Source organism: Pinus tabuliformis, chromosome 5_1 (genome assembly GCF_031772625.1).
Source record: "Pinus tabuliformis cultivar Carrire ecotype Pingquan chromosome 5_1, CPIR1, whole genome shotgun sequence".
NCBI lineage: Eukaryota > Viridiplantae > Streptophyta > Pinopsida > Pinales > Pinaceae > Pinus > Pinus tabuliformis.
In genome coordinates this window covers 167,888,362-167,960,450 of record NC_142305.1, presented here as the reverse complement: position 1 = coordinate 167,960,450, position 72,089 = coordinate 167,888,362, and the positions used below count along the sequence as shown (strand labels likewise).

At 38.4% G+C, this 72,089-nt stretch overlaps 1 protein-coding gene across 1 annotated transcript; it reads left to right on the top strand.

Moving 5' to 3' along the window:
* The first annotated feature begins 30,804 nt into the window (after positions 1-30,804).
* Positions 30,805-34,039, top strand: LOC149163961 (uncharacterized). Its single transcript, XM_089429321.1, has 7 exons — positions 30,805-30,904; positions 31,060-31,313; positions 31,406-31,531; positions 31,626-31,794; positions 33,412-33,560; positions 33,682-33,717; positions 33,821-34,039. Exons 1-7 carry the CDS (start codon positions 30,805-30,807, stop codon positions 34,037-34,039), a joined length of 1,053 nt encoding a protein of 350 aa, XP_089285447.1.
* The last annotated feature ends 38,050 nt before the right edge of the window (positions 34,040-72,089 follow it).

The window sequence follows — 72,089 nt, the reverse complement described above, 5'->3', positions numbered from 1 at the left end:
AAGTGTTCTGGGCACGCGATCTCCGTCGTCGATCTCCGGAAGGTGCACAGGCTCACGTCAAATGAGATTTTGCGTGGAGTGATTTTTTTTTGTTGTTGACCATCGAGAAGGGAATTCAATGTCTTTAATGTTTTTCGTAGTTTTTTGGTGGAGGGCTTTAATTTTGGTTATGGGCATATGTCCCATATGATATACGTTATATGTTTTTATATGTTTTATATATATTTTATATGTACGTTGTCATGAAAAGCCTACGTGAGGGAGTTTTTAGTTAGTGTGTTTTTTTTGGTGTGGGTTGCGCCTGCGGGTGGCATATCTTTTGTGAAATGAATAGAACGCACAGCAGTGTGAATAGAGTTTGAAAACTGTGATGTAATGTTTTATTCTCGCCATTGTAAAACAGAGGAACACTATGAAATTGGTTTTGTAATATCCATAGCAGTGGAAAATCTGTGACTGCAACAGAGTTTGTTTTGTAAATTCCTCTCTGCACAGAGGATGAAATATGTATCAGTTTCTTTTTGTTTTAAATCAATAGAAATGTGTTGTGACTGTGTAATGCACTGTGTTCTGAGTTAATTTATTTTTTTTAAAAGAGGTTCTCTGCAAAAAATCCTGGACAGAAGAAACAGAGCATTGTCTCTGTGGTGAATATTTTGTTTTTGGTATTTTCCCCATAAAAAATTCCCAACAGTGGTATCAGAGCAGGATCAGGCTCTTTAAAGAAGTTAAAGAAGCTGAAGGGAGAAGGTTGTTGCTGCAGCAAAACTTCTCAGGCAGACAGAAGACTCTGACAGCGAAGGATTCAGGTATTCCCCAAAAGCATTTCTCTTGTTATTGCTGAAGACAGTCAGTTTTTTTTTTAAAAATCACAGTCAAGGATTTAAAACAATAGTTCAAGGTGCAAGGAATGGCAAACACAAGCATGGGTATGTTCAACACCCAGCGCCCACACTTTAATGGGAAGAACTATGACTACTGGTCTATGACCATGAGAGCTTTGTTCATCTCTCAAGATTTATGGGAACTAGTAGAATATGGGTTTGAGGAACCAGCAGATGAAACAACATTTAATAACCTAACTCAGGGAGAGAAGGACCTATTGAAGCTCAATAGGAAGAAGGATGCAAAGGCCATTGTCTTGGTGTATCAAGCAGTGGACCAGAGTATATTCCCAAGGATAGCAGCAGCTACAACGTCACACGATGCATGGCAAACCCTAAAAACTGCCTATCAAGGCATGGAGAGAGTGAAGACAGCAAAATTGCAAATGCTGAGAAAGGATTTTGAGAACTTGAACATGAAGGAGTGAGATAACATTGACTCATTCTTCACTCATGTGATTGGTGTAGTCACACAAATGAGAACTCATGGAGAAACCATTGAAGATAGAAGGATTGTGGAGAAAATATTGAGGGTCTTACCCTCAAGGTTCGATGCCATAGTCACCACCATTGAAGAGACAAAGGATCTCTCAAACTATTCAATTGATGAGCTACATGCATCACTGATAACTCATGAGCAGAGGTTGAGTAGGAATGAAAACTCATCCCTTGAGCAAGCCTTCAAGACCCAGATGTCCTTTGGAAGAGGAAGGGGTCAAGGAAGAGGAAACCGAAGAGGAAGAGGCAGAAGCCAGAACAGAGGTGGAAGGAACAACCCATCAAATGCACAAGGAAGAGGCAACAATCCAAATCAGAACCAAGGTCAAGGCAGCAGCCAACAAAGAGATCAGTATCAGGCTCAAGGACAAAGGTATGATAAATCTAATGTTCAATGCTATTATTGCAAAAAGTATGGACATTATGCAAGTGATTGTAGAAAGAAACAGCATGATATGAACAGCAGACAAAATGCAAATGTTACAAGAGAAAACAGCAGTCAAGAAAATGTCCTGTTAGCTTGTAACATGGCTGAAACACATAGTGAGAACATATGGTTTTTAGACTCAGGTTGCAGCAACCATATGACAGGGAATATAGCCCTCTTTTCAGCCTTAAATCAGAATTTGAAATCAGAGGTCACACTAGGAACTGATAGTAAAGTGTTTGTTATGGGAAAAGGGGAGGTAAAAATATTTACAAAATAAGGAGAAAGGAAAACCATAGCAGATGTCTACTATGTCCCCGGAATGAGATGTAACCTATTGAGTGTTGGACAACTTATCCAAAAGGGTTACAATGTTTACTTTGTAAATGATGTGTGCACCATCATGGACATACCACCCAGCAAAAGATGCATTGCTGAAGTGAAGATGACAAGGAACAGGATGTTCCCTCTCCGGATCAGGGCAGACATGAAGAACAAAAGGGAAATGGCAGCAGTCACCCAAGAGGCCTTCCGAAGCGTGCCAAAGGATGAGAACTAGTTATGGCACTTGAGATTCGGGCATCTAAATTTTGGAGGTCTAAACTTATTAAGCAGAAAAGGAATGGTAAAGGGATTACCATTGATAGAGAAGCTGGACAACCTTTGTGAAGGTTGTATATTGGGCAAACAACATAGAGAGAGTTTTCCATCAGGGAAAAGTATAAGGGCAAAGGCACCCTTAGAGATTATCCACTCAGATTTGTGTGGACCAATGCAAGCTCCATCATTAGCTGGTAGCTTATATTTCTTGACATTAATTGATGATTTTACAAGAAAGACTTGGATATATTTCCTCAAGAACAAAAGTGAAGTCTTTGAGAAATTCCAAAACTTCAAAGCACTTATGGAGAGCCAAAGCGGGCTGCACATAAAAGTATTGAGAACTGATAGAGGAGGTGAGTATATCTCAAATGAATTCCTAAAGTTTTGTAGAGAAAATGGAATACATAAACAGTTTACAACTCGGTACACCCCACAGCAAAATGGAGTTGCTGAAAGGAAGAACAGAACCATCATGGAGATGGCAAGGAGCATGTTGAAGGAAAAGCATTTGCCAAATGAGTATTGGGCTGAAGCTCTACATTGTGAAGTTTATATTTTGAACAGGTGTCCTACAAAAGCAGTCATGAACAAAGTGCCAGAAGAGGCATGGAGTGGAAGAAAGCAAGTAGTCACCCACATGAGAGTTTTTGGGTGTGTGGCCTATGCACACATTCCAGATAAACTAAGGAAGAAGTTGGACAACAAAGGGGAGAAGCGTATCCTTGTTGGATATAGTGATGAATCCAAAGCCTACAGGTTGTACATCCCATTTACCAAGAAATCTTTTGTAAGCAGGGATGTTCAATTCATTGAGGAAGAAGCTTGGGATGGAAGCATAGAGAAAACAGTGAACATTAAAAACTGTTTGTCTCATGATGAGGATGAAGAGGAGGTGGCTGAAATGAATCCCCAAACAGCAGCATCAACACAAGAACACCAAGGTACACCATTGAGGATCAATGAGAGTGCTTCTCCAAGCACACCACAAGGAGGAAATTCAAGTGCATCTTCAAGCACTTGCAGACCAAGTGAAAGAGGTAAGAAATTTAGAAATCTAAGTGACATTTATGAAGAAGGAATGAATTCCTTATTTGCCTTGTTTTGTCATGTTGATGATCCTATTCATTTCGAAGAAGCAATTAAAGATAGGAAATGGATAGAAGCTATGGATGAGGAGATGAATGCCATAGAGAGAAACAAAACATGGGATTTGGTTGAGCTACCAAAAGGCAAAGAAGTTATTGGAGTGAAATGGGTTTACAAGACCAAGAGTAATGTTGAAGGCAAGATTGAAAGACATAAAGCAAGGCTGGTTATCAAAGGCTACAAGCAGCAGTATGGGAGAGATTATGAGGAGACTTATGCCCCGGTTTCAAGGATGGAAACCGTGAGAGCAGTGTTGTCCATAGCAGCACAAAACAAATGGAAAGTCTACCAAATGGATGTGAAATCAGCATTCCTAAATGGAGTGTTAATGGAAGAGGTCTATGTGGAACAGCCTCTCGGATATGAGAAGAAAGGAGAAGAGCACAAAGTGTGCAAATTGAAGAAAACTCTTTATGGGCTGAAGCAAGCGCCAAGAGCATGGTACAGTAGGATAGATTCATATCTATTGGATAATGAATTTGACAAATGTGAAGGAGAACCCACAGTCTACATCAAGGAAAAGGATGGTAAAATTTTAATTGTTGTTTTGTATGTAGATGATGTTATTTTCACTAGAAATGATATTTATCTTATTGAGAATTTTAAATCAGTCATGAAGGATGAATTTGAAATGACTGACATGGGTTTGTTGAGATACTTCTTAGGCATAAAAGTAGATCAAAATGAAAAAGGAATTTTTATATCTGAAGAAAGATATGTAAATCAAGTTTTGGGCAGATTTAAGATGGAAGAATGCAAGGCAGCAATCACTCCCACAGTGATGGGATTAAAACTCAGCAGAGAGGACAGCAGCAAGGATTTTGATCCTAGCCTGTACAAAAGCATTGTGGGCAACCTTATGTATTTAACAGCGACTAGGCCTCATTTAATGTATGCTGTTAGTTTAATTTCCAGGTTCATGGAGAGGCCGAAGGAGGCACATTGGCAGGGAGCAAAGAGAATTTTGAGGTATGTCAAAGGTACCAAAATGTTTGGAATTCTATATCATGCCTCAGAACATTCAGATTTGGTTGGGTACACAGATAGCGATTGGGCTGGAAGTGTAGATGATCGGAAGAGCACTTCCGGTTATGTTTTTAACATGGGTTCAGGAGCCATTTCATGGGCTTCTAAGAAGCAGTCCATAGTAGCATTGTCTACAGCAGAGGCAGAATATGTCGCAGCGACAGCAGCAGCATGTCAGGCAGCTTGGATGAGAAGGATGTTGAGAAGCTTAGGCCAAGAGCAGGCAAAAGCGACAGTGGTCTTTTGTGACAATAGCTTAGCTATTGCTTTGTCAAAGAATTCAGTGTTTCATAAGAGAACGAAACACATTGATACAAGGTTTCACTACATCAGAGAATTAGTGAACAATGGAGAAATTGTCTTCGAACATTGCAGGACCCAGGAACAGGTTGCAGACATCTTGACAAAGCCACTGGTTCAGAACAGTTTCGAATTTTTGAGAAAATGCTTGGGAATGACCGAACGCGCGGCTGTTAAAATTAAAGGGGAGCGTTAACTTTGTAATTTCAACAGCGCGGTGGTTTTTTGGAAAACCGCCCGGTCTCCCCGCACCGCCATTCTCCAAAGACTGTACGAGCAGGAGGGGCTCCGACACAATGAAACTCCGCCACGCGTCCCCTGTACAACACCAAATCCGCCTGCTCCCCGGACGTTAAAGTCCGTTTGGTTTGCCCGAGGTTGGCTCCCGAACCTCGTTGGATCAGCCAAGTGTTCTGGGCACGCGATCTCCGCCGTCGATCTCCGGAAGGTGCACGGGCCCACGTCAAATCAGATTTTGCGTGGAGTGATTTTTTTTGTTGTTGACCGCCGAGAAGGGAATTCAATGTCTTTAATGTTTTTCGTAGTTTTTTGGTGGAGGGCTTTAATTTTGGTTATGGGCATATGTCCCATATGATATACGTTATATGTTTTTATATGTTTTATATATATTTTATATATACGTTGTCATAAAAAGCCTACGTGAGGGAGTTTTTAGTTAGCGTGTTTTTTTTTGGTGTGGGTTGTGCGTGCGGGTGGCATATATTTTGTGAAATGAATAGAACGCACAGCAGTGCGAATAGAGTTTGAAAACTGTGATGTAATGTTTTATGCTCGCCATTGTAAAACAGAGGAACACTATGAAATTGGTTTTGTAATATCCACAGCAGTGGAAAATCTGTGACTGCAACAGAGTTTGTTTTGTAAATTCTTCTCTACAGAGAGGATGAAATATGTATCAGTTTCTTTTTGTTTTAAATCAATAGAAATGTGTTGTGACTGTGTAATGGACTGTGTTCTGAGTTAATTTATTTTTTTTTAAAAGAGGTTCTCTGCAAAAGATCCTGGACAGAAGAAACAGAGCATTGTCTCTGTGGTGAATATTTTGTTTTTGGTATTTTCCCCATAAAAAATTCCCAACAATGGTGTAGAGATTTTGAGAAAGCAAGCGAAGACAAGAAAATCTCATTGCTTTATCTTGCGAATGACATCTTAGTGAATAACGTGGAGAGGAATGGCTGTGTGTTATTTGTGAATGAATTTTGGCGGGTTCTACCAATATATCTTGTAGATATATATCAAAATGGATGACAAGTTATAATCGAAGCTGTCTCGAAGCTGTTGAAATATTATTTTCAACTGCAGGGCTTGTCCTTTGCCATACCCTTGTACTGATGAATCAACAACCATACCTCTACATTGATGAAACCGCCACTAAACAACCGCAGCTCTAGTCTTTTTCTGAATCAACCATTACACAACAATTTATTACGGAATGGTGGTCACTCACGGAATGATGGTAATTTATTGTTGTAGTCAATAAATGTAGGTAGGATTTTTAATTTAATTTTATTTTAATTCACAGGTACAGTTTTGTTTTTACGGCAAAAGGAAAAGCGTGAAGTGTTAGTTTTTTGTTGAATCTGAAAAATGTATGTAGACACAACAATGTGTTAGTTTTTTTGGAATAGAGACAAAGCTCTCTTTGTAAATGCACAGCAGTGCAGAAGTTTTTTTATGTATGCATTAGCGTGAATGTATGAATGTAATTTACACACAGCAGTGTAAAATGTTTCAAGGAAGAAACAGCGTGTTACAACAGCGTTCTGACCTGAAATAGAGTGTTACACCAACATTAGTTCTAACCAGAAACAGAGGGTTTTGTAAATGCACAGGAGTGTAGTCACAACAATGCAGAGTGCAAACACATCAGTGAAAAACAACCTGTTGATTTTTGAGAGGAGACAGAGTATTTTGTTTTATGTAATGTACAGCAGTGCATACACATTAATGTATTTTCTGTTTACATCATGAAGTTTTTTTTTAAGTTTTGAACTATCTTTAAAGTAGCCTTGTAGAAATCCCTCTGTTAGAGGAAGTATTATACATGAATACAACTACCGTTTTGCTGTGCACGGTTGAAATTCAGTTTTCAGAAAATATTTTTTTGGTGTTGTTGCAGAGAACGAATTTTTTTTCTGTTTTTCTGAGTTTTTTGTGTTAAAACAGAGAGCATTTTTGTTGTGTGTCTGTTATGAATAAATGATATTTGAATGTTTGTATTTTATGTATTCTGATCATTTTTTAGTTTTTAAATAAAAATGTAGGTTGGCATATGGGAAGATCGCAATGTTTTTAAATTAGGTCATCACAATCTGAATGTTTTTAAATTAGGTCATCACAATCTGAGAACACATTTTCTTGGAGAAAACCCCCCATCAAGTTCGGATGAAGGATTTGACCCAATGCCCACCAGAAAAAGAGTGAGACAATTTACGATACATTTGAACCCCCCATCAAGTTCGGATGAAGGATTTGACCCAATGTGCACCAGAAAAAGAGTGAGACAATTTACTATACATTTGTTCATTACTTTCAGTAATATTGTACTAGGGTTTCCCTTTTGATGTTTTCTGTTAATTGGTATCATTTTAGAAACTGGAAGTTAGATTCGAAGGTGGAGGTACTGTGGAGAGAATATTAACAGCATACCAGGCAGCCGTAGAGGAGCATATAGAGGAAGATATGATATTGAAAACATGCGAGTCTTCGATGAAACGGTTGAAAGAGATAGAGAACGATGTACACAACACCTGCCAAACTGGTATGTAGACAAACAACAAAAGTAGTTAATAAATTGTTGTGTTTCTTTATTGCCGAAGCGAAGTAAGTTTGCTGGAGAGACGAACATGGTTAAAGCGAGCATAATTTCCATAGATTTTGCCAATTCTATATCAAATAAATAATAACTCTGATTCCGTAGTGTATCAACACATTCTGACAACCATAACAAAATTTGCTCATTAAATATCTCGCCTCACACCAATTTACTAATGTCTCTTCACGCTCAGTCTTCTCACAGATTTCTGATTTCGTCGCTTCTCTGATGTCCTGCCTCAATGATAATAATGCTACACTTGGCTTTCAAAACTCATCCATTTTAGCACTTTCCAGTTGGTTTTTCGTTTTGTGGAAAAGTTGGTTTTTGGTTCTCATTTCCACAGGTAGAATTCCTGATTCGATACATTTCTTTATATGTTGGCTTTAGAGTTCACTAGAGCAAGATCTGGAGCATGAACTTAAGAGTTATTGTTATTTTTTTACATAATAAGAATTTTTTTCAAAATTCAGTTATTTTTTCAAAGTTCAGTTTGCTCAAACCAGTAGAAGAACAGCTGTAATGGTTTGTTATTTCAGAATGTAGGTTTACTCATCACTTCAGTTTGCTCAAACCAGTAGAAGAACAACTGTAATTGTTTGTTATTTCAGAATGTAAGTTTACTCTGTTATTTCAGAATGTAGGTTTAGTCATCACTGGTTGATTTATTATTAATAGTTAATGAAAATTAAGCCACCTGAAATTATTTTTCTGATAGTCTGTGAAGGGCATGCTTTCACTCATACTAGATACTTCTGCTTTCACTCACACCAAATACTTCTATACTTAAAGTGTTCACAAATACTTCTATACTTAAAGTGTTCACCTATTTTACTAGTTCTTATTCAAAGAAAAACAGTTTTAGAATTAAAAGAAAACATGCTTTTGCTTGAGGTTAACCTGACAAACAAATTTGGGGTACTAATAAAACTCATTCAATCTGACAAACCAATTTGGGGGACTAGTGAAACTCATTCAATATGATACTAATAGAAAGGTGTTATCCGTGTTATCCATTCCTTGTGGTTTTTTAGAAATTTGATACTAATAAAAACGTATTATCCATTCGCTATGCTTTTAAAGAAAAGCTCATGATTTGGTTTGGGGCTTAGAAGGAAACTGGGAATTCTTCGGAAGTAGCTAGGTGTAACAAATGCTTTTAAGTGGGTGTTATTTTGTTTTCTAACCCATAGTTATTTTTTTATTATTAAAGAATAGAAAATAAAAAAAAAATCAACTTGTGTACGATTATAGGATTTCACCATGTAATTTTTTATTCATATTTATTTTACATTATATTCCTGTTTAATTTACACAGATTTAAATATAATCACCAAAACAAAATAATATCTCAGAAAAATAATCATGCAACATGAAAAAACAGTCATCAGAGAAGTCTATCTAGCAGAGCCAATTTATTTATTTTAATCTTTAACTTGTTTTAAAACCCACATTGGTAAATAAGGTGACACCATAATCTAAACATGAATGCAATTTTTTCACAATTTAAAAAGAGAAACACTCTCCCTTTGCCTACCTGTCTGTGAAGTACCTGGCTTTCCTGTGGGTTTTAGCACCTTCGGGTTGGTCTTCTCTCATTTCCACACGCCAAATTCCTGACTTACACATTTCTCAATCCGTTAGCTTTTCGGTTCATGAGAGCCAGAATAACACTCTTCCTTTACCTACCGGTCTGTGAAGTACCTGGCTTTCTCGGTTGTGGCTTTCCGGCGGGTTTTACCACCTTCCTGTTGGTCTTCTCTCATTTCCACAGGCCAAATTCCTGACTTACACATTTCCCAATCCGTTAGCTTTTCAGTTTATGAGAGCTATGAAGTAGAGAAAGATCTGAACCATGAAATAAAAGCATAGTTTTGATTTTTTTTACATGGTAAGAAAATTTAATAGAACTTGGTTGGTAAATTAGCAATGGGATAGTTAAGGTTAGCTGCTATTTTAGAATGCTATTTTAGAATGCAGGTTGAGGTATGATAGTATTCAAAGAAAACCACTTCATCTAAAATTATCTTGCTTTCACTGAGGCTAGATACCTATGTGTCTCAGGCTAGTAGCATGAGCCCTACGGTATCTTGAAGTTTCCAGTTTCTCCCATTGATAAGGGCTAATACATCTCTTGAAGTTTCCAGTTTCTCGCACTTCTTTGTATGCACATCATGTTTGTATTCAGAGGCTTTTAAACGGGAAAGGGCTTTTTTTACTATAAATTTTAATATCTATGTCTATATGTTATCAGCATTTTGCCAACTGTTTCACAGTTTTGTAACCCAAAGAAAATATTTTTAATTAAATTGAATGTAAGGGGAGTAATTTGATCTGATTAGTAAACATATTACATACGTGAAAATATATTGCACTTTATGCAATATATTTGCTTTGATTTTTAACCTATTTTAAAACTGTTATAAGATACTGGTAAATAAAGTAACCACACAATCTAAATATAAATATAGTTTTTTCACATTTTAAAAAGAAAAACACTCTGCCTCTACCTCACAGTCTGTGGAGTACCTGGCATTAGCTTCTTGTGACCTCTGTTGCAATTTGTTGTAAAGTTAGTATTTCATTTATTGATCTATTATCGTATTTCATATCATATCAGCAGGGTGCCTGGACATTACGCGGTCCATTCAATTATCTGATGAACTCATTCAAGAAGAGACAGTTCTGTGGGAATGCACCAAGCAGCTGAGATCTAATGAATCGACAACTGCTGCTATTATTTCTAAGTATTAACCTGCAACAACTCATGATTTCATGAAGCATGTTAGTCATGGTATCTCCGAAAGTGAATAGTAGCCCCTTTATTAGCCTTGGCTCGAAATAATTTATTTCAACCTTAGTTTACTCCATAGGCTATAAATGTCAGAATCAACCTTCGTTAGACGAATGTAATTGCATCTGAAAACCTCTTAAATTACTATCAACGAACATGAAATTAAACTTAAAAGAGCCACAAATAATTTGACCTTCTCTCACATGTGTGATTTGATTTCTGGGGTGATGGGATTCTTGGAAAATTCATGGAAATAAACTTTTGAATCCCCAATCCACTAGGAGGAGGATAATAATCCAAATATGAATCACTGATCTCTGTAATAAGATATTCAATATGTCCTAAATTAAGGAAGAGAGTAGTTCTTGGCCCTTCTAAATCTATTTGCCCCAAACAATTTCTACTTGGGAACAAGTATTTGGCCTGTCTCAATTCTAAACTCACAAAGAAGTTAGCTTTTGTAAATATATCTCTGTGTGGCCAAATGAAATTTTAACAAAAAATTTGTGCTCTTAATTTATAAATTTGTTCATTGTAATAAAATTTATTTAATGGCATTCAAAAAAATAGAATTCCCCACCTTAAATTAATCAAAATGCATCCTTAATACTTGTGTTTCTAATTCCTTTACCAAATTGTCAAATTGTGAGATAGTTATTGAGTGAAGGACAATTTGGTAGAAATGTTGTTGGATGCTTAATAAGGAAAATTCGTCACGTGAAGGGATTGGGTCCTTTTCTTCTCATGAGTCCTATCAATAGGTATATCTTGAAGTTCATTATGCTATTAAAACTACCCCTTTCTCACATTAATTCACATTTTTTGTTATAATATGCTTAGTAAGAAGAGTAAAAGGTGTTTGTCATAGTATGTGACATAATGTGATTAAATTGTAGGAAAAATAGGCATTTTTGAGGCATTTACTATGCAAGGGTTGGATGAAGACAACGACGAGGGAATTTAGGGAGCCTTGTCCACCTCCCTAACTCTCTAACTCACCTTGATATCAAGGGAGATGCAATGAGATACCCTTTTGTATAAATAAATGAGGTGAAAGGCTCATTATGATTTGAATTTTTTATTTAGCTAGGAGTAGCTATTGAGCTCAGGGCTTGACATTGTCATTGTTAAATTTCATGTGATCTATGAGACTACTATTTTCCAATAATGATAAGTTAGTTATTAAGTTGCACCTGAGCTAGTTTTAGAGGGATGAAATCCTTAGGTTTGGACCCAACCTATAGGCTTTGGTACCTCTTTGTATTTACGTATTGTTCTTATTTTAAATCATTTAATGTCTTTATTTTATTGCAGTAGATGTTAAACTATAAAAACGTGTTATTAAAGGAATCCTTACCACCTCTTTTGTGGGAGAATGCTTGGAAATATTTACAATCTCACTCTAAAAACATTTTGTTTATAATTTTTTGGAAACAAATAGATGTTATTTGTCCTTCTTCGTATTTACTTTTTTCAACTTAAGAGTTAGTTCAATGATTAGAATAGTGTTGTTGCATAGAATAGATCTTTTTCATCATAGTTTATATCATTGTGTTAATGATCAACTGATGCATGCATGTTGTGAGTTGTAGGGTTGTGTTGATCTACAGGGGATGGTACATCTTTCATCTCCACTTGGACTTGTCCATCTTCTCCTTACACCCTTCAATTCTGCTCCCAAAACTCAATTTCCACAATCACTCTGTTTAGACAATTAAGGACACCGTGGGAAATCATATTGGTGCAAGAAAGACCCCCGAGGTGTGGTAGGCTTGAGCAGGAGGCTTCCCCAACCTTACTTCACTCCCTCCTACCTTTGTCCACATCTTCATGCCCTCAAGATACCATTTCCACCCTAAGAAGGCTCTTGGAACCCCTCATGTAGTAATACAGGTCATCATGTAGAAATAGAAGACCTCATGTACCAATACATTTAGCCGGCGTGTAGCACCATGTTCCTCGACCTGTTTTTCTCCCCACAAGAGCCTTAGCTAAATCAAGATGAATATTGGCCCCAAGTTGCTATTTGATGATCAAGAGAAGCTCCTAGACCACTTCAACCACTTATTTTCCTCACTCCAAAACACAGTAGAATTAGTATTTTTCATTCACAAGCATGATACAAGTTAGATTTCCGATTTTCAGGAAAATGTGAATTAGATCAATGATATATCCAAATAGGTTACCAAGTCGATGAATTATGCAATATAGCGTAGCTTTAATTTTTCATGTAGATTAGCCCTTTCTCTTTCATGTAATGCTAATTAGCATCTTCAAGTTGAACACATGACATTTTCATTTTCATAGTTAAGAATCAATTTTCAATTGTGCTTTCATCAACAAGCATTCACTATAGTTAAGTTGGAGGAATGGTCTCTGAACACCTTAATCTGATGTCATGATTGAGGGTGGCATGAGTAGAACATAACTTACTATTCGTATAGCATTGTCACCTCTAAGTTTCTACGAACCTCAGGTTGATCATTTAAGTTGAGGAACCCTTGGGAGTTATAACACTCTTGGTGCAATACTAGCGCTAGACACTTTTTGGTGTCAATTTCGAGGACATGTCTAAGTAGGTGTTGTTTTTTATTGATCATATTTTTCTACTTTGCATCAGTTTTATTACTTTGAAAAAAGCGAAAAGTTCAAAAAAAATAATCTTTCATGCCTCGTAGGAGTAGGGATAACCAAGAAAAATTCTTACCAAAAACCTCCACACCCTCAAGTAGTCAACCTTCATTCTTCTTTGGTGACTATGAACTTCCCTCTCTAACTATAGGGGAGTTAGAAGACCCTCTAGGTGAGCAACTTGAAATTTTGGAAGAACCTATTAGGGAAGAAGAAGAACCCATCTCACCTACCCAAACCATGGTTGAAAACAAGAGCAATGAGCTCTTCCCTCTCCGATAAACCAATGGAGAAGCTAGTATGAAACATATAAGGCCTGCTGCCCTTCCAAATTTCCATGGCCTAACCTCTGAAGATCCTAACAACTTCATGTTGGAGTTAGTTGTTATGAAACCAGCTCAAGAAAAGATAGAAAAGATAGATCAACGCCTTAGAATTCAACCTCTTCAAGGGGCCAACCTCCTTTACATTACATAAATGAACAATTCTTGGATGATACAAATGGCAAAACCTCCTTTCTATATATAGGAGTCTAAGGAGTCACAATATAATCCAGCCGACCTAACAATAATAATATAAAGCCACAAAAATAACAATAGAGGGATTCTATGGGGTACATAAATAAAAATATGGGGGTAATAGGGGCACAACAATATAAATAAGGGGTATAGCTACAATAGTAATGGGGTAATCACTAGTATTATAGGGACCCAACATGCCCCTCTCCTTCAAAAAAGTGTTGTCCTCAACGCTTGATTAGTTTTGGATACTTCTGCATAAAATTCTCATCCTCCCATGTGGAATCTTCAGCGGATAAGTTCTTCCACTTTATAAGATACTCTGAAATTGATCGATTTCGTAGTTGTCGAGTTCTTGTTTCTGTGACTGCTCCAGTTCCCATATAATTTTTCCTTCCTCGTCAAGTTCTGGCAATATTGTTTGAATTGGGAGCTTGTCACCAATAACCTTTTTTAAACACGAAACATGGAAAACTAGGTGCAATCGAGAAGCTACAGCAAGCTCCAATTTGTATGCCATAGTGCCAATCTTTTGCAACACCTTGTACGGACCATAATACTTTGGTGATAATTTATTATCCTTCTTAGCTTGCTTTAGGGACATTTGCTTATATGGTTGTAGCCGTAGGAATACCCAATCACCTACATCAAAACTTCTTTCACTGCGATGTTGATCTGCCTGTTGTTTCATTCTATTTTGTGCCAAAACGAGGTTATCCTTTAAGAGTTGGAGGACTTGTTGTTGATGTTCGATGTGATGTTCCACTCACTGAACCTTAGAATTTTCTCTTAAATATCATGTGATGGATGGTGGTTGATAGCCATAAAGTGCCATAAATGGGGTCATTTTTGTTGCTGTATGGAATGAAGTGTTATACCACCATTCAGCCAAAGGCAACCATTTGACCCATTGTGTCTGTTTATCAGATACAAGGCAATGAAGATATCCTTCCAAACATTTGTTTACTATCTCAGTTTTCCCATCAGATTGAGGATGATAAGATGAGCTATGACCTAACTGAGTACCAAGACAAGAAAATAATTCTGTCCAAAAATTTCCAGTGAAAATGGGATCTCTGTCACTTACAATAATCTTTGGGTTTCCATGTAGCTTTTGAACTGTTTCCATAAATGCAGTAGAAACTGTACAGGCTTTCAATGGATGTGATAATGCACAAAAGTGTGCATACTTGGTAAGTCTGTCAACTACCACCATGATGACACTCTTTCCCTCAAACTTGGGTAAACCTATGATAAAATCCATTGAAACGTCCTCCCAACGTTGGCTTGGAATGGATAAAGGTTGTAATAGACCCGGTGTCTTAATTGTTTCAAATTTATTTTGTTGGCAAACCAAACATTTCGTCGCAAACTTTTGAATATCTGATTTAAGGCCATCCGAAAAAAAATCCTTCTTAACCCTGTGGTAAGTTTTTAAAAATCTTGAGTGCCCTCCTAAGGGAGAAGTGTGCAATTCCATAAGAATCTTTTGTTTTAGCTGGGAATTCTTACAGAGGTATAAGCGATCTTTGTACCATAACGAATCATTTTGCCAGCTAAATGTATCAGAAGTACTGGAATCTTGTTGTAGTTTTCGAATAAGTGCCCACACTTCTTCGTCATTCTTCCATTCCTCCCTTGCTTCGTTTATCCAATCTGGTTGGATAATAGAAATGGCACACAACAATGCTTCCACATCCTCATCCTTCCTTGAGAGTGCATCTGCCACCACATTTTGCTTCCCTTTTTTGTAGATGATTTCAAAGTCATAACCCAACATCTTTGTGACCCACTTTTGTTGCTCTTCAGAAGATAATCTATGTTCTAAAAAGTATTTAAGGCTATCATGATCCGTTTTTACCTTGAAGTGTCTTCCCATTAGGTAGGGTCGCCATTTCTTAAGTGCATGGAGTATTGCCAACATTTCCTTCTCATAAATAGCTTTGCTTAAAAACTTTCCCTTGATTGGACAACTTTCAAAAGCAATGGGTCTTTCATCTTGCATGAGAATAGCACCAATTCCATTTCCTGAAGCATCACATTCCACAATAAAGGTTTTTGTGAAGTCTGGTGTAGCTAAGACCGGTGCTTGGCACATTGCCTCTTTAAGATGTTCAAAGGCCTTTGTTGCTTCCGGAGTCCATGAAAATGAATCTTTCTTCAATAATGTTGTTAGAGGTGCTGCTATTCTCCCATAATTCTTAACAAACTTGCGATAATACCCTGTCAACCCAAGAAATCCTTGCAGATGCTTTATGAATGTGGGGATTTTCCATTCCTTAATGGCTTTAATTTTTCTAGGGTCTACCTTAACTCCTTCATGAGATACAATATGACCCAAATATTCCACCTCCTGGACTCCAAAGAAACATTTGGATCTTTTTGCATATAATTGTTTCTCCTCCAATAGTTGTAGCACCCTGTCAACATGTTCAACATGATCCTTCCAAGACTTGTTGTAGATTAGTATATCATCAAAAAATACTAACACAAATTTTCTAAGGAATGGTTTGAAAATTGAATTCATCAAACCTTGAAATGTTGAAGGTGCATTGGTAAGGCCAAAAGGCATGACCAAAAATTCATAATGACCCTCATGAGTTCTAAATGCCGTTTTCAGAATTTCTTCAGTCTTCATTCTGATTTGATGATATCCCGAACGAAGATCCAACTTGGTGAAGTAAATTGATCCATGCAATTCATCTAGTAATTCATCAATAAAAGGAATGAGGAACTTATCTTTAATAGTGAGCTTGTTGAGCTCCTTATAATCCGGACACATGCACCATGATCCATCATTCTTGTGCACCAATACTATTGGAGCTGAGAAAGAACTTTGACTTGGTTGAATTATACCAGCCTCTAGCATTTCTGCAACCATACGCTCAATTTCACTTTTTTGGACATAGGGATATCTGTACGGCCTGATGTTTGGAGGAACACTTCCTGGAATCAGATGAATAGCATGATCATGACTACGCATAGGTGGGAGACCTTTTGGAGTCTCAAATACCTTGGAATGATTGTCCAGGACTTTTTGGAGATCTGGAGAAATAGAAGATTCCAATGTGGAAACATCTAGCGATCATAATTGTGCAATTACACCTCTTTGCTCCTTTTTTAGAAGCTTTGTCATACCATTAGAGCTGATTATCTTTCCTGGTTTCCCTGCAATACCCCTTAATTCAACTTCCTTTCCTTCCATAGAAAATTTGATGAAAAGTTCTTGAAAATTAAAAGCTATTGTACCCAAGGATTGTAGCCATTGGACTCCTAGTACAACATCAGCACCTCCCATTGGAATGGAAAGCATATTGCCAGAACTTGACGAGGAAGGAAAAATTATATTGGAACCTAAAGCAGTTATAGAAACAAGAACTCGACAACTACGAAATCGATCAATTTCAGAGTACCTTATCAAGTGGAAGAACTTATCCGCTGAAGATTCCACATGGGAGGATGAGAATTTTATGCAGAAGTATCCTGAACTACTCAAGCGTTGAGGACAACACTTTTTTGAAGGATAGGGGCATGTTGGGTCCCTATAATACTAGTGATTACCCCATTACTATTGTAGTTATACCCCTTATTTATATTGTTGTGCCCGCATTACCCCCATATTGTTATTAATGTGCCCATAGAATCCATCTATTGTTATTTTTGTGGCTTTATATTATTATTGTTACGTCGGCTAGATTATATTGTGACTCCATAGACTCCTATATATAGAAAGGAGGTTTTGTCATTTGAATCATCCAAGAACTATTCATTTATGTAATGTAAAGGAGGTTGCCCCCTCGAAGAGGCCGAATTCTAAGGTGTTGATCTATCTTTTCTATCTTTTCTTGAGCTGGTTTCATAACATTAAACGAAGTAGGTGACATGGATTTTGTAGGACCTATGACTATGCCTCTAATCAGCAGAAGTTGAAGTTGTTTTCTTCTAACCTCAAAGATGCAGCCTTGAGCTGGTTTATGAGTCTACATAGATGCATCATCACTACTTGGGCCCAAATGCAACAAACATTCAATGGTATATACTGGGATTAGTGTAGTTTCAAAGAAACAAAGGAGAAAATATTTAGGATGACCCTTGGACCTGATGAATCTTTGGAAGGCTATGAGGAAATGTTTCAACTGAATTATAGGAGGGCCAACTATACCCTTGATGTTGAGTCACTCAAGCTAGTTCTTCTCTGAGGGATCAAGGAATATGTAATGGAAACCCTCAACATGCTATTTGGACGAGATATCTACTAATTACCTTATCATGAGATCAAAACTATATTCAAGAATTATTCTAGGGTTGTTAATAAGAAGGGTAGGTCTACCCAAAACTTGTTCATTTCCTCTCCCTCCACAACATCCATCAAGCGTGAAATAGGAAATATGTTGGATAATTTCCAGAGTCAAATGTTGCACACATTTTCTTTGCAAATGGATACTATGAAAATCAAAAGGAAACAAGAGGAAGCAGGAAGGGCACTATCTATTTTATGCCCTAGATGTACTAAAAAACATCGTGGGAATGTATTCCCACTGAATGTTATAGAAGTCTTCCTAGTATGTGAATAGAATCATGCAACATAAAAATTTCCCTCTCTACCATGCCTAAAAGATGTATACCAGGGATGAGTAGATAATGGGTCAGAACAGTTGTGTTTCATTAACCAAAGGAGGCCACCAGTACCTCGTCCATATTAAAAAGGCATGCAAGGCACACATTATCCTCACTAAAATTCAAATCAAAATGTACCTTTTAAGCCTTGGTACCCTTCCACCCATTCATCATGGTCCACACCTCCTCCTTGGCCTTATCATCTTCCATACCCTCCTCAACCTGTCAACAATCCTTTTCAGCCATATCCACCCCAATATTCCTAATGGGGAAACCCCTCAAAAGGGTCGAGGCCTCAAACAAACCAACCACCTTCTTTACTTCCTCCACCCTAACCTCAAACAAGGCTAACTCATCCTACTCCACCTAAGCAACCTTAAATTCCTTCTCAACCTAATCGGATCCCGAATAATAAGTAGGCACAATAGGTCTACAGTGGGGAGACATTATCTCTCTTATGTTGTGGAAATCCAAGAGATCAATCTTTGGTCTAGGAAGGTGCTCCCAGAAAATCACCCACCTTCTCCATATGAAAATATTGAATAAGAGAAGGGAGAGAGTGCCCCTCAATTCAATGCACTTCCCTACATATAGATATGGAAACTATATTGATATTCCATATAAATCAGTGATACAAATGCAAAATTATACCTATTGTTGTTGAGTGTTCCTTAATATCTTAACATTTATCCGCACTTCTTTTACTCACAAAATAGGCTCATTCATGAAGCATGAGAATAATTTTAGGTGGTAATCCTCCAAAATAATAGGGTATTCTAATTACTTTCTCTTCCTTCCTCCATCAATGTGTCTAGTTACATTTCCCTTTCGTAGATACAGGAGGATGTATCTAAACACTTAGGTCCAAGAGAAGTTAGGATTGATGGCATGTGAATTGAGTGGATACAAGTCATGGATATAGTTTGCGACATGTGAACCAAACATTTACAATTTGTGCACAAGTATCATGCTCAATTATGAGTTTTTCCTTACTCATTATGAACCTTATGAACCTTTCTCTCAATCATGAAATGAATATTATTTCATAATTATCAAATTATGAAAAAATAATTATGAGAAATTTCTCAATTATGTAATTTCATCCCCATAATATCTAATAACTTACTTGTAAGGCCTATCATGGTAAACAAAAGTATAACAAATGCCCCTTAATGCATAAGATCAATATAAAAACTAATGGAAAAATTGCATTATAGCTAGGTATCAAAATGGAAGGAAAGAGTCATGAAAAGGAACCATATTGTAGCAACCCTAAAACCAAATCTCAATCATAAATAAATCATCCCCAAGGTGGGAATACCCATGCTTAGCATAAATAATAACTAAACATGGTTTCCAAAACTATACAAAATAGATCCATGACGTGAAACTCTAGCACATGGCCAAGAAGAAATACACATTGGATCCATGTAACAAATAGAGAGATATCCACAAACAAATAAATTGTGAATCTATATCATAGTATATATATCAATATTATTATGGACACAAACAAGAGAGGTGTCCTAGAGTAATCCTCATAAAAGTATAGGAAATGGTAAAAAATCCAACACAATTTGGGAGGGGTGTCATATAAGACTAATATGTCCCAAAAACCAAAAGTATTCTACTCAAACTTGATGTTATGAATCTACATCACGCAAATAAATAAGCATATGTCAAGCATGCTTGAAATCATCTAATTCCTAGTCATTGAGGTATATTGTTAATGGGTGCAAGGGGACTCACTAATGATGAAAATGGACCCAAAGGAAGCTAGCACAATCCATTGGGTGTGAATAAATGAGTTGATGTGGAATAGTCATGGATTCAATGAATCAAGAGTCAATGAGGTAAACCTGTTATTGATTGTAAGGAAGCTTGCCAGTGAGGACTATGAGCTTCAAGGTATTATTTATTCCTAGATCCATCTCTTGTATAGTGAGCTAAGGTCGACTAGATAATATATGTTGAAGGCGGGCCTTAATGTATTCCATGTCAATTGACATCGAACATGCCAAGAGATGAAGTGAATAGATGAATTCACAAAGTAAAACTAACATAAGGATGGTTGATACAAAAGATCAATGACCATTGTGAATGGCCAACTAAGTCTTAGAAATCCCTACAACATATAGTGATGTGATAGAAATGTTATTAGGTAGCATTTACTAATGTGCACCATGTGATATCATGTAACAACAAAATAGGCATTGAAGAACACTCCATAATTACTAAAAGTGTAACTAGCATAAGGAGTAAAAGGACTCATACACACGGTACATATCATAGGGAATATTAAACCCATCTATAAGGTTTGAACTCAAACAAGTGCCATATTTAAGTGAAACACAATTTCAATTTTCAATGACCATTGTGAATGGCCAACTAAGATTTAGAAATCCCTACAACATATAGCGATGTGATAAAAAAATTATTTGGTAGCATTCACTAATGTGCACCATGTGATATCATGTAACAACAGAAGAGGCATTGAAGAGCACTCCATAATTACTAAAAGTGTAACTAGAAGAAGGAGTAAAAGGACTCATACACATGGTACATATCATAGGGAATCTTAAGCCCATCTATATGGCATGAACTCAAACAAGTGTCATGTTTAAGTGAAACACAATTTCAATTTTCACTATTATTTTGAATGATAGACTATGAAAAAAAAGTTCCCTCCCTCTCTTTTTTATGTTTTGACATCCCTTTCATAATCTAATGAGCATGCAAGAGAAGAAAACTAAGCTCCATGATGTTTTTCTTTTTAGCCTTGATGAGACCAAGAAAGAGGTAAAAGGATGCTTGATAGGGTATCTTATTCATGCTTTAACAAGTTCGAAGTAGAGGTAGTAGTATTCCTTGAGATTACCTAACCTTCCACCCCTAATAGAAGAACTTGAGATAAGAATACGAACATAAGAGCTTTAGGCACAACTTGATCCGATGTTGAATATTGTACCATAATTATACAATGTAACACATTTTCATATTATGAGTGTGTGTGTGTGTGTGTGTGTGTATTTTGTGATGAAATTAGCTTATGAAGTATACAAGATCTATTTCCTTTATGTTCATGGTTTGTATGTGTTATGACTATGATTAATATTATTTAAATAAATTGGTTGTGTCCTAGACATATTGTATTGAGGATGTTCTAGAAAATTGTCATATTTTATCCAAGTTCTTCTAGAAAATTGTCATATTGTATCCAAGTTCTTATAGAAAATTGTCATATTGTATCCAGGTTGTTCTAGAAATTGTCATATTCTATCCTAGGAAATCTTCGTATTGCATCTAGGTCATTCTATAAAATTCCTTATTTGTACCGGATATCACATGTCTCCATGCAATGCAAGTAATATTTCACTGTAACATGGTCCTTGTCTTTTGTTGATATTTTTTTGTCTTTCCTTGTCAAAGAAGTATTAATTATTTATATATGTTATCGCCTTACGTTGTTTCCTTTGCAACATCTGGTGCAATTGCTAGTAATATTTAAAACTAGTATAGATACATCCTAACTAAGGATCTAAGCGATGAGAGAAAGCAAAGTGATTAACGATAATAGAGGAAAGAGGGTGCGTTTTTTTAAAAGTATTTCATTATTGCTTTTTAGTTGACGTGGTTGATCCAAAATATAGGTTCAATATTTTACAACCAATTAAGTTTTTTTTAATTTATATATTTTCCTAAACAAAATACAGTGGGATCAAATTTAAGAGAGAGGGGGAGAGGGGGCGATGAGAGAGAGAGAGGGAGGAGAGAAAAAATAAATAGAGAGACAAAGGTGGAGAGAACGAGGGAGAGAGGAGGGGGGGAAGAAAAAGAAAAGGAGAGAAGAGAGATAGGAAAGAGAGAGAGGAAGGCACAAAGATGGAGGGGAGAGAGAGATGGGGAGGTGGAGGGAGATAGTGATAAATTTAAAGAGAGAGAGAGAGAGAGAGGGAGAGACAGAGACACAAAGATTAAGGGGAGAGAGAAGAGAGAGAGAGAGATAGTGATAGAGTTGAAAGTAAGAGAGAGAGATAGGTGGGGGGATAGACAGAGGGATGTGGGAGAGAAATTGAAAGAGAGGAAGGAAGAGAAGAGGACATGTTCATGGTGTTGGACCCACCAACATGTTAGGGGATCTCCATGGTAAGAAGTCCCAACTAGACCTCAGACTGTTTGGTGTAGGAGTCCCAACAGTGGGTCATATGGTATCGCCTTGACCACGGTTGTGTGCAGAGGCAAGTAAGATGTCCTTGTTGGTAGCAAGGGTGTGACATGTGCAGCAAGCCAAGGAAGGTGCATGAACGGTTCTAAAACATGTAGAGTGGGGTGAGTGCCCCCCTTGGAAACCTATGAAAGCATGTGGCTAAGAAGGGAACAAATGAGAAAATATGCATCATAAACTAGAAAGAAAGTAAGCTAACAATCCAAATTGATGGTTAAACCAATAGCACATTTCAATAATATTCATACATACTTATATACAATACATATATCATTAGAGTAACCAAGATAGCTGAAATACAATAACAACATATGCATGAAATGTGTTGGCTCTATTATATTAACAAGTGAATGTTCCAATCATACAATACAACCATGACCGACCACTAGTCTCGATAGTAGAACGTTACAGTCACTTCCGCCTGCTCCTCCAAAGAGATGTACTAGCTTTGCACTGTAGAGAAGCCAAGGCTCGCTACAATACTCTCCAAAATTTCTCTAAGATACTCCTATCAGAAACTTGGTTGACCAAAATCCCTTACAATGAGTTATGAGGTACTATAAATAGCAAAGGGTGGGGTGACCCTTGACACTCCCCTTTATGACTATTCACCTACCCTCATGACTCTTCAACTACTCTATGACTGTTACATTCAACTATCGACACTTGGACTTCCACTTTACAAGATGTTACATACAATCTGCACATGTACCAATGTGAGACAAAATGGCTTGAGAAAGCCATGCAAGACATCATTGAGACTTGGACAACTATGGGAAGACTAGCTCTTCGACATCCTCATGATGGCCGATGATGGCCAACTGATGCCATGTTGAAAATACTGAGAGGGGGAGTGAATCATTATTTCTTTTCAATTGCTACTTTTACCAGTTAGATCACTTATATTTAGAACACAAAATGAAAAATAAGAATAAATTCTTTTATTAATTTCTTCTTTACAATAAATCAAGTACAATATATGTAGGGCTCCAACCCTAGATGAAGACACCGATCTTCAATTCCCTAGGTTGCAACTTGTAATGTGCCAAGCATCGACTTGGACTTTCCAAGGCACCAACCTTGTTTTTGAGGCACCAACCTCAAGGGTTCCAACCCTATATATGGTTCAAGACCTAACCTAGGTTGTTGAGGATTCTGATCCTCTAGAGCTCCAACACTATGCTCCAAGGCACCAGCCTTGTATTTTTGAGGCTCCAACCTCTTGGGCTCCAACCCTTGCTTTACTTCATCACGATGTGTTTATTTGTACTTCACGGCACCCAATGTCTTCTTCATTGAGCGCTATCAATATTCAACAATGCATTCACTTAATCTCCACGTCATGTCATCAATGACAACCTTGTTATTCACATGAAGGTGTCACCATTGCTCTTCATGTTACCCAAACAAAACTTCTTCAAGGTCACCTCATGACGGCTTCATTGTATCATCATCTCCAAGGGTGCCTACAAGAACAACTTCTAGAAGTCTTCCAAATGTTTTCAAGAATCCCACAAGGTGTCTTCAATGGGCTTCTAGATGACTCTCCAAGGTATTCTCAAGAATATCCCCAACGAAGCTACAAATCCACTTCAAGATATGCTACTTCAAAATATATTCAAAACAATGTGTAATGGATTGCTTTCAAACAATATTCAAATCAGTTATAGCAAGATTAGTCTTCAAAACAAAGCTTCACAAGTTCCAAAGATAATCCTTCAATTTTTCATCATGACAATGTTCCAAAGTAACTACCAACCCAAGTCTGCTTCTAGCTGCTTCTAGGACTATTTCAAGATGTCTACACAATTCTTCTCTAAGGTTCTATCCAAACAATGCCTTCAAGAATGCTTTATCAACCTGCTACAATAAGCCTTCAAACTATGCTTCAATTTGCTCAAAACAACTAGTGTTTACTATTCACAATACTTTTACTATAATCATAATCTCAAATGATCATACTGCTACAATCATGATCGTACTTCAGAAACTGTTGTTGCTTACTGAGGTGGAGGAATACTACTGCTTGGTTCACACAGGATATATGAGTTGTTGTTTAAGAGGAGATTCCACCATAAAAAATGTACACTGTTCAAGATCCAAATAATCACAACAAAAATTTGTAACTATAGTCAAGTATCCAAGTAATTGGTGCACCACAAAGTTGTATTCAAAGGATCCGTTGTTCAATAAATTCAAGCCCAAAAACAATTCCTTCAAGCTCCTTCTTCAAAGTTCACGAGTTGTGAACAGTGGTTGTAATTCTGTGTTCCTTCACCACAGATCTTATATAAAATGGAGTCCAAAATTCTCTAATAATAGCAATTTTTTAAATTTCAAATGAAGAAGTACGTCACTATTTGGAGGCCAACTTGTGCAGGCTTGCTCAGGTCGGCTCCATGTCCAGAATTAATAGCTTAACTTCAAAAACTAATGTCAAAAACTGGAAAGGAAAAATTAAGCTCTTCAAGATGGTGAAGGTCTCATGGTGAGATTCTACATCTAATGTAGTAAAAAATAATTTTCTTTGTGACTATCCTTAAATTTCCATGCATAAAATTTTTGGAACAGTATGAGGAATGTTTTCGGACATCATGGCTTCTCCATATTTTTGCACCAATAATTTCATCATGATAGTATCCAACATCATAATGAAGGTATTTCATTATGTATTCAATGATAGTGCAGTAATATGTCATAGTGCAACCTTCATTTATTTGTGAAACACACCAAAGTAGTCTTCCAATTATGTCAAAGTGTGGTTATTCTTTAAAGAGTATGACATTATCACGTGTATGATTTCATCAATTATAGTACTCCACTTGAAAGGCTGGTATATTGGAACCTAAGGTCTAGATCACCAATCAAGGCACATGATTGGCACTTAGCAACATTATAGTTAATTCAAGGACTTGTTCGAGCAAGAGTTCTTCATTAGTTTCTTGACATCTTCAAACAAGAGTTATGACATCATCATTTGGAACGAGACATATTAATATTATTTTCCATCTCATCTAGTGTCGTATTGACATCAATGACAACCTAGATTAATAATCCCCCCCTTTTTCATTGATGGCAATATTCTTGCCCTTTCAACATTCTCTCCCCCTTTGACATTAATGGAAAATGGGGTGCCCAAATACTCCCCTTGTCAAGTTTATTCTTTTCTTCACAAATAGTAGTTCTTCATAGGTATGTTACTCCCCCTGTCATGGTGATCTTCTTTCTGGCAATGTGGTACATGATAGATGTGCTTAAATCCCTCCATACGATGAACCAAATCCCCCTGTCTGAATGACCTCCTCTAGCTTATGAAAAATTACCTGCTTAGTGATCAAGTGGAAGAGATCTTCATTATTAGTTCATGGATGAATAAAGGATCATGCTCTTCAATGGAAATTCTCCCGAGAGACGATCTATCAAAGAATTATTGTCCATGTGGCTCATCAAGGATTTCATAGGGCTCATTCATGGATAACTTATGAAAGAATGCTTAATCATCATATGATCCCCCTAATTGTATGCATGGTCTTCCTTTTGGTAGAGTCTCCTCATAAAATAATTGAAATGTCAAGGATGACTTCATGAAGTCATCATGTGTTGTTGGCTAGAGTGTTCAAGGGACTTCCAAATTCAATTTTCTTCCTTCTCCATACTTTTGTAACTTTCTTCTCTCACATGGTTCTAGCTCGTGTAGGTGTCCAAGTCAAGCTACAATTACGTGCCATATTTCCAATGTTATGACACTTGAAGCACTTTATGTTGTTCAGGAATAAGAATTCACAACTTCTTGCAAAATTTCTCCTCAGAGATTAATGAGGACCATTGTATTTATCTTTGTGATATGCCCTACAATATTTTGACATGTGTGCAAAGTTTATACAAGAATAACAATAACAAAGAAATATACTTTGGTACCTCAAATATGGAGATTTTCTTGGTATATTTCTTAAGCTTTTCTGCCTTGGGATTCCTTGATAATATTTATTGCTTTGTGCATCCTTGACACCATCTGCATTTCTTCTTGGAGGAGGGTTTCTTCTATACTTGTATTGACTCTTCTCCCTGCCTTTGCTGGAATTGGGAGCATCAAAATTTCTTCTATGCTTCCTCACATCCTTGTTGTTCGAAGAATTAGGGTTTGTATCATTCTTGCTTGAGGATTCACCTACATAGCCATGATCCAGGTCCGGGTGTGACAAAGGACCCTTCCAATACCTTTTACTTTTGTGATTTGTTAAATTTCATTTTTAAAAGAACATGAATGAATACATCTGCATGTTGTAAAGAAGAGGAACATGACAGTCGTCAGAATATGAAAACATAAGACATTGATAACAGAGTTCGACCAGGAGGGACTACATCTACGGGCTCTGGTGTCAAGATGGTGTAGGCCATTGCATTAAGTGCTGCCAATAGTGATGATGTACATAAGAGGTAATTTCGTTATCATACAAGAAAAATGCCATCACGCAGGAGTGGCTCCAAGAGATATTCCCTTACAGGAACTCTTAGCCAATAAGGACTCCGATCAGTATGACATAAACTCATGCATGATGAGTATCCCATCAACATACAACAAAGGGATCTCAAAACACAACATGATGAATCATGACATCAAGTACATCACATAGATGATTCTGCATCACATCAAGCAGGAATCATGAAAGCTAGTAATCAACAAGAACCCTCATCAACATCAAACAAAGATTTGTGCAGCAAAATGCATAGCAAACGAAGTACATGAACACATTTCATATAACTCACAACCAATGCCATCTAAAGAAGAGGATGTAAACCTACTAAAGTTGTTCAGACCATCGATCTCACAGCATCAATCGCATGGAAATGGTTGCTCGCACACGAATGTTGACACCTACATTCCACTTAGAAAAGTAGTTGAACAATAGAATGAGAAAATGAGAAATCTAAAGGCACCATCAGATTTGTGGCGTAAAATAGTGCAAAATCAACTGTCCAATTTTTGAACTCTGAGAAGTTGAGAATCTGGAGCTCAAGGAATCTTTTACATTCCCCCTAGATTCCTCAAGATTCTTCTCCATGGGTGGACTGGAAATATGCAACTCCAAAGGTGAATTTGACCTCACCATTGCGATCCCTGTAGAAAACCAAGAAAAACGACTGTAAACTTGACTATATTCCGACATGGAGAAAAATTACCTCCTCCGACAATTGCAAGGATCATGGTTCCACTCCCCGTTTTGCGGCAATCATGGTTCTATCCTCATATTGAAAATGACTGAAAAAAGTAGAACTCTGATGGGGAAACGGATAGTGCCATTGTGTTCGTGGCATTGGGAAGTGCTGAAACCATACAAACTTTGTCAAAATATGACAAAGTGAAATTTCGCCCCTCCTGCAAAATTCTGCCTTGAACTACATCCACTGCCTTCCTCCGCCTCAAAATTTGTGCCCACTCCTAGTTACTCCATCTGCCCTCACACTGATGAAATGAGAATTTTATATAAACTAGTGGGTGGAATAAACAATAAAATGGTTGTAGGTTGATTGGTTATGGATCTGTTTAACAGGGAGGAGGTTGGGCAGTCAAACCCCACCTCCTCCTTATTTAATACATAAATTCCTTCTCCTTTTCTAATTAAATGGGTTGGTTTTGGTTGAAGCGGGTGGGTCGGTGGGGTTATTTCCCCGACCCTTCTATTAATAACATATTATGTGGTTGGGGAGGGCGGAGTTCATGGCCCGCCCTCCAACAATATGTATGTATGTATGTATGTATATATATATATATATATATATATATATATATATATATATACATACATACATACATACATACATACATACATACATACATATAGATATATATCTTAAATATCTGAAAATAAGCTGAAGGAGTGCTTTTAAGGAGGTGACAAATTCATCCGGAATATGGCTGGTGTTAAAGAGAGATTCCATACAGGCTTCACCCTCGAAACTAAAGAAAGTAGAGGTGAGACAAATCTTAACTAAAAAGGCAGTGTCGAGATTAGTGATGCCTTAGATCACATCAATGGCCTCATTAATGGGAATATTAGTGAATAAGGAGACCACATCGAAACTCACTAACTCATCCTCAGGGTCAAATCTAAAATCCTTTAACTCGTTAACGAAGGAAGCTAAATCTTTAACAAAAGATTATGTCTGTCCAATGGGGGGTTTGAGCTTATTAAAAAGACATTTCGCTAAAAGATAGGTGGGCCCACCAATAGTATTGACAATGGGGCGAAGAGGGACCCCTTCTTTATGGATCTTGGGGAGACCATAGATCCTGGGGGTAAGAGGGTTGCCTTCAATAAGCTTCTTGCTAAGGGAGCTAACAGAACTACTCGATTTTATGGCTAGAGCAAGAGCCTTAGAAATCTTTTTTAAGGGGTTCTTCGCAAGCTTTCTATAGCATCCACTATTACAAAGGTGATCTAACATCTTCTTCTGGTAATGCTTCTTGTTAAGAATGACAACTGCAACCCCTTTGTGAGCTTTTAGAACAACGATGTCCCTGTTATTGTTCAAAGATTTGAGAGCTTCGAACTCTGGCTTGCTCAAGTTGCTCCTAGGGGGATTAGCATTTTTAAGGATTACTGAGCAACCCTGCCTAATAATATCTTTAGTGGAATTGGGTAAATCTCGAATCTGGAATTCAACGTCACGAATAATATCATTCATAATTTGAGAGCTTCAAACTCTGGCTTGCTCAAGTTTCTCCTAGGGGACTTAGCCTTTCTAAGGATTATCGCGCAAACGTGCCTAATAATATCTTTAGTGGAATTGGATAAATCTCGAATCCCGAATTCAATGTCACCATTAATATCATTCACACGATTTTTTCTAGAGCCAAAGCAAAATTAAGACCTTTTTCTAAAAGATTAAAAACATGGGAATCAAAAGAGAAACTCCGAAAATTAACAACCTTATTGCCACAATGAGAAGTCTTTTTAATGCAAATACTATTATCTAAAGAAGAAAGATAAATATTATTAGGTTCCAAGTTAATATAACGGTGTTTATTATGGTTATTAATAAGTTCAAATTCATTATTATTATCATTATCACGTTTTATTATTATTATTATTATTATTATTAAATACATTGTTATTATTATTACTATAGTTATTACTATTATTAATTACATTGTTATTATTAATATTTCTATAACTATTATTATTATTAGATTTATTATTAAGGCATAAGTTAAAAGAGTTAATCAACAATGAAGGTTGGAGCGGCGTTGAACCATTCAAAACCCAATTATCTCGGATCTCCAAGCCATTCAACAACTCATCACTGCATAATAAAATTCAATTTTTTTATATTTTGATATTTTTTTATTAAATTTTGAACAGATTTTGTTACAATACAATGGCTTATCAATACCACATGCCCAAAAACCATAACCTATTTCACAACCAAAATATCTGATAACAATACCATATTCCTAACCATGGATATTCATCCCCACTTTACAATACCATGGGTCAATACCATGGTTTATCAATACCGCATGCCCAAAAACCATAACCTATTTCACAACCAAAATATTTTATAACAATACCATATTCTTAACTGTGGATATTCATCCCCACTTTACAATACCATGGTTTATCAATACCACATGGCCAAAAACCATAACCTATTTCACAACCAAAATATTTTATAACAATACCATATTCTTAACTATGGACTAAAAAAATTACACTAAAAAACATTCCATCCATTAATTAAACTAAATATTTTTTTTACCCTTTTACTTATTAAAAAATAAATTTAAAATCTTTTAACCCAAATTAACATTCATAGACGGCTGGAGCTAACCAGCTATATATTGGGTATTTAATGCCTTCAGAGCAGCACGCCACTTAGCCCGATAACACAGGAGGGGGCAAATATTATTTAATGCCAAATTTGCCCACTCCAGTATTATCGCGTTAAGTGGAGTGCTGCTCTGAGAGCATTAAATACCCAATATATGGCTGGTTAGCTCTTTCCTTCATAGACATCATTTATCGAAGAAATATGCCGCTTAGGACTAACAATAAACACCCCAATGCAAAGTATATTAAATACTCCATATATTGAAATGTGGACTCTCGAATCTAAAATAGCAACATTTTTCCCCGTATATCATGGTCGGCATCTATTTATAATAATGACCCCTTTGTAAATACTCATCTTATATATCTATAAATATATCGTCCTGGACGAAACCTTCCCCCCAGAGTCCGCAAAGTAAGTTTTCCCGCTCAGCAATATAATTAGATCGTTATTTTAGTTCACAGGTATGCCACATCGTGAGCAGCCAAATACCATGGGTGGCGTTTGGAAGGAACGTCTGATTGAAAAGCTTGAGAAATTGGAGAGCACACGAGAGAGTGTGGAAGGTAATTGTTTTTCTGAGATTTACTCTGCTTATTTTTTGGAGTTTATGAAAGACCTGCTAGAATCTATGGCGTTAGGGAAGGAATTACAGAAATTTACAGTTGCTTTAACGTTATTATGGAATCGAACATTGATATAATAAGTTGGCCTTTATCAGTCACTTCCCAATGGTGCATCTTCTACCGAAATGAGGCACAGGCGATAGTGGAGACATGGTGTAGAGATTTTGAGAAAGCAAGCGAAGACAAGAAAATCTCATTGCTTTATCTTGCGAATGACATCTTACTGAATAGCGTGGAGAGGAATGGCTGTGAGTTATTTGTGAATGAATTTTGGCGGGCTCTACCAATATATCTTGTAGATATATATCAAAACGGAGGACAAGTTATAATCGAAGCTGTCTCGAAGCTGGTATATGCTGTATTCTCTGATGAATAAATGATATTTGAATGTTTGTATTTTATGTATTCTGATCATTTTTTAGTTTTTAAATAAAAATGTAGGTTGGCATATGGGAAGATCGCAATGTTTTTAAATTAGGTCATCACAATCTGAGAACACATTTTCTTCGAGAAAAGCCCCCATCAAGTTCGGATGAAGGATTTGACCCAATGCGCCCCAGAAAAAGAGTGAGACAATTTACCATACATTTGTTCATTACTTTCAGTAATATTGTACTAGGGTTTCCCTTTTGATGTTTTCTGTTAATTGGTATCATTTTAGAAACTGGAAGTTAGATTCGAAGGTGGAGGTACTGCGGAGAGAATATTAACAGCATACCAGGCAGCCGGAGAGGAGCATATAGAGGAAGATATGATATTGAAAACATGCGAGTCTTCGATGAAACGGTTGAAAGAGATAGAGAACGATGTACACAACACCTGCCAAACTGGTAAGTAGTTAATAAATTGTTGTGTTTCTTTATTGCCGAAGCGAAGTAAGTTTGCTGGAGAGACGAACATAATTTCCATAGATTTTGCCAATTCTATATCAAATAAATAATAACTCTGATTCCGTAGTGTATCAACACATTCTGACAACCATAACAAAATTTGCTCATTAAATATCTCGCCTCACACCAATTTACTAATGTCTCTTCACGCTCAGTCTTCTCACAGATTTCTGATTTCGTCGCTTCTCTGATGTCCTGCCTCAATCATAATAATGTTAATCTTGGCTTTCGAAACTCATCCATTTTAGCACTTTCCAGTTGGTTTTTCGTTTTGTGGAAAAGTTGGTTTTTGGTTCTCTCATTTCCACAGGTAGAATTCCTGATTCGATACATTTCTTTATATGTTGGCTTTAGAGTTCACTAGAGCAAGATCTGGAGCATGAACTTAAGAGTTATTGTTATTTTTTCACATAATAAGAATTTTTTTCAAAATTCAGTTATTTTTTTAAAACTTCAGTTTGCTCAAACCAGTAGAAGAATTCGGAATATAGGTTTATTCATCACTGGTTGATTTATTATTAATAGTTAATGAAAATTAAGCCACTTGAAAATTATTTTTCTGATAGTATGTAAAGAGCATAGTTTTGATTTTTTTTACATGGTAAGAAAATTTAATAGAACTTGGTTGCTAAATTAGCAATGGGATAGTTAAGGGTAGCTGCTATTTTAGAATGCAGGTTGAGGCATGATAGTATTCAAAGAAAACTACTTCATCTAGAATTATCTTGTCTTTGTTTTCACTCAGGCTAGATGCTTATCTGTCTCCTTATCTGTCTCAGGCTTTAACTTGTTTCTTTACATGAAAACAAACTTTTATCCAAACAAAAACAGATTTAGAATTGAAAAAAAATATAATTTATCTTAAAACTGACCTAACATCGGCAATTAAAAAACTGAAAAAACTCTTATACTAATTAAAAAAGGAGCTATCATTCACCATGATTTTTTTAAAACTCATGGTTTGGTTTGGGTTTAAGCATAGAAGGAAACTGGAAAGGATAAAACTGCTCCACAAGTAGTTCAGTCAAGTAGTAGTTGTTGTGAAACATAGGCTTTCAAGTAAGTGTTATTTTGTTGTTTTAAATAATTATTTTGTTTTTTATAATAAAATCTGAACTTCTTAAACTTGATACATAATTATTAAATTTAAACCTATAATTTTTTATTAACATTTATTTTTGTCACTAGAAACAAAATAAATATATCTGACTATAGTAATCACTCATTAAAAAAGTATATGAGAAAAATCAGAGTCATATTGGAGAAGACTGCCTAGTAGCATGAGCCCTATGGTATCTTGAAGTTTCAAGTTTCACCCATTGATAAGGGCTAATACATCTCGCACTCTGTTATAAGATACTGGTAAATAAAGTAACCACATAATCTAAATATAAATATAGTTTTTTCACATTTTAAAAAGAAAAACACTCTGCCTCTACCTCACAGTCTGTGGAGTACCTGGCATTAGCTTCTTGTGACCTCTGTTGCAATTTGTTGTAAAGTTAGTATTTCATTTATTGATCTATTATCTTATTTCATATCATATCATATCAGCAGGGTGCCTGGACATTACGCGGTCGATTCAATTATCTGATGAACTCATTCAAGAAGAGACAGTTCTGTGGGAATGCACCAAGCAGCTGAGATCTAATGAATCGACAACTGCTGCTGTTATTTCTAAGCTGAGAGAGGCGATCCAACAAGAGGTAATAATTACAGCCCACAGTGATCGTAATGCTCTGGTACTATAATTTAATTGAAATTTCAACACATAGGTCCATTTCAGTTGTCTAAGTATTATCAAGCTGAAAAGTAAGTATTTTACAGGAATATAAGCTGGAGACTCTTCGGGGTCAACTCAAGGTGAGGTTGCCCAGCTATTCATTTCACATAAATTCTCATGGTGTTTTCTTGCTATAAAATGGTAGATTTCATATTTGAAATTCATCGTATTTCATATAATCAGGAAGCCACGGATTCGGCTGAGAGTGCACGGAGGATTCGGATGAGACTAAAAAACATAAGTGATGGCTCGCATGGAACTTACACTCAAACACAGATAGAACCCAGATACCAGCCAAAGGCAGCTTCGAACACAGTAGCGAACACAGAGAGAAACCAGATACCAGCCAAAGGCAGCTTCAACCACGTCTACGGGCCACAAAATTGTGGCAGGGGAGGTTAATATTGGAGCAGAATAGTTTAATATTGAAAGTGACAACTCAGCTTCATAAACTAAATTCATGTTCATGGTTGTCAAAAGGTTTGAAGATAGTGGTGGTTGTTTTTTATAAAATAAATAGTATTGGAGTGGTGTCAACAAATTTCATAGCGAGCATTCGCAGTGAAAAATTTATTCCATTCTTTTATTTGATATTATTATGTTTTACAACATTGTGAATATGAGAATTGCGAAAAGCGGTTTCCGATTTGAGTGTGCTATTATTGACAGCGGTTTACGGTTTGATATCAATTATCGATATTGTCATTTGAAGATACAGTGTCTTAGCTTCGCTATCTGATTGTCATTGTTACCACATGTGATTGTTAAATTTCATGTGATCTATGAGACTACTATTTTCCAATAATGATAAGTTGGTTATTAAGTTGCATCTGAGCTAGTTTTAGAGGGATGAAATCCTTAGGTTTGGACCCAACCTATAGGCTTTGGTACCTCTTTGTATTTAGGTATTGTTCTTATTTTAAATCATTTAATGTCTTTATTTTATTGCAGTAGATGTTAAACTATAAAAACTTGTTATTAAAGGCATCCTTACCACCTCTTTTGTGGGAGAATGCTTGGAAATATTTACAATCTCAGTCTAAAAACATTTTGTTTATAATTTTTTGGAAACAAATAGATGTTATTTGTCCTTCTTCATATTTATTTTTTTCAACTTAAGAGTTAGTTCAATGATTAGAATAGTGTTGTTGCATAGAATAGATCTTTTTCATCATAGTTTATATCATTGTGTTAATGATCAACTAATGCATGCATGTTGTGAGTTGTAGGGTTGTGTTGATCTACGGGGGATGGTACATCTTTCATCTCCACTTGGACTTCTCCATCTTCTCCTTACACCCTTCAATTCTGCTCCCAAAACTCAATTTCCACAATCACTCAGTTTAGACAATTAAGGACACCGTGGGCAATCATATTGGTGCAAGAAAGACCCTCGAGGCGTGGTAGGCTTTGGTAGGAGGCTTCCCCAACCTTACTTCACTCCCTCCTACCTTTGTCCACATCTTCATGCCCTCAAGATACCATTTCCACCCTAAGAAGGCTCTTGGAACCCCTCATGTAGTAATACAAGTCATCCTGTAGAAATACAAGACCTCATGTACCAATACATTTAGCCGGCGTGTAGCACCATGTTCCTCGACTTGTTTTTCTCCCCACTAGAGCCTTAGCTAAATCAAGATGCATATTGGCCCCAAGTTGCTATTTGATGATCAAGAGAAGCTCCTAGACCACTTCAACCACTTATTTTCCTCACTCCAAAACACATTAGAATTAGTATTTTTCATTCACAAGCATGATACAAGTTAGATTTCCGATTTTTAGGAAAATGTGAATTAGATCAATGATATATCCAAATAGGTTACCAAGTCTATGAATTATGAAATGTAGGGTAGCTTTAATTTTTCATGTAGATTAGCCCTTTCTCTTTCATGTAATGTTAATTAGCATCTACAAGTTGAACACATGACATTTTCATTTTCATAGTTAAGAATCAATTTTCAATTGTGCTTTCATCAACAAGCATTCACTATAGTTAAGTTGGAGGAATGGTCTTTGAACACCTTAATCTGATGTCATGATTGAGGGTGGCATGAGTAGAACATAACTTACTATTTGTATAACATTGTCACCTCTAAGTTTCTACGAACCTCAGGTTGATCATTTAAGTTGAGGAACCCTTGGGAGTTATAACACTCTTGGTGCAATACTAGTGCTCGACACTTTTTGGTGTCATTTCCAAGGACATGTCTAAGTAGATGTTTTTTTTCTTGATCATATTTTTCTATTTTGCATCAATTTTATTACTTTGAGAAAAGTGAAAAGTTCAAAAAAAAAATCTTTCATGCCTCATAGGAGTAGGGATAACCAAGAAAAATTCTTACCAAAAACCTCCACACCCTCAAGTAGTCAACCTTCATTCTTCTTTGGTGACTATGAACTTCCCTCTCTAACTATAGGGGAGTTAGAAGACCCTCTAGGCGAGCAACTTGAAATTTTGGAAGAACCTATTGGGGAAGAAGAAGAACCCATCTCACCTACCCAAACCATGGTTGAAAACAAGAGCAATGAGCTCTTCCCTCTCTCATAAACCAATGGAGAAGCTAGTATGAAAAATATAACACCTACTGCCCTTCCAAATTTCCATGGCCTAACCTCTAAAGATCCTAACACCTTCATGTTGGAGTTAGTTGTTGTCTGTAGGACCTATGACTATGCCTCTGATGAGCAGAAGTTGAAGTTGTTTTCTTCTAACCTCAAAGATGCAGCCTTGAGCTGGTTTATGAGTCTACATAGATGCATCATCACTACCTCGGCCCAAATGCAACAAACATTCAATGATATATACTGGGATTAGTGTAGTTTCAAAGAAACAAAGGAGAAAATATTTAGGATGACCATTGGACCTGATGAATCTTTGGAAGACTATGAGGAAATGTTTCAACTGAATTATAGGAGGGGCAACTATACCCTTGATGCTGAGTCACTCAAGCTAGTTCTTCTTTGAGGGATCAAGGAATATGTAATGGAAACCCTCAACATGATATTTGGAGGAGATATCTACTAATTACCTTATCATGACATAAAAACTATATTCAAGAATTATTCTAGGGTTGTTAAGAAGAAGGGTAGGTCTAGCCAAAACTTGTTCATTTCCTCTCCCTCCACAACATCCATCAAGCGTGAAATAGGAAATATGTTGGATAATTTCCAGAGTCAAATGTTGCACACATTTTCTTTGCAAATGGATAATGGGTGAGAACAGTTGTGTTTCATTAACCAAAGGAGGCCACCAGTACCTCGTCCATATTAAGAAGGCATGCAAGGCACTCCCTGTTGTATGCCAACCTCACGTTTCTCAGGTTGTAATGCAACAACCTCTTGACCTTGCAACTCAGCCACAATCGCCGACTGGTGGAATGACACAGGCCCAAACGGGTACAATTACTCCTCATCTTGGTCAAACAGTTAGTATCGGGCAACAACACATGGCTTCACAACCCTAGCTGGTGCAATACCAACAAACGCAATTCCAACAAATATACCAAGGATCTGAGCAACAAATCTTTGCAAATAGTCGGCATCTGTATATTCAAAATGGTCAAAATCAATCATTCTACAATGGTTATGCCCACCAACCTTGCCAAAGTTACCAACATCAAATGCATTATGCTGGTATGCAAATACCAACTGCTCAGGCGATTCCATCCTATCCTGGGTATGCTTCGCCTAACCTGAATCAACAGTTACCCTTCGTGGTGACTTTAGAGTTACCAGATCTAAATCGGTTAACAAATGATCCAATCGCTTACGCCCCTTGGTGTCTAGCGATTTCGCATAAACTTCCGTCAGATATTCCTAAATTTAATGGAAATCCGGGTGAAGATCCGTCAAATCATGTGATGACCTTTCATCTGTGGTGTTCATCAAACACCCTAAATGATGATTCGATTAGGCTTCGCCTTTTTTAGAGGACGTTAACTGGTCCGGCAACAAAATGGTATATCGAATTGCCTAGAGCTTTGTTTGACAACTTCGGTACCCTAGCCACAATGTTGGGTCCCTATAATACTAGTGATTACCCCATTACTATTGTAGTTATACCCCTTATTTATATTGATGTACCCATGTAGTGCCCATATTGTTACTATTGTGCCACATAGAAGCCCACTATTGTTATTGTTGTGCCCTACAATATTATTGTTATGTAGGCTTTGATTGTATTGGGACCACTTAGACTCCTATATATAGAAAGGAGGTATTTTCATTTGTAGCATCCAAGAATTGTTCATTTATGTAATGTAAAGGAGGTTGCCCCCTCGAAGAGGCTGAATTCTAAGGCGTGGATCTCTCTTTTCTATCTTTTTTTGAGCTGGTTTCATAACATTTGGTATCAGAGCTTTGGATTCTAGGGTTTCGCTGCTCCAAACAGGTCATCGTGGCATTTTCGCTATAACTTTTTTTCTGTGACGTTTCAGAAGTCGCAAAAAAAAACCCATTTGAGAAGACATCGAGCTGAACCTTGGGTCCGAATTTCAGAGTTTTTCGCGCGATATTTGCGGAGATATGATCTGAGGAAGTTGGTCTTTTTGCAGACTCTTGAATTACACTCAAAACAGGTGACCTAGGGAAAATCGTCATAACTTTCTTTCTGAGCATCGGATTGAAATTTTGTAAGAAGGCACAGAAAGAGGACGGACTGTAGTTTTCTTTTATATATTTTTCAGAGTCAAAGGTTTAAACAGTGACACGTGGCACGTCTTCCAAGTTCGCTCTACTGAACTAGTCTATAATCAAGTCACTGTGGGAGATTTCGCATAACTCTTCCTTGGAGAATCCAATTTGGGTCAGACTTGTGGCATTGGAAAGAGGACACAGAGGGCTACTACAGGTCACAAATTCAGAACTAGATAATCAGAAAGTACAGAGATACATCGGAGGCAATATCGAGCTCCTACAAAGTGAAAAATGGTGTGTAGATTTTCTTTAATTTTTGCTTAAGCTTGGTTTGAAAAATTATTTTGAAGGTATTCAAAGGGAATATTAGAGAATTATTATCGGTAACTGATGCCACGAGGAAAGAAAATGAAAACACCTAGTAAGGAGCCTGAAAGCTCTAGCATGACTCATGAAGAAGAAGAAGAAATGCTATATGATATATCAAAATTACAAGAACAAGTGCAACGAGTGTCACTTGCACAAAAAGCAACAGAATCTAAAATGGATGGTTTAAGGAAAGATGTAGAAGCTAAGATGGATGGCATGGAAGCTAAAATTGATGGCATGGATGATAAGATGGATAAGTTGCTACAAGAAATAGTCACTAAGGGTGAAAGAGTACCAAAGGAAACTCATGATGAGAACAAAAGAAATGTTAATCATGATTCCATAGAATCTAATGTTGGATCGAAGACTCACCATGTTCCAAAAATCGATATGAGGAAGTTTGATGGCAAGGATCCCACCACATGGATATTACAGATGGAGCAATTCTTCGATCTCAATAATGTGCAAAACACACAAAAGGTACGTATGGCAACTTTATATTTGGAACCAAATCAGTTTGTATGGTATCAATGGCTTTGTTCTCGTAAACAATTTATCACTTGGGCAATTTTTACGGAAGAATTGATAGCACATTATGAGGATACAAAAAGCAACACTTTTTTTAGCCAATTGATAATCTCAAACAAAAGGGTTCAATAATGGAGCACATTGAGGAGTTCCAAAAATTGAACATAAGGGTAAAAGATATTCCAGAGGAGCATAGGATTGATGTGTTCATAGGGTCTTTAAAGGATAATATCCAACATGATGTGCGCCTTTGGGAACCTGATTCATTAGAGAAGGCATTCAGGTTAGCAAGAAAAATGGAAAGCAAAATTATGGCAACTAGGAAGCATACCATTCACAACTATAAAGATGGAAGTGTTGTTGCCCATAGTCTTCCACAACCTACAAGGTTGACACCACAACAATTGGAAGAAAAAAGAGCAAAAGGGCTTTGTTACAATTGTGATAGCAAATACACAAAAGGTCATAAGTGTGCTGAGAAGAAATTATTCTACATAGATTGTGAAGAGGAAGAAGAAAAGGAGCAAGAAAGGTCAAAAGAAGAGGATATATTCCAGGAACAAAGCCTAGATGAAGAACAAATAAATCCGACCATATCTTGTAATGCATTGGCGGGAATTACCACTCCTCAAACCATCAAGATAGAAGGACAAATCAAGAAGAAAAAGGTAATAGTGTTGATTGATTCAGGAAGCACCCACAATTTTATTCATTGTAGGGTAGCAAAAGAATTGAATTGCTTCCTATATCCAGCACCAGAGTGTCAAGTGATGATTGCAAATGGAGGAACAATAAATTGCTCTGGAAAGTGCCATAATATCAAGCTATCCATGGGAGAATATGTATTGACTAGCCCAATGCTTTCCATTCCAATGGGAGGTGTTGATGTTGTACTAGGAGTCCAATGGCTACAATCCTTGGGTACAATAGCTTTTAATTTTCAAGAACTTTTCATGAAATTTTCTGTGGAAGGAAAGGAAGTTGAATTAAGGGGTATTGCAGGGAAACCAGGAAAGATAATCAGCTCTAATGGTATGACAAAGCTTCTAAAAAAGGAGCAAAGGGGTGTAATTGCACAATTATGTTCGCTAGATGTTTCCACATTGGAATCATCTATTTCTCCAGATCTCCAAAAAGTCCTGGACAATCATTCCAAGGTATTTGAGACTCCCAAAGGTCTCCCACCTATGCGTGATCATGATCATGCTATTCATCTGATTCCAGGAAGTGTTCCTCCAAACATCAGGCCGTACAGATATCCCTATGTCCAAAAAAGTGAAATTGAACGTATGGTTGCAGAAATGCTAGAGGCTGGTATAATTCAACCGAGTCAAAGTTCTTTCTCTGCTCCAGTAGTATTGGTGCACAAGAAGGATGGATCATGGCGCATGTGTCCGGATTATAGGGAGCTCAACAAGCTCACTATTAAAGATAAGTTCCCCATTCCTGTCATTGATGAATTACTGGATGAATTGCATGGATCAATTTACTTCACCAAGTTGGATCTTCGTTCAGGATATCATCAAATCAGAATGAAGATTGAAGACATTCCGAAAACGGCATTTAGAACTCATGAGGGTCATTATGAATTTTTGGTCATGCCTTTTGGCCTTACCAATGCACCTTCAACATTTCAAGGTTTGATGAATTCAATTTTCAAACCATTCCTTAGAAAATTTGTGTTAGTATTTTTTGATGATATACTAATCTACAGCAAGTCTTGGAAGGATCATGTTGAACATGTTGACAGGGTGCTACAACTATTGGAGGAGAAACAATTATATGCCAAAAGATCCAAATGTTTCTTTGGAGTCCAGGAGGTGGAATATTTGGGTCATATTGTATCTCATGAAGGAGTTAAGGTAGACCCTAGCAAAATTAAAGCCATTAAGGAATGGAAAATCCCCACATCCATAAAGCATTTGCGAGGATTTCTTGGGTTGACAGGGTATTATCGCAAGTTTGTTAAGAATTATGGGAGAATAGCAGCACCTCTAACAACATTATTGAAGAAAGATGCATTTTCATGGACTCCAGAAGCAACAAAGGCCTTTGAACATCTTAAAGAGGCAATGTGCCAAGCACCGGTCTTAGCTACACCGGACTTCACAAAAACCTTTATTGTGGAATGTGATGCTTCAGGAAATGGAATTGGTGTTGTTCTAATGCAAGATGAAAGACCCATTGCTTTTGAAAGTCGTCCAATCAAGGGAAAGTTTTTAAGAAAAGCTATTTATGAGAAGGAAATGTTGGCAATACTCCATGCACTTAAGAAATGGCGACCCTACCTAATGGGAAGACACTTCAAGGTAAAAACGGATCATGATAGCCTTAAATACTTTTTAGAACAAAGATTATCCTCTGAAGAGCAACAAAAGTGGGTCACAAAGATGTTGGGTTATGACTTTGAAATCATCTACAAAAAGGGGAAGCAAAATGTGGTGGCAGATGCACTCTCAAGAAAGGATGAGGATGTGGAAGCATTGTTGTGCGCCATTTCTATTATCCAACCAGATTGGATAAATGAAGCAAGGGAGGAATGGAAGAATGACGAAGAAGTGTGGGCACTTATTCGAAAGCTACAACAAGATTCCAGTACGTCTGATACATTTAGCTGGAAAAATGATTCGTTATGGTACAAAGATCGCTTATACCTCTGTAAGAATTCCCAGCTAAAACAAAAGATTCTTATGGAATTGCACACTTCTCCCTTAGGAGGGCACTCAGGATTTTTAAAAACTTACCACAGGGTTAAGAAGGAATTTTTTTGGGATGGCCTTAAATCAGATATTCAAAAGTTTGTGGCAGAATGTTTGGTTTGCCAGCAAAATAAAGTTGAAACAATTAAGACACCGGGTCTATTACAACCTTTATCCATTCCAAGCCAACGTTGGGAGGAGGTTTCAATGGATTTTATCACAGGTTTACCCAAGTCTGAGGGAAAGAGTGTCATCATGGTGGTAGTTGACAGACTTACCAAGTATGCACACTTTTGTGCATTATCACATCCATTTAAAGCCAGTACAGTTTCTACTGCATTTATGGAAACAATTCAAAAGCTACATGGAAACCCAAAGATTATTGTAAGTGACAGAGATCCCATTTTCACTGGAAATTTTTGGACAGAATTATTTTCTTGTCTTGGTACTCAGTTAGCTCATAGCTCATCTTATCATCCTCAATCTGATGGGCAAACTGAGATAGTAAACAAATGTTTGGAAGGATATCTTCGTTGCTTTGTATCTGATAAACAGACACAATGGGTCAAATGGTTGCCTCTGGCTGAATGGTGGTATAACACTTCCTTTCATACAGCAACAAAAATGACCCCATTTATGGCACTTTATGGGTATCAACCACCATCCATCACATCATATTTAAGAGAAAATTCTAAGGTTCAGGCAGTGGAACATCACATCGAACATCAACAACAAGTCCTCCAACTCTTAAAGGATAACCTCGTGTTGGCACAGAATAGAATGAAACAACAGGCAGATCAACATCGCAGTGAAAGAAGTTTTGATGTAGGTGATTGGGTATTCCTACGGCTACAACCATATAAGCAAATGTCCCTCAAGCAAGCTAAGAAGGATAATAAATTATCACCAAAGTATTATGGTCCGTACAAGGTGTTGCAAAAGATTGGTACTATGGCATACAAATTGGAGCTTCCTGCAGCTTCTCGATTGCACCCAGTTTTCCATGTTTCATGTTTAAAGAAGGTTATAGGCGACAAGCTCCCAGTTCAAACAATATTGCCAGAACTTGACGAAGAAGGAAAAATTATATTGGAACCGGAAGCAGTTATAGAAACAAGAACTCGACAGCTACGAAATCGATCAATTTCAGAGTATCTTATCAAGTGGAAGAACTTATCCGCTGAAGATTCCACATGGGAGGATGAGAATTTTATGCAGAAGTATCCTGAACTACTCAAGCGTTGAGGACAACACTTTTTTGAAGGAGAGGGGCATGTTGGGTCCCTATAATACTAGTGATTACCCCATTACTATTGTAGTTATACCCCTTATTTATATTGATGTACCCATGTAGTTCCCATATTGTTACTATTGTGCCACATAGAAGCCCACTATTGTTATTGTTGTGCCCTACAATATTATTGTTATGTAGGCTTTGATTGTATTGGGACCACTTAGACTCCTATATATAGAAAGGAGGTATTTTCATTTGTATCATCCAAGAATTGTTCATTTATGTAATGTAAAGGAGGTTGCCCCCTCGAAGAGGCTGAATTCTAAGGCGTGGATCTCTCTTTTCTATCTTTTTTTGAGCTGGTTTCATAACACACAACCTTTTTAACCCATTTTCAGTTACCGATAAGGTACGAAACGAGAACATAACTTCTTACCAATTTCAAACAAACAACGGCCACTCACATATCTAATCATATACATGAGTGGCGACGTCGTCGTAGAATGGTAAAAACGTATGTTCCTGATCAGCTTTTAACTGAATGGTTTATTAAGTCTTTATTACCTTCCATTACAGAAGATGTGGCAAAAGGGGGAGTCGTCACCGAAGAGCAAGTTATTGCTCATGCACAATATTTGGACTTGATTTACACTCAGTCTGGCACACTCTACGATAAAATACCTGACGCACCCAGACCGGAATTCTCGGTCCCTCCTCCTCCTAAATCAAACAATGACTCTCATGCCAGCGATGGCATGATTGGTGTGATAGAAACGAAATCGACAAAGGCTACATCTAAAAAGGCCCGTAAGATTTCCAGTAAAAATGTAAAAGAACTTCTTGCCTCGGAAGTAAATGTCGTCTCGATAGATAAAGGAAAAGAAACCAAGAAACCAGGAGGCAAGAAGAAAAACAAAGGGAAGAAGAAGAAACAAGAGGAATCATCACCTGGAAAATCTTCTGCAAACCCTCCTGGAAATAGGAAACCAAAAAATCCATGCTTCATATGCGATGAGGATCATTGGACATCAGATTGTCCACACAGAGCTGAGCTTAAAAAATTCTTCAAGAATTTAAAAACCTTGACAGTACTAATTGATCCGTTTCTGAATCCAGGAGCAAATCTGGTTGACGGTGGAAATGCTTCCCCGTCTGAAGTGCTGATGTTGTCGGTTTCCAAACAGCAAAATGATGCTTTGATATCAACAAGGAACAAAGATTATGGGAATCCAGAGCTGTCGAACAACAAGGATAAAGATCAACCCAGTAGTTCGACAACAACTTCGACATAAGTTGCGCTGCCCATCATTCCTGAGCTGACAATAAAACCGCCAGAGGGAGTAGTACACAAGTCGACATTTAATCCTCATGCTAGAGTAGCACAGCATTATAATATAGTGGAAGATCTGACCCAATCGCCATCCGCTATGTCCACACTTGAAGTACTGCAAAATTTCCCATCCCAAAAGCAGGCTTTATTATCAGCTATTGGTGGGATAGACCCAAAGGATTCTAATCTTGTGTCCTTTAATCATAAAGGATACGATCCTCAGTTACCAGCTCAACTAGCTTTCCTCATTCAAGTGAAAGCCCTCAACAAAACTGTTCATCAAACAATTATTGATGAGGGGGAATCTACATGTATAATGTCGATGAGTTGCTGGAAAACTTTAGGATCTCCAACCTTGTCGTGATCTTTGACGACATTAAAAGCATTTGACAGACGAACATATACCCCTTATGGTATTCTAAGTAACTTGCAGGTTGAACTAGGAGGGAAAACAGTAGAAATAGATGTTGAAGTAATCGACGGAAACCTCAATTACAACATCCTACTGGGAAGACCATGGATATATGCTATGGCTACTATTGTGTCGACCTATTTTAGGAAGATTACATTTCCCTTTCAAGGGGGGATTACAATCGTCGATCAAAAAACCTTCCTCCCCAACGGTTCTCATGTTATTGTAAGCATTCCAATGATCCATGGAAGCCCCCATTCGCTTCAAAATATCGGGGTAGGCCTACTAAAAGACCCTATATTAATGGGAACTTTTTCCCTTCCACCTCCAATAAATCTAGTGGAAGTAGCATCGGTAGGAACCTGCAATATGATATCTTCGATTGAAAAGATTTCAGAAAACGATATAAACATGGATCATACGCAGGTATTGCCTCCAAGCCCAATGGAAATATTGTAGCAATCAATGTTCCTAGCATGGGAGGCAAACCCAAATCAATGCTCATCAAGCGTTTGGATAGATAGGTCTAAGGAATATGGCACCCCTTCAGATCCTTGGTCGCAAGTGCATTACACCGACGAAGGAATTGTTCAATCAATGGTAATTGAAAGGGCACCATGGGAAGATTACCACCATCGTTTCCTTCTTCCGGATTGTGAAGAAGATACTCCTAATGACCTTCATCATCCTTCAGTCTTCGATTTCCTATCAAATACTATAAACACGGTGGATTCTGAGTGAAACTTGTCCAACATTGAAGAGACTATCGCCATAAATATCTCGACCAAAACAGATGTTGTAGAGAATATTTATGTTGGCAAATGTTGTTCTCCTTTAGAACTGGAAATATATAACACTCTTTTTCGCGAATTCAGAGATGTCTTTGCTTGGTCATATAATGAAATGCCATGCATTGACTCGAGTATCGTTGAACACGAAATTAAGATGTATCCAGATGTCAAACCAGTACAACAACGGCTACGGCAGGTGCACCCTAAGAAAGTTGCTGCCATCAAGGCATAAGTTGAAAAACTTCTCCATGCTGGTTTCATTTACCCGGTTCCTCTAACCGATTGGGTATTGAACATTGTTCCTGTTATGAAAAAACAAGGAACAATAAGAGTGTGCGTCGATTATAGGGATGTAAATCAAGCTTGTCCAAAAGACAACTACCCTACACCCTTCATTGACCAGATAATTGATGAGTGCACCGGATGCGAAATATTTTCATTTATGGATGGATTCTCTGGGTATAATCAAATAAATATCCACCCACAGGACCAGTCAAAGACTGCATTCATTTTTCCGTGGGGCACATTCGCATATCAAAAATTACCCTTTGGTCTAAAGAATGCAAGGGCAACATTTTAGAGGGCAATGAATTATGCCTTCCATGACATCAAAAACATCATTCAACCGTATCTCGACGACCTTCCGGCTCATTCGCGAAAGCGGATTGATCATTCGCAGCATTTAAGAGCGATATTTCTACGTTGTCGACACTACAAGATACAACTCAATCCACACAAATGTGTGTTCTGTGTCAGTTCTGGTCATTTACTTGGCTTTGTAGTCTCAAAGGACGGGATTCGTCTCGACCCATGTAAGGTTCAGGCAATCATAAATTTGCCTCCACCTTCAAATTTGCTTCAGATTCAGAAACTCCAAGGGAAAGCAAACATTTTGAGGAGGTTCATTCCAAATTATGCCGAACTTGCTAAAGGTTATACATGTCTATTGAAAAAGGAAGTGCCCTTTGTCTGGGATCAGGTTGCACAAGCTTCATTTGATGCTTTAAAAGAAACCCTAATGAAAGCATCATTAATGTATGCTCCTGATTATCAAAAAGAATTTAACCTGTATCTCGCTGCAGCGGATACAATCATCGCAATGGTTTTAGTTCAAGAAGACAACGGAATTGAACATCCTATATATTATTTGATTAAGAACTTAAATGATACAGAAAGCAAATATTGTTATGTTGAAAAGCTAGTGCTCACAGCTGTTTAATCGATACAAAGATTCGACACTATGTCCTCTTTCGAAAAACTACCATTATGTCAGATTGCAACCCCATGACTTATATATTGTCGCGATAGTTGCTGGGGAGAAAATATTCAAAATGGATAGCAATTCTACAAGAGTTTGATCTGGAATTTGTAAAATCCAAGTCAAAGAAAGCCTTGGTTTTTGCAGAATTATTATGCGATCTCCCATCGTCATCCAACAATGAAACATCCGAAGAAACAATTGTGGATGAATCCTTGTTTCTGATATCTTCAAGCAATCTGTGGTATGCAGATATAATCATTTATCTCCAAACCCAAAATTATAGGCCTAATACCTCGCTCCGAACAAAAACGTATTTGCTACCAATCAAAAGACTACATGATCGTTGATGATACACTTTACCGTCGTGGTGTCGATATAATTCTGAGGAGGTGTCTCACCCATGATGAGGCCGAAAAAACCCTGAATGATTTCCATTCAGGTGCGTGTGGGGGGCACCAATCCAGTTACGCTACGGCGTAAAATTTTTTACGAGCAGGATACTTCTGGCCGACAATGTTCAAAGATTGCATAACCGCAGTTAGAAGTTGCCATGCATGTCAAATTTTCGATAGCAAAACCAGAAGACCACCCGCACCTCTGCAACCAATAATTGCTATTGGGCCATTTGCCAAATGGGGCATCGATTTCATGACATGTAACCCCATCTTGACCGGGGGGCATGGGTATATCATAGTCGTAGTTGACTATTTTACCAAATGGGCCGAGGCGATGCCTACATTAGATAACATTAGTGAAACAGCTACCCTTTTCTTTTTCAATCATGTAGTCACCAGATTCGGTGTTCCACAGGCTATAGTCACAAATCATGGATCGCATTTACGCAATCACATGATGGTCGAATTAGTTGCCAAATTAGGGTCGTCTCACGACAGCTGTACTCCATATTACCCGCAGGCCAACGGACAAGTTGAAGCAATCAACAAGGTCCTGAAGCGCATGCTGGAAAGGATGATTGGAGTCCACAAAAGGAGTTGGTACCTTGTCCTGTACTCAGCCTTATGGGCATACCGAACATCGGTAAGGAATGCAACCGGGTTTACACCTTTCCAACTAGTGTATGGCCTAGAAGCAATCTTACCAGTTCAGTGTGAAATCTCATCCCTCAAACTTGCAATCGACCTTCTCCCTGGAACTTCAGAAGATGAAGCTCGTTTCTTCGAACTAATCCAATTGAATGAAACCTGTCATGATGCCACTTTGGCTAACGAAGCCCATAAGAAACGAGTTAAGGCGCAGTTCGACAAGAATGTCAAACCTCGTGTCTTCTCAGAAGGTGACTTGGTCTTGCTTTATGAACAGGAATCCGATAAATTGGGAGCAGGTAAATTCAAGTCATTATGGATGGGCCCCTATATTGTTAATCGAGTGTTAGCAAAAGGAGCCTATGAGTTAATGGATTATGACGAGATTCCATTGGAACAACCTCGTAACGGGTTGTACCTTAAGCGTTACTACGCATGATTTAGTGTGGTAATCAATATGCTTTTGTTACATTTTTTTTTTCGCTAAAGTATTTGTTATGGTCAAGTAAATCCACTTTTTACATTTGTCGTAGATGTCGAACCTGTTGGAATCAGTTGTTGGATATGCCAACGGAGCAAGTCATAGTTCGCAGAAGCTATCTTCTGCGGCATGGGCCATTTTTGATCCAAGCGGCGAGTTAGTAAGTTTTAGAGGGGTATGTATTGGTCGATCAACGAATAACATTGCTGAATATAACGCATTGATAGAACTTCTCTTTCATGCCATCACACATGGCATATGCCAACTGGTCTTCAGGCTAGACTCACTACTCGTCATACTACAGCTCACTGGTATCTACTCCGCCCGAAATCCAACTATCTATCGCATGTTCCTAAGGGTCAAGATTTTGGAAAGGAAATTTGATTTTATTCAATATCAGCATATTTCCATAAGCTTAAACACATTAACTAACTCATTGGCAAATTATGTGTTAGATAGACATTTGCAACATTTATAAAAAGAAGCATTTCATCAATATTTTCATGTGGATCATATAACTTAACCAAAATAAAACTCTGAAAATCAAAAATATATATATAACTATTTATGGTTTACACATAATTTTCTGTAACCAAGACAAAATTGGTCAAATGACCCAAAACTCAAAACACTAGGGGGCACCCTAGTCTAATGACGCTGGTGATAACAAGTCATCACATGTACAATCATGCGTAAAAGCCTAGTCCAACGACTTGGCACACCAGTGGTATGTCGCTGCAACCTCAGGGGCATCTCGTCAGTCCTCACATCTGGAATAGCGAGAGTGAGACCCTCGGCCTGGTCTTGTAATGCTGAAAGAGTCTCGACCACATCAAGGTTGTGAAGGATAGCCCTTCCCACAGCCTCTCTTGCTAGAGCGGCGGCTGACCCTCTCAGGCGTACTACTGGCCGAACGGGACCAACATCTGCATGAGCACATGAGTTCTGATTAGTCTTGACAGAATAAAGCACAAGGACATTATAAAAGAAAAATGATAAATAGAAATATGGTCAAGAATTTACCAATGGCACCCAACTGCTCGCCAGCTGACAGTACAAAATCTAGGTCACGCCGAAAGTCCATACTAGCATATGGGTACTCGGAATAAACCATCTCCTGATGATCAAACCACCCGAAGAAGGTATCATAAAAAGAAATCTGAGACTGACCAACATGTCTCGACATGTGGTCGACCCATCTCTACATCTGTGGTTCGGTCGGTGGAGGTAAACCAAGTGCAATATACTGCGACTGCATCAGTGGTATCCTTTCCAAGGCGAAGGTGGTCAAAATAGAACCATACCCAAGTTCTTCAATCTCCCATTTTTCACCTTGGTCAACTATTCTTTCATCACAAGGAGTACTGCATCACACCAGTTGAACACCTTCGGCTCAAGGCATTCCAAGGCGTACTGCATATAAGACCGGTTGGCCACATGGAGACCAGCCATCCTACCAAAGGTGAACAGAATGGTCCTCAAATACCTGTTAGTGACATCTTGGATGATGATCTTGCCCTCTTTACTCGGCTGAGATCCCTCTCTACAATACCTGCGAACATAATCTCTCACAGATTCACCTCCACACGCTGAACCTGATAAAGAGATAGGGGCACCCCGCCTTGATAAGCCAGTCAAAAAATAGATGTCCACTACAGTTAAGGGGATGGATTTGCCCCTAATCTGGAACACCTGGATGGTAGGATCCCAAGCATCGAGAAAATACTACAGCAAGTTGATTTGTTGTCTCATGTTAGAGATGCGGAAAAACTTCAACATGCCACAGTTCCGCAGTGCGTTTACTGTAACCGGATAATGTAAAGCAAGCATGTCCTCTTCTTCATGCTCACGTTCTTGCCATGTAATAGTCATATTACTCCAATAAATCTCTGAAAGAAAACAAGAGAAGAGTTAGATCCTGATTTGGTGAGAAACAGGAAAAAATTTCCATTAAAAACTATGCACAAATTTCCCTCCTTGCGCCCATCGCACCTCCAACTTAGTCCTGGGTGCATTGTATGTCAACTGCCCAATGAGTAGGCCAACATGCAATGCACGTTTCGATGCAGAAAGGGTATGATGGGGCCAGAGCGAGTTTTTCAAACCCCAGAGGCTCAGAAAAACCAGAAATCAAGCTTAGAATGCAAAATGGAAACAATGAAATGAAAGAGCTCAAGTTTAGCTCCTACCTGGTCCAGACGGCGCCAAAAATCGTCCACAGAATCTCCCGAAATCAGCTGGTGAAAATCAAGGGGGAAAAGCACCTCCAAAGCTTCAACAAGTCAAAGTTCAAATGAAATGGTAAAATGAGAGGTAAAAGCACTTTTAAATTACTTTTTTTGTAATTCAAGTAGTGTCTTAACTCATTTTTCAAACTTATATTGTTCATTTCTAACTAGTTTGATGAAGCAATTGAGCATGCAATACAATCTTTGAAGGAACAAAGCTATTAATGGTAAAGTCAAGAAATGACTGTTATATTGAATAGTTTTAACGTGGACTTCAAGCTCGTTAAAAAATAAACATAAGCAATGAGCAAATGTTTCCCCCAGCATTTAAGCTCATTAAAAAATGAACCAATTTTTGGTAAATAACCATCGTGAATGTACTTCAGCCTTTGAGGCCTTGGTCGTGTTCTCATCATCACCTCCACTTTGTATTGGCCGATCATTCACGTCCACTTGATTGTTTACCCCTTTTGAGGAACAGTTGCGAAGAGTGATTCTATTAGCCATCCTTGTAACATTTCCGTGATTGGGAAATTCCAAACCTTACCTGGAATCAACTGCTACTCGAATTTATCACTCGTTCCTCAAAAACGAGTCTCCTTTAAGCTCTTTTCAGCTGACTCGTAAAATATGAAAAGATTGTCGAGCCATTGGCCTCTCCAGCTCATTAAAGTGACCGGAAGTGTTATCCCTCATTTTAGATTTTAATCTTTTTGGACCTGAGGGATTATTACACAAAAATATCGAGCGCTTGTTTTGTTTAGCTCGTTAAAGGTACGGAAAATTCATCCCTTCTGTATTGTTTTATACTTTTTCGGACCTAAGGGATTAGATGATGAAAAAGGATTTTTGGAGTTTCCTTTACATCGCTTTTCAAATTCTCTAAACTTGAAAAGGACTGAGTTATCTTTGTCGTTAAACTCGTTAAAACCTAATAGCGACAAACTTGTCCATAACAGACAAGAACGAGTTTCACTATCGCTAGGCTCATTAAAACATAGCGATGGGTTTTCCCGAAGGGAAAATTGTAGAAAAAGCATATGTTATCCTCCTCAAGCTTGAAAAAAATAAAGAGGTACTATTCACCAATGACTGGGGAAAATTGGGAAGAAAACTTGAAGAAACTTTGTTGGTAGCAAGTCGCTCTTGAACATGACACTTTCACTCCGCATCCAAGTCGGGTTGGGTGGTTTCATTCACCAGTCACATCACCATGGTCATATCACATCATCCACATTTGGGGTTAATGCTACCAATCCATCATGTCAGTGTCGCCGATATGTTCAATTGAAGTCACTCAGAGAATTCACCTGTGTCTCACCCGCTGCAATACATTTACGCTCCATTCTTTCATGACCGCCACCCAGAACCTTATATCACCATATCGTTTTCACCTCCATTAAAATCATTTGCTTCGTTCCGTGTCATTGATGTGGAATTCATTAAGGCCCTCCTATGACGGATCGCTCCTTGTCGACATTAGCTCATTATCCAAGAAGTCGATCTAGGAACACCCATTTCAGTACTTTGAAGCTTGCATGCCTCAATGGCAAGTTTCTCACTTTCGGCGACAAGTTTACATCAATGGCCTTCGACCGAAAGATTTTGCGTGGTGTTCGAAGCCAAGTCCCTTATTCACACCACGTGAATTGTACTACAGTACCTTGACGATCATTATCATTATCAGTGATTCCTCTCGCACCTGTTAACATCTTACATCATTGGCTGGTAATCAGGCGATGTCTTTCCATGTTCGACTCCAGAACATCTCTCACATGGATCGAATTGTACTTTGAGTGAAGATTGAACGAGATTGAAGACCCCGGATCTAGTTTCATCCATCTGGGCTGCGATATATATTCAGGAAAATAAAGACATCAAATGTACATGATTGTTGCACAGATAATCATCCAATCTAAGGGATGATGGCTTTACCAGAATCATCAGTCTACACTTAGACGATTGTCTGTCCTATGTACATGAAAATGAATTTATAAAGCTGAGCATGGGAATGCCTGCCTCAGCTAGATCATGAAAATATTATGAAGATAATGTATTGTATTGTATCTTATTACAGGTCTCCTTCCATCTTGAAAGAACATCGGATCCTCATGATAAAGCATTTCACCCGACATCAAAAAAGATTAACGACCTCATGCTTTAGGGGGCAACTGTTATAGACATTTTTGGGCACTGCAACCCCAAGCATAAATGTCCATAAACTAAGGGCTCATAAGTCCCTAAAGGTGTTGCTCCAACCCCTAAAAGAACAAGGTCAACTGATTACAACTCCTCCCAGAAGTTCTCCATAAAAAACACTCAAAAGTGGTCAAAACTGGACCATTTCACCTGCTCCATAGGCAAAGTGCATTGCATCCCACCTAAATACACACAGTAGGTGCGTTGCATTTCAAAAAGCCATTCTATGGGGTGCGATGGGCGAGAAGGGACAAATGGCAGTGTCAATCCATGAGGTGGAGAAGCATGGAATCTTCCAGAAACTTCTCCTATGACACTTGCCTCTCTGAATTCTGTTAGCGCTTGAAATTTCACCTCAGGCTAAGAAAGGTAAACCTCAAGGCAACAAAAAACCATTTAGCCTCGTAGCTAGCCCTATAGGGCAGGAGAAGGCTCTCTCCAGTCTATCTCGGTAAAATCTTCAATAGATGAGATGAAAAATAAGGTAACACTGATATTAGGCTAGTAAACTGATCAAAAGGGTTGATTTGGGGTTTTTTGGGTTTTTGGTGGCAAATTGAGGAGAGGGAAATTTTGGGTACGGGGATTGGACACAGTTTCTGCAGGGGGTTCTTTGAGGTGAGGTAGGAGACAGTATTAATGCCTTTGATTGAGGTGGATGGTCAGGAATGAAAGGTGAAGAGCTAAAGAGAGCAAACAATAACTTTGAATTCTCTTTAGACAGTAGAAAACATTGAAATTAAACAAACTTAAAAGCAGAGCATGGCAGGCATGAATTCTTACTTTAACACTTCATTTGTTTAATGTGCAGAAATAAAAGAAAGGAAATGAGTCACATAACAAGCTTAAAAGTACATTGAGAAACACACCATCAACACATGAATCCACAAGAATCCCAAAGAGGACTGGAAAACCCTGGTCTTCCTTAGCCAAAAATTGCTGAGATACAGTGAATAAGACAATGATAGCTTCTCCCTCAAGAGTCCAACCATGAAAATGAGCAAGAAAGTACATAATATAGATGATCTATCCTCTTTCCCTGCCTCCATGGGTCGCGCTCACTCTCCTAGGAGCTGTTTCAACCACTTCTAAACTAAGCACTACAAACTAGGCAGTCAAAACAACTTGCCTCTATAAGCTAGGAAACCAATTCATTCATTTAATATTTACCCTTTTCATGAATGAATCTTCTAGAAGTGTTACATAAGAGTAAAAGTGTTTTAAAAGTACAATAATTACATCAAATAGAATCATAATTCACCCCAAAAAGTCAAACTGGGTCAAACTGCGTTTTTCTGAGCTGTATAGTGCATTTTGGAAAAATTTGCCTGACGGGTCACCCGCCCCTGCCTGACGGGTCACGCGCCTTTGGGACCACATTTGGGGCACTTGAAGGTGTCCAAATTGGGCAAGAGTAGGCTTGTTCGAAAGTAATGTGAGTCTACTTTCCAACCCAACTGAAATTTTTGAATTTGGAGTTCATTTGCCCTGTCAAAAATCAGATCTCCCAAGACTGCTTTCTGCAGTTCAAAAAAGTGGCAAAAAGTCATTTTTTGCTAGTTTTTTGACTTTCAGGAGGCCCAAAACTTCACCAAATCTCAAGTCCATCCATGAGCATGTGTAACTTTGCATGAAAAATCTGGAAATGCTGAGTTTTTGTCAAATGGAGTTGCCGTGATGAAGGGTCGTGCGGGGGGTGAGACCCGTTAATGGGAAAAACCTGCAAATTGCCTAAAAATGCCAAAATTCACCCAAAATTCTCAAAATTTCTTGGGATTTGTGCTGTGGCTAGGCTATTTAGTGCCTTGATCCTTGAGTGAAGCCTCAGCCAAGATACAAAGGGGATTGGGCCTCTTTCTCCGTTTTAGTGCCTCGGTCAACCGCCTTTGAAACATTTTCATCTTTGCCTTGCACACATGCATCCTCGCCCAATAATGGTTCTTCATGTTCCTCAGCAATTTTTTCTCTTGGTTGGCCTTAGCCAACAGCCTCTCCAAGTGTGCATTTACCCGGATGAGCATGGACTCTCGGTCAGCGGGCAATGGATCACCGGGTCTTCTTCGGTTCAAGATTCGGTCACTACGAATCCTCCACAACTCATCAAGAGTTTTCTCATCCTCCAAGTGTTTTTTGCGCTGCTCCAGGTATGAGATTGTCCATTGTGCACCTTCTAGTCTGTTTTGCAATACCTCATTTTCAGCTCTAAGGTGCTGAATGATCTCCTTTGCCTCTTGGCTCGGAGAACTGGCCTCAAGATCAACAAGCTCAATATCTGGAACTCCTGATGGCCCCTCATCAATCATGGGCTACTTGCCCCTCTGTGCTGCCTGTGCTGCTGAAGAGAGCGAGGCCCCTTCCACCTGATGTGGAGATAACACTCGCTGAGTTGATGATGAAGGCGAGACCCCTTCCACCTGCTGTGGAGATAGTACTCGCCGAGCTGCTGCCAATAGGGCCCTCGGGCCTTTCTGATAGGTAACCAAAGGTGAGGAGCTGACATGTCTAGTGACAGGGATGTCATGCTGCTGTGATGGTCCTCCCTCCTCGTGAACAACCTCAGGATGTGGCGAGGGTGGTGCTGTGAAAAACTCACGAGAGATGAACTCCTCCCATGAGATGCCCTACTGAGCCAACTGATGCAATACTACAAGCTGAATCAAACCATAATGGTACAGGCTCCTATACTGATGTGTCGGGCTCTTCCTCTGCAACATGGAAACCATCCTCTGAATGTTCTGATAGAAGAAAATAGGGATGTTCATCATCCTCACTCGGGTGAAGTGCATCAAGAGGCGAATATGATATGAATATACCTGTGAAAATCTGCCGTCACAGGTAAAATAGTGCATGATGAGACTCATCATGGGAGCATACTCGCTCCTGAGAAACCTGAATGGAAACACACCTGCCAAATGTCTCATGAATGGTGGCCGGACAAAAGGCTCAAAGTGAACACTATCCAGCACCTTGCGCTTTTTCCACACCTCCCCAACATTAGGTATCCCTGTGGCATGTGAGATCACCTCGGGTGTCAAAGTGAAGTCCACCCTGGCAAGGTTGACATGTCCATCATGCAAGTGTAAAACAAAAAGGCAAGCTAACTCTCGGTGGTGCTGAATCCGAGAGATCCTCTCACAAAATTCATAGCAAGACATATACTGGAAACATGTGACTGCCATAGGACAAGCCTGTAAATCTCCTAAAGAGGTGGGCTCCTCTCGCCTATGATGACCACCTTTTCCACCTTTATGGGGCCTCCTCTGTACCTCAATCTCTGAAGATGATGATTGGTCATCACTTTGCTCATAGGTTTCGGTTTCTGACATTGTTTAAGGAGCAAAGTGGACAAACTGTGTTGTTGTTTCTGCCTGTAAAAAGCTGATTTATATGCTGTCTCAAGGGGACAAGGAACATGAGGGAAATGTTAGGGGATGGACATTTTTTACAAGGAAAATGGGAATACATGTATACAACAGGGAATTTAGGGAAAAACACTGCAAATATCACTGCATATGCATCATTAAATACATGTGCTTACATGGGTATTATGAGGGGTAGGGTTAGGGCTTGATTTTTTTATTTTTTAGGGAAAAGGGGTAGGGTTTATTTTCTTTACAAATTTAAAGGGGAAATTTACATGGTAATACAAGGAAAATGAAATGGGAATGAGGAAAAATGATTACAAGGGGAAAACCATTGAAACAGCATAAAACCCTAGCAAATTTTTACAAATTTAACATACAGCCATATGGAGCTTTTTCTCTTGCACAATTTGATCTTTAAACACATTCATGATGTCTTTTAAACATAACCAGCAACCATTTCCAAGTTTGGAGAACCTACCTCAAGCAATTTGATGATTTGGAGGGTGCTTGAACGAATTTGCAATGAGTTTGGAAGGGAGGTCGCTGACGGGTCGTGCGCCTTACCCAACAGGTCGCGTGCGCCTGACGGGTCGCGCCCGTTATGAAATTGCACTGCAGGTTGAGCTCTGACAGGTCGCGCGCACCTGACAGGTCGCACGCACTTGACGTGTCGCGCGCCTGGCCTGACGGGTCGCGCGCCTGTCCTACTCCCAATTTCGACCAGTTTCACTCAAAATCACTTGGATGCTCGCCCAATCTCTCTTGCAAGTGTCTTGGATGCACAATGAGAGTAAAAGGAGGGAGATTGTGTCTTTATAAACTTTATTTGAATAAATTTCATGCTCAAACCCACTTTCTAGTGTTTCTCTTTGACACTTTATAAAACTGACTTTTTGGTTTCCTTTGTCCTGAAATTGACTCATTTAGTGCTTTGGCTTGATTCTTTTTGCAGGGATATCATCCGAGGGATCTTGGCAAGGGGACCCAGGTTACATGTTGTCCGCTGAAGTCTTTTGAAATTTCATCACTTTTTACAAAAATTTGAAAAATGACCTTGGCTTTAAAAATAGAGTTTTTAAATCCAAGGTGAAAATTAACTGTACAAGATAAAAATTTCGAAGAAACATCTTTACAATATTCCCTCTGGCTTGCTGAGCACTTATTGACCTTCCGAAACATGACCTTGTAAACATACTTGACCAAAACCCTAGACCTAGGAATTTGACCTCAAGACAAGACAAGACAAGCTTGAAAGAGTTTAATGACTGAAATGACCTGATCCAGCAATGCCAAGAGGGGTACAAATACACCAGCTCCTCCATCAGGGTTATGGCATGCCTAATGGGATGCAAAAATTGACACTGATGAGACACCTACCCATGCAAATGCAAAGAGTTTTGATCGCTGATGGAGGGCTCAAGACCGACTCTAACATTGGCTCCAATGGGGATGGTAGCTCTTTGGAGGTACCAAGAACCTTAGACCTCTGGAAGAGCAGACCGGTGCTTTATTAACATTGGGCAACGGATTCAACTTTTACACATGTGACCAAATTATGACAACTTTATTTGACTTTGACATTTGACTGAAATTTAAACTAACTTTGACATAAACCGACTCACTTTACACAGAACATAGACTGACTAAAACAACTTTAAAAACTCATACCAACTAATCACCATTTTCAGAATTATAGCCTTCACCTCGGGCCCCAAACTAAAGATGGGAGATCAGTTTCACACTTGCTGCAGAATAAAGTAAAATGGTAATTACAATGAGAGTGATTAGAGGAGAAAATGCTCAAGCATGATATCTTTTGAGCAGCCGGCCATTTACTGACCCACCAAGACATTCATCACCGTTCATTTCTTTGAGAAGAAAAGCATTTGGACCACGGTACGCCGCAATTTTGTAGGGACCTTTCCACAAGTTGTCGAATTTTCCATGTTTCCCTTTGTCTTCATTTCGGGCATCCCATCTCAAAACAACATCATCTATCTGAAAATCTTCTGATTTGGCCTTTTTGTCATAGATTTTCTTTATGCGCTCCTGCAACTTAAGGGAATTTTGATGAACCTCCTCTCGTGTCTGTTGTAAATGAATCATTTGACTGATCCGCCGTTGCGTAGGATCCTCTTCGCCACCAGCTTCTTGAAACAACTTGGCTACTAGAACACTAAGTAAAGTAGGAAACACTACATCTACCCCATAGACCAGTTCAAAAGGTGACATACCAATTGACTTCTTTTGACTTACCCGATCAGCCCATAATGCATTTACTAACTTTTTGTGCCAGCTCTTCTTATTTATTTCCAACAATTTCTTTATGATGTTCACTAGAGATTTGTTCGAAGATTCAGCCAGCCCATTACCTTGCGGATGGTAGGCGGTCGAATGCCCCAAGCTGATGTTATATTTATAGAAAAAATCAACCATTTTCTTCGACTTGAATGCTGCTGCATTATCTGTAATCAACTTATGTGGACAGCCAAAACGTGACAATATGTTACTTTCAAGAAAAGAGATAATTACCGAGTCCGTGGCTTGCCGGGTGGGAATGGCTTCAATCCACTTCGTGAAGTAATCCGTGGCGGTCAAGATCCATCGATGCTGGCTGGAAGATGTTGGGTGGATTTCGCCAATAAAATCCAAGCCCCATTGCTAAAATGGTGCACTGATTTCGACGGGATTGAGAGGCAACGACTGAAATTTTTGCTTTCCTTGAAAAAATTGACATTCATGATAGCTCTTTACCGCTTTATACACATCAGAAAATAAAGAATAGAAACCAGCTCTCAAGATCTTATTAGCCGTGGTCTTCCAAAACAAGTGACCCCCACAGTCACCTTTATGAAAATCTTCTACTGTTGTCTTAGCTTCTTCTTCGACCAAGCAGTTCAGCAATATGCCACTGGGATCTTTCCAATAAAGTGCTGATTTGATAATGCAAAATTTGGCAGCCTTTAGCTTCAATGATCTAGCTTTGTTTCTAAGCATCCCAGGGGGTGAAGACAAGTTTTGAAGCACATATACTATATCAGCATACCAAGGAGAGGAAACAAAGATATCGGATACCTGTAGAACTGCATTTTCTTCATCTTCATCGGATAAGGCAGCAATCAAATTGATGTCAAGGACGTGGAGATTCGTTTCAGCCATCAACTTAGCAAGACCTTGACCTTTAATCAACTTGGTAGGCTTAATTTCTACATCATACTCTAATAGTGCAGCAATCCACTTACCCCTTCTTCCTTCCGGTTCCGTTTGTACTAAAACATCCTTAACAGCTGCATTGGGAACATATGCCAAAATATGAGAATTTAGTATGTACACCCGGAAATCTTTCAAAGCTTTTATCAGCGTCAATGCTTGCTTCTCAATGATATTATAATTCAACGCTCCTTCCCTTATGATACGGCTGAAAAAGGCTATGGGCTTCTCAACCCCATCTCTCTTTTGCATCAATACGGCTGCCAACGTATGTTTAGAAGCAAATGAAAATAAAATAAAATCCTGTGTATATTCTAGGCTGATCAAAGTTGGGGCTGAAGATAAGATTACCTTTATCAAATTAAAATACTTTACCGCCTCTTCGGTCCATTTGAGCTCGCTGTCCTTCTTGAGCATGTTGGTTATCTCTCTAAGATGTTTGGCAAGATTGGGAATGAAGCGACGCAGAAAATTCAATTTGCCATTGAAAGACTGAATTTCTTTCTTGCTTCGGGGCTGCTCTAATTGCTGAATTGCTTCCACTCGTGCAGGATCTATACATATGCCATCTTTAGAAATGATATGGCCCAGCAGCTTGCCTTCGCTCATAGCAAAAAGACTCTTCTTCGGATTCAATGAGATGCCATACTTTCTGCACTTTTGGAACACCTTAGTCAAATGAAACAAATGCTCTTCATCTGATTTAGAAAACACGGTCAGATCATCAAGATAAACAACCAAAAAGACATCCTTCTCATTTGCAAAGGCCATGTCCATTGCCCGCTGAAATGTGGCACCCACGTTCTTCAATCCAAACGGCATCTTGGCATAATGAAATGTACCCCATGGAGTAGTAAATGTTGTCTTGTCACGGTCATCTTCATGCACCAAAATCTGATTATATCCGGAATAACCATCAAGCAATGACATCCTCGATGCCCCCACTACCCGCTGCAATATATGGTCCATTTTGGGCAGCGGATAATTGTCCTTTAATGACACCTTGTTCAGATTTCTGAAGTCTATACACAAGCGAATTTCGCCGGTCTTCTTTCTCACGGGCACCAAGTTGGAAATCCAATCAGAAAACCGGATTGGCACTATGATTCCAGACTTATATAACCTATTGACTTCCTTCTCGATCAATGGCAGCAACTTAGGATTAATTCTTCTCAACTTTTGTCGGAAAGGCTTTTGATTTGGCTTTATGGGAATGGTATGCTGAATGATACTTGTGTCATAAGTTTTCAAATCTGAATAGTCCCATGCAAAAACATTAGAAAACGAAGACAACAATCTGATATATTCTTTCTTTACCTTTGGCGGCAATGTTTTCGAGAGCTTCACCATCTTTGGATTTTCGGCTGTCCCAAGATTGACATCTTCAACACCTTCGTTTGTTGGCCTCAAAGTTGGCTTGCGGGCCACATCATCTTGATCGAACAATTCTTCTAAAGGAATTAATCCTTTAGGAATGTAATTGTCCTTGAGCTGCAACACATCCATCTGATTTACTCCTTCAGCTTCCGTGTCTATTGAAATGTCTTCGAATTTACCCTCAATTTGCAGAAAATCTTTGATTTCTTCGTCATCTTGAAAAACTTGCCAACACCTTTGATTATCTGGAACTGTAGGATGATGCTTCACATATATCTCAAATTTATTGTTGGAATTCATGGGTATTTTCAAATTACTTGCTGCCTTTGCCAATGCATCCGCAACACCATTTTGAATCCGGGGCACGCATGTCAAAGTATGTTCTGAAAACCGCTTTAAGATATCTAGGACAACATTCCGATATGCTCGCATACGAGGATGTTTGGCCTGAAATTCACCTTTCAATTGCTTGATAACCAACTCAGAGTCGCCATATACCGCTATCTTCTTTGCCTTCAACTTCCGAAGGATTTTCAGACCAGCAATAAGAGCTTCGTATTCGGCCTCATTATTTGAACAATCAAATGCCAATTTATATGAACATACCCGTACCTTGCTTGGAACTTGGCTTTGGACTGAAAATGGGCTTCGAATCCACACACCTATACCAGCACTATCGCTGCCCACTGCGCCATCAAAATCCATGGTCCAAAGACCATCCTCATCATCTTCTAAGTGCTGAAAATCTGATGTTGATGCATGCTCTGTTTGCTGCCCATTTGTTTCAGCAATTGGCCTTATGACAACAGACCTTTCTTCACTTTCCTTTCTCAAAACTTCTCTGAAATTTTCTGAAATGTCTGGTATATCTTCTACTTGAACTAACTGACTATCTACCTCATTGAAATTATCCGCAAACAAAAAAAAAGATTCTAAATCTGTTTGTACATAATTTACAGGATGATTGACGGGCTTTTCCTTACTAGTGATCATGTATTTCATCTTTTGTTCCCATTATAACTTCCTCATTTGACCGAAAAATGGAATTGTGGCATATGAAAAATCAAGTTGAAGTGTACCTTTGAGCTTGGCTCCCCAAGATCTCGAAAGCAACATGCCGAACCGCGGAGGAATATCCGCCACCACCACATCCATCAAAACATTCTTCGCTGGAATTTAATCTAGACTCACCACCAAGTCTTTGATCAAACCAATACATCTTACCCGACTGGAATCAAACGAATACAAATCATGATACTTCCTTGTGATGTCAAGTCCCAACTTCTCCATAATCATTTTTGGCATCAAATTATGCGAAGCGCCCGAGTAAAACATGGCATTGTGCAACACATACTCATGCAATCCCAAACTGATATAAAATGGAGGAACATCACTTTCAGGAGACTCGCCATTTAAAGCTGGCCCAAAAATCAACTCCGGTTGATCATCTTGTACATTCACAGTGTCTAACATTGGATCAAAATTCAACATCTTGGAGAGCTGGCCTCGGTAGGTGCTATTCTTCATGATTTCTGTCAAAGGAATGGGCACTTTCAACTTTGCAATCTCATTCTCCAAACTGAAACTGAAACCTTCTCACCTTCTTTAGCTGGATTATCTCTTTTTTCAGCTTTATCTTTTGGTGCATTTGATGGTTGATCCGTCTTAGCTGCTGGTGATGATTGACTTGTTGAAGGACCGACTATGTCTTTTCCTTTTGCGTGTGAGGAATCCGAATCATTTTTCGCTGAAGTGTCTTTCCTTTTCTGAATGGGATTTATAGGAACAGCCCGGTTTCTCAATTGCCTTTGCTGGCCTTGCTGGGCTGATAAAGCATGCAAATACCCTCTTTGATACTCTTCAGATTCTTCTTCAAGTATTGCATCGTTTGACAAAATATAATGCTCATCTTGGGGAATGATGGAATTACTCACCAACTCATCTTCTTCTGTAATATAAGTGGGCATATCATCAGGAGTGAAGAAGTGATTTTCCTCTCCAACATTATCACCTTCATCCTCTGATTCTTGGCTAACAAAATTCTGCTGAAAAGGAGGTTTCATTTGCTGCTGAACTGCTGCCTCTTGTGCCTTTGTTTCATGCTGCTTGATCCTATATTGTTGCTATTGACCTCTGAAATTTGGATTACGAATCTGCGGTTCCGGCTTCACAATCTGAACATTTTCAAATGCTCTTTTAAGCTGCTCAACCTCACGAAGAAGTTGATTTGAGGTGGACACTTCCTCCTTGATTGTGACACACTTTTCAGCCTTCGTTCTTGCCCTTTTGTCATTTAAGTTTGCCTCAACGCTGACAACAATCTTCTGCATATCCTCCAAGGTAGGAGGATCTCTATCTCTCAATGAATAAGCCATCTCTGGATCAAAACCATCCGCGAACTTAAGAAGTGCTGATTTTCTAGATGGCCTCAAATCATCAGGAATAGCATTATAAACTGTATTGAATCTGATTATGTAATATTGAACGGACTCACCAGATTACGCTTGAGATTGTTGTATTCGCATTAATCTGAAGCGGATCTTTTCTGATTTCCCATCGATCTAAAAACTGATTCTGAAGTGCTTCCAAGGTGGCAATGCTATTAGCTGTCAACCCTCTGAACCATTTTCTAACTTCTCCTGCAAATGTTTGCACGAACAACCGCATGGTAACATCTTCTTCATCTAACTCATAGAGATCAAAGAAAGTGGTCATTTTTCCGATATGTTGCTGAGTAGTAATACTTTGTGGAGTGCCATCAAACATGGGAATTTTGCTTTGATAATCAGCTGGCATATCATGAAGATTTGCAGGCAAAGAAAGTGGGGCAAACCGAGTAGCCATTGCTTTAGGAGGAGGAGTAGGATGAGTATGAGGAGGAGGAGTTGTGATAGCAGGGACTATAATAAGAGGAGGTGTAGTTTGTGGAGTTGGGGGAGTCGGAGGGGTAGGAGAAGTAGGAGGGGTATGGGGTGTAGAAGGAGAACCGACTATGGATTCGGGATAGGTGATTATAGGCGAAACTGAAACATAAGGAGGATAAGATTCTTCGTGAGCCGTGATAGTGGATCCAATATGATCAGAGATATTCTCAACAAAATCAGCAAGGGTAGTAGCTTGAATATGTGTCTAGAGATGTCTCAAGATGAAAATTTCGACCAATTTGTTATGTTTTTCAAATTCAATAGCAGCTGCAAAATCAGGGTCAAGGACTATAGAATCTAGCGCCCTTTCAGACTTGGCTTTAAACAGAGACAACTCAAAGCTTTCATCAAAATCTAAATCTTCAAGATAATAAAAAATAGTTGGGCATGAATGAGATTTGAAAATGGGTCTAGGATCTGTAGCCAGCTTGTTTTTCTCAAAAAGACTAGGAAAGAAAAAACATTCAGCCTGTGAAAACTCTCAACCTATCATCAACGACTCAGAGTTAACAATTATACTGGGATAAAGTGTCAATGAAGCGCTACGTTCACAAGCTCACGGAGATTGACTGAAGTAGCGTTTATCTACTAACGCTAATGTAAAACAAGAGTGTTTTCGAAGGCTACCTGGCGTAACTTCAGGCTCCGTCTAAGACTTATGAAATAACACATCAATGAGAAAACGATTAATTTGTTCTCCCCAGTATGGTCGCCAATATGTTAGCGCTTGAAATTTCACCTCAGGCTGAGAAATGTAAACCTCAAGGCAACATCAAACCATTTAGCCTCGTAGCTAGCCCTACGGGGCAGGAGAAGGCTCTCTCCGGTCTATCTCAGTAAAATATTCAGTAGATGAGATGACAAATAAGGTAACGCTGATATTAGGCTAGTAAACTGATGAAAAGGGTTGATTTGGGGTTTTTTGGGTTTTTGGTGGCAAATTGAGGAGAGGGAAATTTTGGGTGCGGGGATTGGACACAGTTTCTGCAGGGGTTTCTTTGGGGCGAGGTAGGAGACAATATTGATGCCTTTGATTGAGGTGGATGGTCAGGAGTGAAAGGTAACGAGCTAAAGAGAGCAAACAATAACTTTGAATTCTCTTTAGACAGTAGAAAACATTGAAATTAAACAAACTTAAAAGCAGAGCATGGCAGGCATGAATTCTTACTTTAACACTTCATTTGTTTAATGTGCAAAATTAAAAGAAATGAAATGAGTCACATAACAAGCTTACAAGTACATTGAGAAACACACCATCAACACATGAATCCACAAGAATCCCAAAGAGGACTGCAAAACCCTGGTCTTCCTTAACCAAAAATTGCAGAGATACTGTGAATAATACAATGATAGCTTCTCCCTCAAGAGTCCAACCAGGAAAATGAGCAAGAAAGTACATAATATAGATGATCTAACCTCTTTCCCTGCCTCCATGGGTCGAATTCACTATCCTAGGAGTTGTTTCAACCACTTCTAAACTAAGCACTACAAACTAGGCAGTCAAAACAACTTGCCTCTATAAGCTAGGAAACCAATTCATTCATTTAATATTTACCGTTTTCATGAATGAATCTTCTAGAAGTGTTACATAAGAGTAAAAGTGTTTTAAAAGTACAATAATTACATCAAAGAGAATCATAATTCACCCCAAAAAGTCAAACTGGGTCAAATTGCGTTTTTCTGAGCTGTACAGTGCATTTTGGAAAAATCTGCCCGACGGGTCGCGCGTCCCTGCCTGACGGGTCGCGCGCCTTTGGGACCACATTTGGGGCACTTGCAGGTGTCCCAATTGGGCAAGAGTAGGCTTGTTGGAAAGGTCTGTGAGTCTTCTTTCCAACCCAACTGGAATTTTTTAATTTGGAGTTCATTTACCCTGTCAAAAATTAAATCTCCCAAGACTGCTTTCTGCAGTTCAAAAAAGTGGCAGAAAGTCATTTTTGCCTAGTTTTTTGACTTTCAGGAGGCCCAAAACTTCACCAAATCTCAAGTCCATCCATGAGCATGTGTAACTTTGCATGACAAATCTGGAAATTCTGAGTGTTTGTCAAATGTAGTTGCCGTGATGAAGGGTCGCGCGGGGGGTGAGACCCGTTAATGGGAAAAACCTGCAAATTGCCTAAAAATGCCAAAATTCACCCAAAATTGTCAAAATTTCTTGGGATTTGTGCTGTGGCTAGGCTATTTAGTGCCTTGATCCTTGAGTGAAGCCTCCACCAAGATACGGAGGGGATTGGGCCTCTTTCTCCGTTTTAGTGCCTCGGTCAACCGCCTTTGAAACATTTTCATCTTTGCCTTGCACACATGCATCCTTGCCCAGTAATGGTTCTTCATGTTCCTCAGCAATTTCTTCTCTTGGTTGGCCTTAGCCAACAGCCTCTCCAAGTGTTCATTTACCCGGATGAGCATGGACTCTCGGTCAGTGGGCAATGGATCACCGGGTCTTCTTCGGTTCAAGATTCGGTCACTACGAATCCTCCACAACTCATCAAGAGTTTTCTCATCCTCCAACTGTTTGTTGTGCTGCTCCAGGTATGAGATTGTCCAATGTGCACCTTCTAGTCTCTTTTGCAATACCTCATTTTCAGCTCTAAGGTGCTGAATGATCTCCTTTGCCTCTTGGCTCGGAGAACTGGCCTCAAGATCAACAAGCTCGATATCTGGAACTCCTGATGGCCCCTCATCAATCATGGGCTGCTTGCCCCTCTGTGCTGCCTGTGCTGCTGAAGAGAGTGAGGCCCCTTCCACCTGATGTGGAGATAACACTCGCTGAGCTGATGATAAAGGCGAGACCCCTTCCACCTGCTGTGGAGATAGTACTCGTCGAGCTGCTGCAAATAAGGCCCTTGGGCCTTTCTGATAGGTAACCAAAGGTGAGGAGCTGACATGTCTAGTGACAGGGATGTCATGCTGCTGTGATGGTCCTCCCTCTTCGTGAACAACCTCAGGATGTGGCGAGGGTGGTGCTGTGAAAAACTCACGAGAGATGAACTCCTCCCATGAGATGCCCTGCTGAGCCAACTGATGCAATACTACAAGCTGAATCAAACCATAATGGTACAGGCTCCTATACTGCTGTGTCGGGCTCTTCCTCTGCAACATGGACACCATCCTCTGAATGTTCTGATAGAAGAAAACAGGGATGTTCATCAACCTCACTCGGGTGAAGTGCATCAAGAGGCGAATATGATATGAATATACCTGTGAAAATCTGCCCTCACAGGTAAAATAGTGCATGATGAGCCTCATCATGGGAGCATACTCGCTCCTGAGAAACCTGAATGGAAACACACCTACCAAATGTCTCATGAATGGTGGCCAGACAAAAGGCTCAAAGTGAACACTATCCAGCACCTTGCGCTTATTCCACACCTCCCCAACATTAGGTATCCCTATGGCATGTGAGATCACCTCGGGTGTGAAAGTGAAGTCCACCCGGGCAAGGTTGACATGTCCATCATGCAAGTGTAAAACAAAAAGGCGAGCCAACTCTCGGTGGTGCTGAATCCGAGAGATCCTCTCACAAAATTCATAGCAAGACATATACTGGAAACATGTGACTGCCATAGGACAAGCCTGTAAATCTGCTAAAGAGGTGGGCTCCTCTCGCCTATGATGACCACCTTTTCCACCCTTATGGGGCCTCCTCTGTACCTCAATCTCTGAAGATGATGAGTGGTCATCACTTTGCTCATAGGTTTCGGTTTTTGACATTGTTTAAGGAGCAAAGTGGACAAACTGTGCTGCTGTTTCTGCCTGTACAAAGCTGATTTATATGTTGTTTCAAGGGGACAAGGAACATGAGGGAAATGTTAGGGGAGGGACATTTTTTACAAGGAAAATGGGAATACATGTATACAACAAGAAATTTAGGGAAAAACACTACAAATATCACTGCATATGCATCAATAAATACATGTGTTTACATGGGTATTATGAGGGGTAGGGTTAGGGCTTGATTTTTTTATTTTTTAGGGAAAATGGGTAGGGTTTGTTTTCTTTACAAATTTAAAAGGGAAATTTACATGGAAATACAAGGAAAATGAAATGGGAATGAGGAAAAATGATTACAAGGGAAAAACCATTGAAACAGCATAAAACCCTAGCAAATTTTTACAAATTTAACATACAGCCATATGGAGCTTTTTCTCTTGCACAATTTGATCTTTAAACACATTCATGATGTCTTTTAAACATAACCAGCAACCATTTCCAAGTTTGGAGAACCTACCTCAAGCAATTTGATGATTTGGAGGGTGCTTGAACGAATTTGCAATGAGTTTGGAAGGGAGGTCGCTGACGGGTCGCGCGCCTCACCCAACGGGTCGCGCGGGCCTGGCGGGTCACTCCCGTTATGAAATTTCACTGCGGGTTGAGCTCTGACGGGTTTCGCGCACCTGACGGGTCGCGCGCACCTGACGGGTCGCGCGCCTGGCCTGACGGGTCGCGCGCCTGGCCTGCTCCCAATTTCGACCAATTTTACTCAAAATCGCTTAGATGCTCGCCCAATCTCTCTTGCAAGTGTCTTGGATGCACAATGAGAGTAAAAGGAGGGAGATTGGGTCTTTATAAACTTTATTTGAATAAATTTCATGCTCAAACCCACTTTCTAATGTTTCTCTTTGACACTTTATAAAACTGACTTTTTGGTTTCCTTTGTCCTGAAATTGACTCATTTAGTGCTTTGGCTTGATTCTTTTTGCAGGGAGATCATATGAGGGATCTTATCAAGGGGACCAGGGTTACATGTTGTCCACTGAAGTCTTTTGAAATTTCATCACTTTTTACAAAAATTTGAAAAATGACCTTGGCTTTAAAAACAGAGTTTTTAAATCCAAGGTGAAAATTAACTGTACAAGATAAAAATTTCGAAGAAACATCTTTACAATATTCCCTCTGGCTTGCTGAGCACTTATTGACCTTCCGAAACAGGACCTTGTAAACATACTTGACCAACACCCTAGACCTAGGAATTTGACCTCAAGACAAGACAAGACAAGCTTGAAAGAGTTTAATGACTGAAATGACTTGATCCAGCAATGCCAAGAGGGGTACAAATACACCAGCTCCCCCATCAGGGTTATGGCATGCCTAATGGGATGCAAAAATTGACACTGATGAGACACCTACCCATGCAAATGCAAAGAGTTTTGATCGCTGATGGAGGGCTCAAGACCGACTCTAACAAATTCGACCAGGGATGAGTAAGAGATCATCAATCTCCAAGTGGAATCAAGAACTATCAGAGGGAAGACACTAATCAAATCACAAGCCGGCTCATCTCCCTTGCAGACATCTATATATGGATCCCTCATCCTAGAGATCCAGAGGCTGCAATTTTGCATCTTGTAAGGAATTGTTGTTGGTTTCTTGAGGCAACATCATAGTGTTGGGTGATCTAAGCTTTTCATGAGGTGAAGAAGGGCTCACTTGCTGAGAGGATGATGCTGGGTCAGAACAATTGGTTTTAACTCTCTTGGCTCTTTCTTGATTATCAATAAAGCTATTCAAGTTTTCCTCCATACTCTTGTGTGATTTATGTTTTATGCATTTGTATGGTCAATTTACATCTGATCCTAGATTGTTTATGATAATAGATCCATGTTCTCGTATAGTGTTATGCTGCTTTGATTCTACAGGTACTCTGTGAAGATGGGTATATAAGAAAGCAAGTAGCAAAGGACTATCAGAAGAGAGTGGAATCGAGCAAGGAACCAAGCGCAAGACAGAGGTTGGTCTCCTTGATTCTTCTCTCATCTATCTTTCATAGAGGAAAATGAAAGTAGTTGTACTTTGTTTGTTTCTAAGGTAGCTACCACCCTTAGTGGGATTAGCAGTTCCGCATAGACACTTTTCCCTGTAACAATAGCAGAAAGGCCTCTGCTGCAATTTATGATGAAGCAGCAAGCAATGTCATTAATGTTGACACCTCACTTGGGAAACTTGAGCACAAAGTAAGAATCCACCAGACAAACCAAAAGAAAACAAGCAATGAGCTATTGGAATACTTGGCAATGAATGTCCAGTGCAATGGGTCTCCTCTCTGCATGCTAGGAAGCAGAGGTAAGACGTGGCAAGCAAACGCAGCGGAAAATCATGACGCTGCTTTGAAACCAGATCAAGCGCATATTCAAGCCATTATCTGCAAATATAGTGTAATCCCATCAGCGTACCTATCAGAAGCTAAATGTACTCTCCTCACCTCCTATCAGAACGAAAGCAAAATCTGTAACAAGGAAACACAATGTAGCCCTGTTAAAGCCCTCGACAGCTGTTCTTCCAAATCTTAAATAAAATCTAACCATTATTGTCAAAAAAAAAAAAATAGGTGAGGACTTCCATACACATTTATTTAGGGTCATCTTCCCACACAACCTCACAACAAAGATAGGGCAACTTTCTCTAATATTTATATTGTAAGAGGTGAGGACTTCTATACACCATTATTTAGGGGCATCTTCCCGCACAACCTCACATCAGAGATACGACACTTTTCTCTAATATTTATATCATGTCAACTTATCCATGCAAACTTCAATAAGCTTTCTTTAAATAATTGTTGAGTATCAACCAACACTCTTATACACTTTTTATCGGCCTAGATCCACCTTAACTCTGAATCTATCAAACGCCCATAGATCCCTCTTAGAGCTTGATATATCTAGAGTTAATATGGGTCTAGGTTGGTTTAATAACTAGTAATTAATCATTATAATTATTATTTTATTTTTTTCATTTTGTCATTTTTTATGTATCAAAATGTTTTAGTTAATAATTATAATGTGTAGATAACATAAAATAGCATAGCATAACAAGACATTACAACATCTCTTCCATACTGGGATGGAGAGTGTCTATTGGCTCAAAAACATAATGGTATTATAACAAAGCTTACTTACAAGTCAATAATATCCATGGTAAAGTGGGGGTAAATATTCATCACAGTGCATTATATTAGAGACCATTTTTTGGGATTCAAGTTAAGTAAGTCATTCATCTATGACCATTTCGATGAGAGGACTTAGAGATCATTTTTTGGGATTCAAGTTAAGTAAGTCATTCATCTATGACCATTTCCATGAGAGGACTTCGCTGGACTTCCCTAGAGGTCACCCATCCCAGATCACATTTGGCTCAAGCGTGCTTAAGTGCAGAGTTTTCCCCACAATCAAGCCCACTTAGCGTGCTACCCCATTTGATTTTAGATTTAATTAAAAAAATGTTATAAAATTAAATTCAAATAAACCATTCATAAATCATTTTGATTGTGAAATGAAAGATGGGTATTGGTCCATGTTATTGTAACAAAATCTATTAAGTCAATAATATCTATGGTAAAGTGGGCATGACCATCTATGGTTAAAAATATTGTTATATTGTAAGTTTATTGTAAGTATTAAAGTTTTTATTTACTTATTAATTAAAACTAAATATGGTTACAAAATCATTATTTTAATTTATAAATTTAAATATTGTTACGAAATCCTTATTTTAATTTATAAAGTAAAATGGATCTTAACTTATAACTTGTTAGATAACTCTCTAAATTGAATTTTATTATTTTTATTACTTTTAACCTTTTATGGACACTCCAAGGGACTCTATATTACTTTTAACCTTTTATTAGTATTTAATTGATCTAACATTTATTTTTCTATAAATCCTTACCTCTCTTAAATTGTGCACACATTAACTACTCTGAGAGTCATTGTACAACCAGTATATGTCAGATGTGTAGATGTAATGTAAGTATGTAAACAATTTTAAATCTCGACCGAATGAAAAAATAAAAATAAATAAAAGTAATATGGGGGAGGAGTGTAAACATTTAAATGTTGGCTCAAATAATAATAAAAATTAAAAATAATAAACAAAAAATTAAAAGTAATATATACCTAGTATATAAATGAATGTAAACATTTAATTTCTTGCTCAATTAATAATAAAAGTTAAAGTAATAAAAATAATTATCATAACATTTTTTTGTAAGAAATCACATAAGATTCTAGTATAAGCGTTTCGAACCAGCCAATGTGGATAAATAGGATAACAGCTAGGAAATAGAAAAGGTTAATGACCACAAAAGAAGGGAAAGAAATAAAACGGTTAGTATTATTATTATTTTTTGGATAAATTAATAAAGTAAAAAGTTAAAATTTTGAAAAATAATAACTCTTTATAACTAGATTAATCAATATATATTAAAATAATTTTAAGAGTCATAAATTGGGTACTATCAATAAATTATATTCTAAAAGGAATTAATATTTCAATCTTATTCAAATAATTATTAATTAATATTCCATAGTCAACCTTATAAAACAATATAATATAATCATATTGAATAGGGAAAAATAGAAAGGGATTTT

Excerpts from the sequence above, each read along its gene's own strand:
- LOC149163961 (XM_089429321.1), top strand. The coding sequence starts at position 30,805 with ATGCCACATCGTGAGCAGCCAAATACCATGGGTGGCGTTTGGAAGGAA. Across the intron at positions 31,795-33,411 it reads ACACAACACCTGCCAAACTG|GGTGCCTGGACATTACGCGG; the intron begins GTAAGTAGTTAA and ends TCATATCAGCAG. Across the intron at positions 33,718-33,820 it reads CTCTTCGGGGTCAACTCAAG|GAAGCCACGGATTCGGCTGA; the intron begins GTGAGGTTGCCC and ends TCATATAATCAG.